Genomic DNA, 72,089 nt, shown 5'->3' on the forward strand with positions numbered 1-72,089 from the left:
CTCTTGGTCGGCACTAAATCAACATTATCCAGAACCAACAGTTTCTCTATTACTATCAATAACTCGCCGGTCTCCGTTTCTTCCTCTGTGAAAAGTTTGGGTGTCATCCTCGACAGTACTCTATCTTTCAGTTCACACATTAATAATGTCACTCGGTCTGCATATTTTCAATTGCGCAACATCAATCGTCTCCGTCCTTTTCTCACCCCACATGCCACTGCCATTCTTGTCCATAGCCTTGTTACTTCCCGGATTGATTATTGTAATTCACTTCTTTTTGGTCTTACTCAAAAATCCATCCACAAGCTTCAACGCATCCAGAATTCTGCTGCCCGTATCATCACCAGGACCCCTTCTATCCACCACATCGCCCCTGTTCTGCAGCAGCTTCATTGGCTCCCGGTCAAGTATCGTATCAATTTCAAAATACTCTTGTACGCATTTAAAGCTATTCATCATCTCTCTCCTCCATATCTCTCTGATCTGGTTAACATCACCGCCCCATCTCGTTGTCTCAGATCTTCTTCTTCCCTTTCACTCTCCGTCCCCTCCCCCCGTCTTGTCACCATGGGGAGCAGGGCTTTCAGCTGCTCTGCTCCTCGACTCTGGAATTCCCTACCTCCTGATTTAAGAAATATCTCTACCTTCTCTCTCTTTAAGTCCCAACTCAAAACCCACTTGTTCAAAATAGCTTATCCCACATAACCTCTCCATTCGGCTATTTTAAATTTGTTTATGTTTTATGATTGTGTAAACTCTTTGCTTTTATGTTGCTTTTTACTCTACTGTGTACAGTGACCTTGAGTGCTTTGAAAGGTGCTTTCAAATAAAATGTATTATTATTATTATTATTATTATTTTCCACACCAATATAAATATGGAAAGGGAATACTCATTTTTCCCTCACAAATAGCAGTTGCCAGATGGTTGTGGGCTGGTCTGGGTGACTGGCAGATGTCCAAAATAGTGGACTAGTTAATGTCATGTGGTTAATGGTCATGTGTCTACAAAACATGTTAGTATCAAGTATCTTCCTTTAACACTATTATGTAATTATAGCTAAACATCTGAAACAATGTGCATTTTAAATAGTTGCTCCCTTTTCAAAATAAGGACAATATCTCATCTGGTACACGACCAACTATGCCTCACATCCTAGTTTGAAGGAATTACGATTCAGAGGCTCAGTAATCAAGTTTCACTTTATTCTGTTTCCATATATTGTTTTAAAGAGAAAGAGCTGTGCTATTACTCAGGTTCTCAACAATTATGTTATACCTAATCTCTGTGTGGGACCATACTGTGACCCTGTGCTTCAGCGGTAGGGCGGGCAGGGTGAGGATACCTTTCCCCTTAAGCAATTCCGCTGTACAACAGGAGTGTCATTCTTGTTATGATCCATATTGTGTTAAATCGTGTCCTCTCTGCCTGCAGTGTCCTCTGTTTCATATCATGTTTCCTTATACTAGCCTCACAGGCAGTTTTCTGTGCACATGGAAATATGCACTGAAAATATTGAGCTCTTTGTACTATGGTAACACTAGAGATGGGAATTAATAAAAACTATATTGATACCATTGTTGATATCATTTATTGATTTGTTTCCCAACCCTAGGCAACACTCTGGTTTGTGCTGTCAGTTATGTTACCCTTAATGCCAGTCAATCATTTGACCCTTAAGGCCAATTTGTCCTCAAAGGCACAAATCCGAACTTCTTGGCATTTTTTACACAGAAACCCAGCAATTTAAAAAAGATCAAGGCAAGCTGTTAGACAAAGCTGAATATTTCTAAATGTATTTTTAAAGTTTTTTTTTTTTTTTTACTAAAGATGCTTTCACATTCATTGTTCATTATTCATTGTTCATTTGTCTATAGTAGCATAGATGCACTTATTTTTCTAAAAAAAACATAATTTTTCTTATCTTTGTAAGCTTTAAACTGCATTTTACGTCTCCAGTTTGATTAAAATTGGTGACACTTTATACTAGACAGATTAAAGGAGATATCTTGTCTTTCCATTTGCAAATAAAACATTTGTGAAAACGAAAGAAGTTCTGAAAAAAATCATATAGTGTTTTTTTTCTTTGCATATAAAAGAACAACTAGAAGGTACAATAGAGGTAATATGATTTTTTTCTTCATATAGATCATATAGGAATCCGCCAGCCTGCACTCTACATTAATGCAAACTGCTATTAATTCCACCAGAAATCCACCCTCCAAAAAATAAAATAAAAACTTTAGTCTGACACCATGTGTTGCATGTAACCTCTTCCCTTTTATTACACTGGCCATAAAATCATCAAATGCCAATGCTCTTGTCTGGTGATGGTGCTGTGATGACTGATAAAAAGAGCAAAGGGCGTCAACGGAAGACAAAATACAAACCCCATCATACTTGGAAAGCAGCCACGAGACTTAAAAAAAAAATGCAGTGGCTGCATTTTTTTTTAAGTCCTTTTCAACTGATTTCATAAAAACCAGCTCTCACATCTTCAAAATTAGTCTTAAAATTGTGCAACATGGCTTGTGTAAACAGACCACACCATCCTTCTAAAAGGATAGTCAGTTTATTGCATGCAGGTACATTCTGAATACTAGTTTGCATACAAACGCACACACAAATATTATATTGTCCTGTGTCATATTTCTGCCATTTTCTGTTTATATATATATATACTTGGAAAGTATTCTATCAGCACCACGTAAAGCAATATTGAAAGAGCATTTAGCTGATGCTCGAGAGGTTTCAACGCAGCAACTCAACAATGGAATACTGATTTGCTTTCCTTCTCAACATCATCTGATTAAGGAGATGTGTGAATTGCTTGAACTCTGGGGAAGCATCAGTGTGGGCTCTAATCTGCAGATCTATGAGCTGCAGATCAGAGATGTTAGTTACTATAATGAACTGAAACTGCATATAAGTGTCCATCATCAACATGTCATCACTAACTGGTTTTTGGATAGAAACAGAAATAAGTGTTTCTTTTTCATTCATTTTTTGTAGAGTGCAATTACTAAAATGTTTGCTTTTAATATTGTTTGTGTTATTTTAAAATGAACCAAATCACTGCTTTTCATAATGCAGTGCTTTAGAAAAAATGGATCAGTGTGATTGTAGTAACCATCCTTGTCAACAATCCACTGCTCTAATTGTAATAAAGCTGTTGAATTTATTATTGTTTTTAAATTTGATATCACCACATGTCACTTAATAGTAGGAAATTTAAGAAAGCGTAAGTGAGAACTGAATCATAAGCAGGGCCGTACAGTTTAATACATCCCTTCTTATTTATGAAAATACAAAAGACTTTGAAACCTTTCCTTTAACATGTAAACACATTGATGTAGCCAGTGTGTGAATTTTGCTGTCAATGCTTCTGCATAAACTATTTCAATTTTACGTTTAAATATCTTTAATGTTACGCATCCCCTTCACTTTTTATCACATCGTGTGAAATTGTGACTGGTCAAAACAAGGTATAGTACAGCACATGAAAGGTTTCCTTTTACCCACATTATGATAACAGACACATGTTTTTAGCTGTGACTCTTTCTGGGTCAAAATATTTTGCTAATATTATATATGTATAAAATTATATTATAATTATATAATGATTTCATACTCAGTGCTTCAGTGCTTGAGAATCTTTCAAAATATATGTTAATAGTTTTCGTTTTGTCACTTGTCTTCTTTCCTGTAAAATACCTCTGCAGGAACTTTAAACTTCATAAAGTCTAAATGCATTTGTTCTTTCAAAATCACTGAAAGGTATCTAGCATTGTCATAGGTGGCAGCCACATTTAGACAAGCGTTATGTTGTAGCACTGCTGAAATTGTAACGGAAATGTCTCCACCAGACAACCTCAGTTAGACCATTCACAGTTGAACCTACGATAATCCCATGAGAGTGATTCTCAACATGAGATAAAAAAGAGGTTTGGCTTTAGAAGGTGATCGTTGAAATGTTTGTAAAACTGTTTGTAACTATGTTTAAATGTGTTTTTATATAAGCATCTCCTATACTTAAGAAGTTATGTGGCCCAAAAATGCTGGAAAAAAGTATGAAATTTCAATCCACATCTATGTATGTATATAGCATACATGTTCGAAATAAACTCTTTTATCTTAACTTAAAGCCAAATTTGTTGGTACACTGGTTTTGGAGAATCTGTTTTTTTGTTGTTGTTGTTGTTAGTTAGGTTTTTTTTTTTCACTTGCAATAAGTTTTTCATTTTGAAATGATATTCAGACCATCTGTTATTTCAGCCTTGCTTTTTTTTTTAAAACACTTTGGAAAGCTATGATCTTTCTGTCTTCCTCCTCAGACACTACTGTTTCAATTTCATTTATGTGATTTCCTTCTTCTTTCTAGCGTTAGAGGAAGTTTCTCTCTTACAACACTGTCAGCTTCATCTGGGGATAAACACGTTTGCTTACTGTATATATAGGAATGTACATGATAGTATGCAAATAATATTAATAATAATACATTTTATTTGAGGGCGCCTTTTTAAAACCCAAAGTCACCTTACAAAGAAAAAAAGATATCAATAAAACAGTAGATTAAAATAATTAAAATACAAAAAAAAAACAAATACAAAAAATAAAACAAACAAATAAATAAACAAGATTTGACAGCAAGCCAGTTTTGTATGTACAGTGTATATTGGTTGCACAAGACTGTTGGTTTAGATTGAGTTAGATTCAAGAACATTGTGGTAACAGTAGAATACTCATCTGACTCATAGAATACTCATAGAATCCTCATCTGTTTCCAATTTTGCACATACAGTTGTTTTTTGCACAGGGTAACAACATTTCTGCTCAAATATTAGTAAATCCAGGTGCCTTTAATATTTTTCTACTATAAATTACAAATATGAAGAAGAACCCTAGGTTTGCCTGATTCAGTATATGAAAATGTAGCTGTTAAAGCTAAAGTATGTAACACAATGTCAGAACTGTCAGCAAAAGTCTATCATTTTTACAGTGACATTTACCGTACACACGATCACTGTCAAACAAAGCAGTTATTCACATCCGTGCATTGCCTATGTTTTTTCACAGTGGCTTTAAAATTTTCATTTGCTGGAGGAAAATATACATTATCACTGCTTGAATTAGCTGCCAGGGGGTAAGTGGGTACCACAGTGGTGATATAGGTCAGCACTGAGGCATAAATTACATATGGATTTCTTGGGTTTGCCCATAAACTTTTCGCATCCACTGCCCCAGGGGGAAGAATGTATGGATAAAACTAATTGTACTGTGCTCCTTCCTGTCAGCTGATGAATTAATTTCCACCTGCTGATGCTCAGCTAGCACAGCTAAACACTTGAGCAACTCATTATGTTGCCATGCACCCTGGGGACAGAATCATTTTGAATCCAGTCAAAATAAAGCTAATTTGATAAAATGAAAGACAGCTATGGCAGTGAAAATCTTGGATGTTAGTACGGAGTATCTTCTGAAGTACCAGAAATTTCCAAGCATTTAGTTTGTTGTCTCAAAGTTAATGAACCAAACGCAGGATTAGAATTAGAAGATCAGAAGAGTGAGTGAGCAAATGATATATTGACATTAGGAAGACAAAGAGATGAAGTGAATAATTTTGATAATAACAAGGCCTAGGATATCTTTGACAGGATGTGAACAGTTCATTTTGTAGTCAGTGAGTGAGGAGGTGGAAGAAAACTGTGCAATCTGACCTGATTGAGAGTAGATCTGAACAGTGTTTATAACAGCGAGGTTTGTGGGGTCATCAAGAGTGATCGAAGGAGAGTAAAACCATCAACCACCACTAATGGTGACTGTCTTTGTCATCGACTGAAAGGAGCCTTGTTGCAGAACAATAGATTTGATATTTTCACTGAAAAGAGACAAATGTTTGTGGTTATGAATGTTTCATTCATCTTGTATTATTATCATCTCAAGGCTGATCCACTGATGGTAGTTCAACCACAATGACTTTAACAGTAACTTGAACTTAATGTGCATTTGTGCTAAAGCATCCCTCTGTGCTCTCTGCTATGTGTCTGACTACGTTTCTGCAAAGCCCACAGCTACCACTTAGCCTGTCCAGAGGAGCTGAATATCTATCAGTATTATGAAACCAAACCTTTGATCAAAGGATTTGGGATTATCAAGAACTTGCAATTTAGAGTGTAAAAGAAGCAGCTGATAGGTTGAACTGCTAAAACTGTTTCGGCTGACAAAGTAGATAAGACTCAAGAAGAGTGCAGGGGAGAAACCCACAATACCATTTCCATAGTATTAGAGTGTGTGTGTGGGTGTGTTTGCATGCACGAATATCTTTGTGAATGCCTTGAGCATTTTCTGCAATAAGACAGGCTATCTCTGCCCCATTTAACATTCCGATGTTTTCAAGCAAACAGGTAAAATGACTAATTTCCTTGAAGCAAGGTGTAATTTGTTGGAAACATTATTAAGATCCAAATGATTTGTCTTTTTTTTATTTAGTTATTGCCCAAACTTAACCTCTTGATGAGCTTTTATAAATATCCACAGAGATCAAAGCAACAGCATGAAGAGCTCTGAGCGACTTGCGCTGCACTCTCACTTTTCTGAAAGCCACATTTTAAAGAGTGTCAGTGGAGAAGAGCTTGACACCTTTTGTCAAAGGGGGATAGAAGCGTGAAGAAGTGGTAATTTTACTAAATGATTGTTTCAAAGTGTTCAATCTTAGAGGGAAAAAATGCACAATGTGAAGCAGGTGAAGCAGGGATGTCATCCAGAATGTTAAATGGGACCTTTTGTTGCTCATTTCCTACTCCATGTTTTTATTCAAGGACTCTGCTGGAGTAGTTTTGAATAAAAACTCTAAAATATCCCTATGTATCTTATGCTGGGTTTTGCTGCTCTTTAGCTCATCCACTGTGTAGCCTCATATATATATATGAGGGATCTGCTGGAGCCACTCGCCAAGCTTGGGGGTCACTGCAACAAGTGCTTCGATTACCACTGGGACCACTGTTACCTTCACCCTCCACATCTTCTCGAGCTCTTCTCTGAGCCCTTGGTACTATGCCGGCCACTTGGTTATGGCGTTCCATGTATGCCCTGCCTGCTAGCATCTTACACCCTGCTGTTACGTGCTGGATTGTCTCAGGGGCATCTTTACACAGCCTGCACCTGGGGTCTTGCCTGGTGTGATTGCTCCTCTTTCTTGGGTTTCTGCTGCCTGAGTTATTCACAGAGCATGCAGTTGGTCGTGGCCTGATGTTCCTGATATACTCATGAATGTTTGGTGTCTCATCCTGGACTGTGGTGCTGACACTCAACAGTCCCCGGCCTCCTTCCTTCCACTTAGCGTACAGTCTCAATGTGCTGGACTTGGGGTGAAACCCTCCATGCATGGTCAGGAGCTTCCTGGTCTTGATGTCAGTGGCTTCTGTCTCCTCCTGTGGCCAGCTTATTATCCCAGCAGGGTACCTGATCACAGGCAGGGTGTAGGCGTTGATAGCCCGAATCTTGTTCTCACTATTCAGCTGACTCCTGAGGACTTGCCTGACCCTCTGCAGGTACTTGGTGGTTGTAGCTTTCCTAGCTGCCTCTTCATGGTTCCCATTTGCACTTGCTCATGATACTTGTATATATGGCAGATATGGTTCTAAGGCTTACATGCACATACACAGTTTTCACTTCCTGAAAATCACCTTTGTAACATCCATCCATCTGCTTATCCAATTTGGGGTGTTGGTGGCGCTTCTATAAATTATTATATGCCAAAAATAATGAGATAATAACACTCAACTAAAAAAAATTGATTATATGATGCTGTAATACTTTTTATCTTCAGTGACCTTTTATAAAGCAATAAGAGCTGGTGTACAGTTGTTAACACTATAACATAATCGTCATCATATTTAATGATCTACAGTTGTGATGTGACACAACTGGTCAAACAGCGATAAGTGGAAAAGCGATTTCATCCTGAATTCTTAAATGTTTAAGAGCATCTTAAGTACATATTAATTTAATTCAAAACATTTTTTAAATTATTATTTTAAGTGCTGTGATTATATTTTAAGCTCTGAACTCAGTTAAAGTTCAAAAATGTTATACTGACAGCAGTACAGGCTTCGAAGTATATTGAACCTCTGGTTCTTTTGTTATTTTTATGGATACAATAATAATAAATGCTTTATAGAAAATATGTGCTCAGCTATATTAAGATATTTATGGGATATGCATGAGGAAAAGTCATGGCCACCTTAGGTTTGGGTGAAAATGGCCCGAAGCACACACATAAATCAAACGCAAAATGATTGAAAAAGAAGAAAAGTTTTGTTTTTGAATGACAAAGGGTCTGACAATCTAACCAAGATACTGTGGAAGGACCTGAGGAATTATCCAGTCGGGTGATGGATACTGATGGAGCAAAACTAGTTTTGAACAGAAGAATAGTTCAGTTGTCTTCATTGTCATGCAGATCACATGAGCACCTGGTGAGAATTTCTGATAGAGATTGCTGCTGCAGAAGGAGACCTTACAAGTTCATTCATTTTTTTCAAACCTGCAGTCTGAGTAATTATGGACAGGAACAGCACAGGTGTTATAAGTTCGGTTTTTTTATCTTTAGTGCAAAATCACAACAAAAATCACTTCAAGACATTTTATATTGTAAGGTAAAGAACTCCAACAGTAAAGGCTCATAGAGCGACCCACTATATCACCCGATGAGCAAGCACTTGGCGACACTGGGAAGGGAAAACTCCCTTTTAACAGGAAGAAATGTCTGGAAGAGCAACGCTCAGGGATAGGCAGCCATCTGCCACGCGTAGATCAGACCTCACTGGGTGAGTAATAATTTACTGAGTAACCCCAGAGACTTCATAAATATCCTTGGGCGAGTCTAAATGGACTGCTTCTTATATTTTATACATCATGCCTCTTTCATACAATGACTTCTTACTACTCAGAAGTGCTTTCTATCTAGCATTCACATTCTGACAAAAGCCTTGGAGATCAACATGGGGTTCAGAATCTTGCCAAGATATTGGCATGCAGACTACAGCAGCCAGGGACTGAACCACCAACCTTCCAAATACTAGAGGACTCAGCACCAACTCTTGAGCCACAGCCACATCATGTGTGCATCAGAGTTAGACAAAGCACCTAGGTATAGAAAAAAGTGCTGTGTTAATGACGCATGTAGTAACAAGCACTTTGAGTAGGAAACTGTTACATAAGTATCAGTCCATTTAATATAAAGCAAGAGAGTAGACAGCGTAGCAGATACAGATACAGTCATTACTGATTGACCTGAGGCAGAAATGATATTTCAACAATTAGAGCAGGCTAGATGGACCGCGTTTGTTTACTTCATGCACTCAGCTACAGCATCCCGATATCATCACAGCACAGTGAGAGCATCAACTCCTTCTTTGGCTCCCCAGTGGAGCATAGTAATGAAAACCATAATGCAGAACCTTAAAAAACAGGATACGGCAGTTGAACCTGCAAAAGCCACATATGCCTCTGGCTGGGATCTCTTTCCAAGATGTGTACACTGATGATGCGCTGCTTTCATCAAGCTTTGGATGTGTACGTGATGAAGCCTGTTTCAACATAGAGCAAGGAATGCCTGTTGTCTTTTAGCCAGACTAGTGATGATATGGATTAGCTGTCCCTGTGTCTATGCCCAGTTTTCTCTTTCTTCCTATCTTCTTGCTCGCCCAAACATACACACACACAAAACTCTGTTTCTGCTGCCTGCTTTCTTCACAGCGCATGCAGCCCTCTGGCTCAGCTCGCCAGTGTGGATTATGGCCCTCTCACGGCTATCATGATCTTACACAAACAACATTTGTCAGCTCATTTATCACTGTTCCCCCCCAGTTGTCCACTCTTGTCTATTCATCTATGCTCTATTTCTGCATCCCTGCCTCCAGGGTGAAAATGCACGCTACCTCCACAACTGAAAATAACCCCCAAAAGTCCCCTTTGATATTTACGCAAATCTGCAAACGTCAACAGGGATAAGTGATGCCTGAGTGACTTGCTAACACCCATTGTGTTTTTTGTAACAAGACATGATGCAAGCACCTAGTGGAAATACCATTTGCCATCATATCATCATTTGCATTGTCACTTCAGGGAAAGATTATCCATCTCTGAGTAAAAGTTATTCCAGTGGCTGTAAAGGGATTTTGTACTCAGAGATGGGCTGTCTGAGGCTCACTGGGTCAGGTGCTGAGGTGTGAGCTATATACTCACACTTTGATAAAAGTCAGTGCTCACAATGGAATGAAAAATCTCTTACTGTCAGCCAGCAAGTGCAGACTTTGCAGCTTTAAAAGGTAAGGTTGGTTACTTTCAATAAATGACCTGACTGACCTTGGGGTTGCACCCTCTCTGATCCTCTGACAGCTGGACATGAATGTAAGGTGGGGGAGTGTAGCCTCCAAGTCAAACTCTTGGCTGAATACCCTTTATCATACTAACAGACCTGGTAAGCACTGTTTACTGTTATGAATGAGTGCATGCATTCTCTATAACCAAACCCCTGAACACACAGCCATACATGGACACTTTGTTGTCTGAAAGCAGGCGGATAATTCATGTAATCCAATTAGTAATTGTCGATATATCTGCATGGACATCAAACATGTTACTTTAACCAATGATAATATATAATGAAGGGAAAAGGCAATTCAACTGTAAATAGAAACCTAGGATAAAATTGTGCTGATTGTGTAAATGGTGTAATTGGTGGTGGCTGTAGCTCGGGATGTAGAGCAGGTCTTCTACTAATTGGAAGGTTGGCGTTTGGATCCCTGGCTGCTCCAGTCTTGAGCAAGATATTGAACCCTAAGTTGCTCTCTGATACATCCATCAGAGTTTGAGTTAGACAGAAAGCACTTAGGAGTGGAACCAAATGCACGTATGAAAGAGTGAATGAGGCATGTTGTATAAAGTGCTTTAAGTGTTCCAGTTGAGTAGAGAACCAGTTCCTTTACTTGTGGAGGACAAAAGAACGAGAACTAATCTTGGTACAGTTTGCCAAACTTTAAATCCCTCTTTCCAGTGTTTTTATTAGAATTGACTGACTGTTCTACAGATATGTTTCTTTTTCTTTTATCCCTTTGATCACTGAGATTAGAGTTATGGCTGCCTTCCCATTAAGATTGCTGCCGCTGTTAGGATACCGGCTTCTTGAAGGACTTTGCATCAGCTCCTGGATAATGGCCCAGTTAACCTCTGCACCATCTTTTTGCCCTTTTTTATTCTAAAAGCATTGACTCAACGTGGTGATTTGTAGCTCTTCTATTTTGAGACTTCTCTGAGAACTTCCCACTCATTATATTCTTAATTCACTGTCTACTGTTGAGTATTTATAAATAGTGTTGCAATTGGAAAAGAAGCTTAGACTGTTCTGTTATTTCTTTATTAAGTTCTTGAAGAATTTTATGTTAATATTTGAGTCACTGCAAATCAGTCTGAGGGTCACTTGAGCCAGAATCTGGAATGTAGCAAGCATCCAAAGTTTCAGAGCAGAACAAAGGCTATGGTTGAGAGCTGTGCTTCAAGGCACCTGGATTTATCTCACTGAAGAGGCAGCTGAAGGACACTGAGGGCTGATCTGTTCCTTTTAAAGGAAATAATCAGTTACTTTATAGATACAATTTATTTGCTAAAATGACAAATCAAACCTGTTTTTCTAAATTATTTATTTGTTAACCTTTAGCATATTATTGGTGTAATCACACACCAACCAAAATAAAACATTTTAAAAATGTTTTGGTTTTTATATTAACTTTGCTCTCTCAATCAGCTTCGCGAGGTTGTCTCATGGACAAGACTTTTTCCAGTCCTGCTAATAGACTTCCCACGTATCCTTAGTAGTTGTTGGCTGCTGTCCTCTTAGTTGTTTAGTTTCTGTCCTATTTTTTCTTTGTTTTTGTTATAAAAAACAAAACAAAAAACAAGCAACTTAATGTTTCCTTCTTTAGCAGGTATATATATATATATATATGTAATACATTCATCTTACTGAATTATAAACCTTCACCTGTACCTCCCTGTGGTTAATGGTTTCTTTCAGCACAACCTTGAAGGCCCAATTTAAATAGCCTCTTCCATATGGTTGATAATGAGATGTGTCTGCTTCTTAAACTCTGGAAAGCATTGATGTGGGCTTCAATTTGAGGTGCCATTAATGTTTGATTTCTGTGACTGGTAATTCTAATGAACTGTTCCTCTGCAGCAGAGGGGCCGCTGGGTCTCAGGTGGTCCTCACAAGAGCCTTTTTCATCAGTCTTTGATGGTTTTCTGAAGAAACTTTGACAAGTTCTTGAACTTTTCCGGACTGACTGACCTTCTTATCAGGGTTCTCAAAGTGTAGCCTGACAGTCTTTGGTAATTTTGTAAGTGGCCCATGGGTGTGGCAAAGAAAAGGATGTACGACTGTACATTGCTTCCATCCACTCAATGTCATACTGTGAAACATGAGCTCAGCAGAAGTGAACATTTTCTTCCTCTCAGTTATTCTGTCCTTGTCAACATAGTAGATTTTTACCTTACTACCACTGAAAATCATGAAATGCCACCTCACTGTCACAAATTAGCTTTGACTGTACAAATTTTTACATATCTATATAAGGACCATTTCAAACTGATCAGCCACGTGCTTCAAAAACCACATTGTATTTTAAATATCACCAAAATGACAGCAGTAATTAACTCAATATACATACTCAATGACATGCAGAGATTACTATTGTAGTGCATTTTCCCCAAAACAAGCACACAGTCAGTCAAAGCTTAAAGAATTTCAGCCTTAGAGAAATGCTGCTGTTTCTCTTGCTTCATTGAGAAGTTCTTCAAACAATATGGAGAGCAACAGTAAATGGCCTGTATTTATATACAGCGCTTTACACATCCAGTCATCAACACACTGGTGATGGCAAGCTACATTGTAGCCACAGCCACCCTGGGGCGCACTGACAGAGACGAGGCTGCCGGACACTGGCGCCACCGGGCCCTTTGACCACCACCAGTAGGCAACGGGTGAAGTGTCTTGCCCAAGGACACAACGACTGAGACAGTCCAAGCCGGGGCTCGAACCGGCAACCTTCCAATTACAAGGCGAACGCCCAACTCTTGAGCCACGATCGCCCCACGATTGCCCCACGATCGCCTTGCGGTGACAATAGTCACCTCAAGGTACTTTACATGGTAAGGTAAAGACCCTACGATAACAGAGAGAATAACACAGCCTGCACTGTGATACAGCCTGAACAACTAGTTTATTCATTCAATACATTTCACTAATTAGCAGAGAAGTGTGTCATGCATTACATGAGTTTAAGGATCCAGCTTTCTAACCAAGCTCGTTAACATTAGTTGATAACCTAACACACTACCCCTTGACTAAATATGATTGTTCCAAGCTCACAACAAAGAAAAAAACTGGCCATGATGCTGAGGTTCTGAAATCTGATGACTGTGGCTCAGGAGATAGAGCAGGTCATCTGCTAATCGGAAGGTTAGCTAATTGATCCCAGGCTGCTCCAGTCTGCATGCCAAAGTCTGCTTGGGCAAGATACTGAAGCCCAAGTTGCTCTCCACTGTGTTCAGGAGAGTGTAGATGTGTTTTGATGGTTAGACAGAAAAAAGTGCTCGTGTGAACGGGTCCAAAACCAATTTGTAACGGCATGTTTGCTATTCCCCGCATACATGAGCCTTTATTGGCTCATATTTTGTTTTGAACATACATTTTGTAATTTTGTAATGTGTTACAAAATTTCAGTCTCGTCAGGATTTCTTACACTGTAATAACACAGCTTGTGGAAGCCAAATGTGAACATTTTTATTTCATGATTTAAATAACACACAGTATGCATCTTCAGCTCAAAGTGACAATGCTTTTTCAACATGTACTCGTGTTCTCATACTGATATCAACAAAACCTGAGCATTCCCACACTGGAAGAAAGTGAAAAGGCTACTATTTCAGAGACCACTGGTCTAATCTCCTGAAAGGAGGTTTAATAGCTCTTTCACACATCAAATTGACGCAGTGGTTTATAGATGGGGTGCATCTCATTTGTCCTTCCCACCTGAAGCGATCAAACAAATATTACAGTTCCCTTTAGAGAATTTCTGTCCTTCATTGTGAGACAGCTGCTAAGATGACTGAACCCTCTTGATACCTAGATAGGAGAGATGAAACTTTATTGATCCCTGTGGGGAAATTGGATCATCACAGCGGCAAAACAGGGATAAGATGCAGCATGGGAATAAGATAAGTGGACTTCAGCACACAGATAGAATACAGAAGAGGCAGTACCAAAATAGAATTCCTCTCTCTCTCTCTGCTTCTATAGATAAATAGATAGATAGAATGTATTGACTGAAAAAAGACAAAAATAGAACATGAACTGACTTTTATTTTTGGGCTGCTGTATACTGCAGTGGAATTCAATTCAACTCTGTCACTAACACTACCTTTATATACCTACCTACATGACATATATACTACAGTATAGTACTTTAAATATGGTTGCTTTCTCGTACTTATATTCGAAAATATGATTAATGCAGTTAAACCACACTGACTTTCAGAAAAGAAAGCGACTATAGCTTTGGTGGTCTGTGAGTGCTGTGTGCATGCTCCTTTGCTTGCAGTTCGACTTGCCACTGTGCAGCGACGCAGTTGAGAGTCACTGGGCAGACACTGCTGGTCCAAATCTCAGTGGTGAAGCTGAAGACCAAAATATCCTGAAACAGGCTGTCAGTGTGCTTTCTCACAAAGTCAAACACCCTTGGGATGACAGCCTCTGTGATGGTAACGGTTGGGAATCTCATATTCAGGCCCTAGCACACTGAAAGGGAATGAAATCTTGTATTATAAACAACCTACTACTCCTGGCCTTCAAGTTATTTTTACAGCTTTGGACATTTTCTTCAGTATTCAGCTTCCAATTTGACAGTTCATTTGACAAAAAATGAGTGTTTCTTACGGCTGAGCAGAGCAGAACTTGCAGTTTGCCTCACTTTAATTGGTGTTGCTTATCTTAGGCCTGTGAAGTCTCACTACCCATAGCCCTTACCATGTAATATAATAATATATAATAAATAATAATAACATAGTTTGTTGAACCATGTAATATAATAATATGTAGTTCTTAGTTGCTTTCCCAATCCTAGCCATCAGGGAACAGAAAGATGAGGTCTTGTAACAGAAACAGATGAGGAATACATATATTAAAACATTTTGTTTTTCCTCAAACCTTAGAGTTATTTCTCATAACTGATAGTGAAATGTGTCACAGAACTAACCTCCTGACAGTAACATGGAACAGAAAGCTCCAGTACATGTCTTAAACATAAATATTGTTTAGTTTCTGAAACTATGACTGTTTAGCCTGAGTGTGTTTCTGACAGTGAAAGGAAAAAAGAGAAAAGAGAGCGTGAGAGACATGCTTGGTGATAGCGATCCATGTATGTGAAGGACAGCAAAAGGTCCCCACATAGTAGCAGTGATGGCACGTTACAACATGGAGCAGAGTAGACACACAGGCTAAGAACGGCAGAGCTGAGATTCTGTCAGGCTTCGACTTCTATACAGACAAGCAGCTGGTGGCTAGCCAACCAGAAATAGTGATGGCTGACAAGGAGCAGAAGAGGGCAGCTGTGATAGATGTGGCAATCTGAGCTGACAGTAACATCGGGAAGCAGGAGCATGTCCGATAGAGAAGGAGCAGTGGCTGATGGAACAAATGTCTTTGGGTTTCCGTTTAATCACACCGCTGCAACTCGCCACATCATCGTGTTTGTACTCGTAGTCAGGCTTTCCAGCAGTTTGTTAGTGTTCCTTGTGGTCTCCAAATTTTCATTATTTTTTCCTTCACTTTTGGATTTTTGCCTGTTTTGTTTGTTCACCACCAACTTATGTGTGACGTCAAGTTGTTAGTTAAACATTTTGGATTTGGGATCCTTCCCCTTGTCTGTATCCTCACATCTCTCTTTCAGAGTTACTGGAATTAACTCAATACTGTGCTGAGCTGAGTTAATGGTGTTATGAAAAAAAGATTTTAAAACCTCGTAGAGTTGGTCTACATATGTAAACTGACCACTGACCACTAAAAAATGTGAAATCTGTAATTGATACTAAATTAAAAAATGATCAAATAGCCAATGTATCAAGCTGTTTCACAATATTTTGTCTCTTTCTCCCAGATTCTACCTTCATACTATTTCAGGCAGTCGTGTGGGTGGCAGGAGTCATCCCAGCACACCCTGCTGTGCTGTTATTCTCAGATTTCAGCTTTTGCGGCAATCTTTAGGATGTCAGAGGATTAATAATATAGCAGGAAGATAGATATCATGCATCCTAATCACTGGCCAGGCCTACTGGCAAGAGTACTTAGGTTTCCGAAGCTCCCCGCGATATTAAGGAGTCACAGATGGAATAATTTCATTTGCAATGCCCGCTCCAAGTTTGGAAGCTTTTTCATTACAGAGTGGCTAAGTGTTGTGGGAGACCAATTCATTTTCACACTGTTAAATTAATATGAAGTTTAAAGGTATGCCAGAGCTAAACTAAAAAAAAACAAAAAAAAAACTATTCTCCCTTGTGTGGCTGTGTGCGTGTGTGTGTATATAAAATGCATATATTGCTATATTTCACCTCTATTCCTTCTTTGTCGCTGTGTTAGTAGAAAAGAGAACAACTATAGGATCTACCCCCACACATTCAGTGAGAGTACACTCATTCTGTGTGTGTCTTGTCCTTTATGTTCTACACATAGTTACTATAAAAGAGGACACCTATAGGAGCTATCCTGTGTGTGTGTGTGTGTCCCAGTTCAAATAGGCAAACAGTAGGCTGCAGCTGTCTGTAGAGGTACTGTTCCTCCAATGAGTGAATGAGAAGCACGCAAGTAATTCAAATCAAATAAAAATAAGCCCAAGCATTAAAATAAAGAAATAAAATAAATGAAAACAATAAAGAAGTTAAAACATGTCCACCTGGACCCTGGAACATCAGAGTAATAAGAATGTTGTCAAAGTCGGGATTTTGTGCTTGTCTCACTTTTCCACACTTCGTCAATGGTTTCTTTGAGGGTTCAAATTTAGTTTTAAGGTTAAAGCTTGAATCAGGTTTAGGTTTATAGCCCTGTTCATACACAGAGTGTAGTAGGTAGCAGATCACTGTAGCGGGAACAATGGCAACCAAGAACAACTTTCAGCTAGCATGTGTGAACCAGTATCCCGACAACTTTCTTATAAACCGGCCCCAGACTGTAAGACTCGGCCCTCATCTCTCCTCCACTCGCACACTGAGCACCGGCTCCCTACAGGGCTGCATTCTGAGCCCCCTCCTGTATTCTCTCTATACCCACGACTGCAGTTCAACCAACAACAACAATCTCATCATCAAGTTTGCTGATGACACCACGGTAGTCGGAGTCATCTGAAAGGGAGACGAGGCAGCCTACAGAGGGGAAGTCCTGAAGCAGGCAGCATGGCAGAGAACACCCTGGCACTGAACACTAAGAAAACCAAAGAGGTCATTGTCGACTTCAGGAGGCACAGCACTGACTTAGCCCCCCTATACATAAACAGGGAGTGAGTGGAGAGGGTCCACACCTTCCGTTTCCTTGGTGTCCTCATCTCTGCTGACATCTCCTGGACAGACAACACCACAGCGGTCATCAAGAAGATCCAACAGCGGCTGCAGCAGGTTGGAGTACAAACTGAACAACCTGCTGCTGACCTTCTACTGCTCATCCATTGAGAGACTGCTGACATACTGCATCACAGTATGGTACAGCAGTTAGACTAAGGCGGACAGAGCGAGACTTTAGAGTGTAGCCAAGGCAGCACAGAAGGTCATTGGCTGCCCCCCCACCCCCCCGCGCGCGCGCACACACACACACACACACACACACACACACACACACACACACACACACACACACACGCATGTTTGCACTGAATACGAGATGCTCTGTATCTCATTGTACATCTATATAGTGACGATAAAGGCTTTCTATTCTATTCTATTCTATTCTATTCTATTCTATTCTAACAATATACTGCACTTCTTCAGTCCCCAGCAATAGCTACGTCAACTTTAAAGGAGCTTGGATGAATGCTTGTTGAGATGAGTATTTGTGAGTGTACCACAGATGCACACATAGTTGAAGTATATAAGTCAGGATGCACCAGTCTGTGTTATGCTGTGTTATGTTAGGGAATAGTAGTAACTTGTCAATCGCAAGATAGGCCTCCTCTAAAGCACATCTTCCTTTCACTCGAACTTAAGAAATTAGCTTTACATTAGTTTTACAAAGATTTCACCTTTCAGACCCAGTAATTATTTCATTGTTATTTATATATATATTTATATACATATTCTATGAGTCAAATGCAGTGTGACTCTATGGGTTCAATCATCAAACAAGCAGTTAAGTGGGCAAAAGTCTTCTATCCTCATGAACACAAATGTTTACCAAACTGCCTGCCCACTGTGGGTAAGCACACTCTAAACACCATCTCTGGTTTGTTCTTCCTCTTGCTGAACAGCCTCCCGTGGCTACCTTGTCTGTGGCTCCAGGTTTAGATGCTACTGCTAAAATCTGAGAAACATCGTTCCTCCTCCAGCTGAGCAAAAACCTCAGTTCACTGCCACAACCTGATATTTTATGAATGAAATTATTAGATAGTTGACAATGGTGTTAGCTCCCTTTAAACTTAAGGACTGGGACCTTTCTGAACATGTTGCACGGGAGAAGAAAAAGCACACAAATCTTCAGTCTTCATCTGCAGTCAACAGTGATCCACCTTCTTGGATCCATTCCACCTGTCCGTGGACTCAAACTGTTCAGTTCAGTTGTATCAGGTCGTGGTGGGTTTTGCTTTACTAACATGCACCTTGGGTATAGGTTAATGGGCTCCTTGGCTATAATTTCTGACCAAGTATTACAGCAAAATGACCTGGGAAGAAAAATTGGACAGAAGAGCGGTAATAAGACTTTTAATTAATTTGAAACATTAAACACATTTTTTAAAATGACTATTATGGTTATTGGTATTAATCTTATTTTGTAGCTTTTTCCCAGTGGGGTTGATTGTTAATTGAGTCAATTAACTGATAGCGCATTATGCTGCTGTCAGTGTTTGTGTTGTTTTCATGCTCAGGTCACATTTCAAATCTGCCTATTTTTGTATTGGGTGTCTGTTATTTTTCTGCAGTAAATGCAGCAAAGTAAATCCTTGATAATAAAAACTAAAAACTAACAAACTATTATAAATTTAAAGTAAAGTAACTTGATGTATGAAAAATAATCTGGATGGGCTGTATCGCACCACAAGAGCACAGAATGGTGAGATCTGGTTGGCAGGGCCGGAGCCCAATTTGAGATCAAAAAATCGCTTTAATTATAAATATGAAATAGTATGTATTTGTCCTGCCAATTCATGGAGAATGTTAATGCAAGGATTACCACAGTCAATTCACAGTAACAAAGTTCCTGAGTGTATTGTCCTGATTTGCTGGGGCCTCCAGGTATTCACCCACAGTCCAAAGACATTCCCGTTACTCTAATCCTAGTGATTGTAAATTAGCCGTAGTTCCAAATGTGATAGTGTGCAGTTGGTTGTTTCTCAGTGTTAGTCCTGCGATAAAATGGCAGCATGCCCAGAGTGTTGTCTCTACTCTTGCCCCGTGACAGCTGGGATAAGCTCCAGCCCCAAAGCTACCTGACTCGGATATGTGGTTAAGAAAATTAGGTGAATTTTTCCATCCTTTTGCTCTTCTTGACATTTATTCAATGCTGACACTGCAGTCACATTTGATTTTATTTGTGGTTTTAGCTGTTACTTATACTCATAAAATGACAATTATAAGTATCATAGAACATCATTTTTAAAAACACATTACAAAATACTATGTACAGTTAATAACTGAGTAAACCTAATGGGATTATACTTAAAGATGAGCTGCTTTTAAAGTAACTAAATACAATTGTCACTCATTTACACAAATTGTAACAAATGTTGCACAGTGGGCATAGTTGGTTTTTGCTCTTCACAAAATACAGCAGAGTTGGGCCTGCAGCAAGCACCAGTGTGGTGACTGGGTGCTGGTAGGGAAGTGTTGGTAATAATTGCATCCATCTATCAAACCCCAGGTCAGTGTCACCATTTTAAATGACAGCATCCTATGGTGCAGCTGCTGACTGGGCATTGTCAGCAATGTTATCATGCAGTACTTTTGGAGCACTGTGTTGGAAATTGGCAACAGCAAAGAAAGAGGCCAGCAGCAGAGGTGTGGAGCTTGACCCGATGCTGCCACCAGACTAGAGACTGCAAAATAGCAGCTATAGGGTCAGAGATAATGCAATTCCTCCTGGAGGTGTAAACTCCCGAGATGGAAAACATTACAGGCGTCACATAGGCTAAAGGAGATTTTGAAATAGTATTTCAAAGCTAATGACTAACATATGAGCCTATAGCACATTTTATATGTTCAGATCTTGAAATTGCAGAAATACAACAGAATTAATTTAATCTCAGCAAAGTTGGTGATTTTGAATCAAAGTATGTATATTACAAAGACATTGTTGTTGGTGGGGACTTCCTATATCATGACACTGACGAGTTGTACTCATAATCTAATGAAATGTTATTCCACATGCTTCCCTGAGTCACTGTGGCTTTGTTGCTCTTTGTGCACTCGTTAAATACTTCTTGTCTGTTGTGAAGAATCAGAAAAACTATAATTTCTACTAATGGGTTTTTCACATGAGAAGTGACACCTGCTAGCATCCAATTCCTTTTTGGTGAGGAGTGAGCAGGCAGCGGGGGACTAGGTAGCAGCTTAGGTGGCAGTTTGGTGGGTGGGTGCAATCCCAAGGGACTGCTTTTTTGCATGAATTGAGAAAATGCTTGCCTTCCAAAATAAAGCTGTTAAATAATAATTTAATTGAGGTCACCCTTTACTTAAAAGTAAAAAGATGCAGGAAAATTAAATTCTGGAGGCTGCATACATGTTAAAATTTATAGGAGCATAGACTTGAAGGTGTGTGTTCAGAAATGGACAGAAATGATGCTTATCTTGCAGCTGAGTACAACAATGGTCTTACCCTAGTGCACAGACTTTTGCATCCATGCACGATGTTCAAGAAACAGAAACATTCCCATCATATTGTCCTGGGGTGACTTGTTTATTGTGCAGCTCTCATAGTTAGCTCACTACAGGACATATCTCTTCAAACACTCTGACTGTTCTGTTGTCTTTCACATGAGATGGCAGAGGGAGGTGTGGGACAAACAGCAGGGCATTGCTTACATGTAGACTTTAGTAGCCCAGATGGCACAATAATGGAGCGTTAGGGTTAATTATTGTGAAACAAGAGTCTCCCATTCACTCTGTCTTAACTCTGGGACTTGTGCTTGTGTATTTTCTATAAACCTGAAGCACAGATATCTACCTTCTAACAGGTAAACTTTTGACAGCACATTCTTTGACTTTATCAGGAAAGATATTTGCTTTTGTACTGACATTTTGTGCAAAATAAGGATAATCCATTGAAATTGCAATTTTTAATTGCTGAATTTTTAATTGCTTTCCATTCTTTTTAAATGACAAATAAAATTTGTAATAAAGTAACGAGCTTTCTCACTCTACAAAGTTGGCTGTACAGTATATCAGTATTATCAGTATATATCAGTATCATTATTTTGTCTATATTCACCTTGAAATTGTTGATTTTACACAAAAGAAATTTTAAATGTATCCCAACTTGTTATTAATATACATTTTTAGCCCACATTAGTTTTATTAGTTGAGTATTTAATGAACACTTGATGATTTTCGGCTGTCAACAACCAAGGGAGACAGATAAAGGAAAGCTGATGAAACAGAAAGTCCAGAGGTATAGTACGAAGGAAGTGAAGACGGATATCAAAAGGACGAAGAGTGAAAAGGCAGTTGGTCCAGATGACATACCTGCTAAACAGACTGGTTCATATATAGTGCTTTTCCACTCAATACATTTCACACAACTTGTACATTCATCCAAAGTGCTTGCCATCTAAGATTCATTCATACTCCGATGGATGCATCACAGAGCAACATGGGATTAGTATCTGGCCCAAGGATACTTGGCATGCAGATTGGAATCGAACCACCAACCTTCCGGTTAGTAGGTAACCCGCTCTGCCACCTGAACTACAGCCACCCCAGAAAAAAGCAGTTTTTAAGAAAAGTGTTTAACACAATTCTAGAAATTGAGAGGATGAGAGGATGCCTGAAGAAGGGAGAGGAGTGTGTTGGTACCAATTTTCAAGAACAAGGCTGATATGCAGAGCTGTAGTAACAACAGAGGGAGAAAGCTGATGAGCCATACCATGAAGCTATGGGAAAGATTTGTTGAAGCTAGATTAGGAAAAGAGATGACGATCTGTGAGCAGCAATATGGCTTCATGCTGAGAAAGAGCAGAACAAATGCTGATGCTGATGACACCTTTTCTCTGGTCCCCTCCCCAATCAGTCCAGGAGTGACATGTTTAGCCGCATGTTCTCCTTAAATTGCTGTCTGTCTGAGTGGTGTCCAAAAAACGATGTGGGCTTCATAGATAATTGGCAAACCTTCTGGAGGAAACCTGGTCTTGTTAGGAGAGATGGCATCCATCCCACTTTGGATGGAGCAGCTCTCATTTCTAGAAATATGGAAAAATTTATTAAATCCCCCAAAATATGACTATCCAGAATTGGGACCAGCTAGCAGAGTTGCAGTCTTACACGCCTCTCTGCAGCTTCTCTCCTCCTGCTACCCCCCCAAAACCCCATCTCCATAGAGACTGTGTCAGCTCCCAAACAAACTAAAAACAAACTAAAAACCAGCAATAAACAACTTAAACATAAAAATCACAAAGAAAGAACAATACAGTATCCACATCTGAACCAAAGAGTAAAATAGTGAAATGTGGATAATTAAATATTAGGTCTCTCTCCTCCAAGTCTCTGTTAGTACATGACTTAATAATTGATCAACAAATCGATTTACTCTGCCTTACAGAAACCTGGTTGCAGCAGGATGATTATGTTAGTTTAAATGAATCAACACCCCCGAGTCATTCTAACTACCAGAAACCTCGAAGCACAGGCTGAGGGGGCGGTGTGGCAGCAATTTTTCACACCAGCCTATTAATCAACCAAAGACCCAGACAGACTTTTAATTCATTTGAAAGCCTGATGCTTAGCCTTGTCCACCCCAGCTGTAAAACTCAGAAACCAGTCTTACTTGTTATCATCTATCGTCCACCTGGGCCTTACACAGAGTTTCTCTCTGATTTCTCAGACTTTTTATCTGATTTAGTGCTCAGCTCAGATAAAATAATTATTGTGGGTGATTTTAACATCCATGTAGATGCTAAAAATGACAGCCTCAACATTGCATTTAATCTGTTATTAGATTCAATTGGCTTCTCTCAAAATGTAAAAGAACCCACCCACCACTTTAATCACACTCTAGATCTTGTTTTAACATATGGCATAGAAACTGAACATTTAACAGTGTTTCCTGAAAACCCTCTCCTGTCTGATCATTTCCTGATAACATTTACATTTACAATAATTGATTACACAGCAGTGGAGAGTAGACTTCATCACAGTAGATGTCTTTCTGAAAGCGCTGTAACTTAGTTTAAGAATATAATCCACCCACTGTTATCATCTTCAATGCCCTGTACCAACACAGAGCAGAGCAGCTACCTGAACGCTACTCCAACAGAGGTCGATTATCTTGTTAATAATTTTACCTCCTCACTACGTACGACTCTGGATACTGTAGCTCCGGTGAAAACTAAGGCCTCAAATCAGAAGTACCTGACTCCGTGGTATAATTCTCAAACATGTAGCCTAAAACAGATAACTCGTAAGCTGGAGAGGAAATGGCGTGTCACAAATTTAGAGGATCATCATTTAGCCTGGAGAAATAGTTTGCTGCTTTATAAGAAAGCCCTCCACAAAGCCAGAACATCTTACTCTTCGTCACTGATTGAAGAAAATAAGAACAACCCCAGGTTTCTCTTCAGCACTGTAGCCAGGCTGACAAACAGTCAGAGCACTGTTGAGCCAACCATCCCTTTAACGTTAACAAGTAATGACTTCATGAACTTCTTCACAAATAACATTTTAACCATTAGAGAAAAAATTACCAATAATCATCCCACAGATGTAATATTATCTACAGCTACTTTTAGTACCATTGATGTTAAGTTAGACTCTTTTTCTCAAATTGATCTTTCTGAGTTAACTTCAATAATTACTTCCTCCAAACCATCAACGTGTCTTTTAGACCCCATTCCTACAAAACTGCTCAAAGAAGTCCTGCCATTAATTAATGCTTCAATCTTAAATATGATCAACCTATCTCTAATAATGAGCTATGTACCACAGGCCTTCAAGGTGGCTGTAGTTAAACCTTTACTTAAAAAGCATCTCTAGACCCAGCTGTCTTAGCCAATTATAGGCCAATCTCCAACCTTCCTTTCATATCAAACATCCTTGAAAGAGTAGTTGTCAAACAGCTAACAGATCATCTGCAGAGGAATGGCTTATTTGAAGAGTTTCAGTCAGCTTTCAGAGCTCATCACAGCACAGAAACAGCTTTAGTGGAGGTTACAAATGATCTTCTTATGGCCTCTGACAGTGGACTCATCTCTGTGCTTGTCCTGCTAGACCTTAGTGCAGCATTCGATACTGTTGACCATAATATTCTATTAACGCGGTTAGAGCACGCTGTAGGTATTACAGGTACTGCACTGCAGTGGTTTGTATCATATCTATCTAATAGACTCCAATTTGTTCATGTAAATGGAGAGTCCTCTTCACACACTGAGGTTAATTATGGTGTTCCACAGGGTTCAGTGCTAGGACCAATTCTGTTTAGATTATACATGCTTCCCTTAGGCAGCATCATTAGAAGACATAGCATACATTTTCACTGCTATGCAGTTGACACCCAACTCTATCTGTCCATGAAGCCAGATAACACACACCAATTAGTTAAACTGCAGGAATGTCTTAAAGACATAAAGACTTGGATGGCCGCTAACTTTCTGCTTCTTAATTCAGATAAAACTGAGGTTATTTTACTCGGCCCTGAAAATCGTAGAAATATGGTATCTAAGCAGATTCTTACTCTGGATGGCATTACCTTGGCCTCCAGTAACACTGTGAGGAACCTTGGAGTCATTTTTGACCAGGACATGTCCTTCAATGCACATTTTAAACAAATATGTAAGACTGCTTTCTTCCATTTGTGCAACATCTCTAAAGTTAGAAATATCCTGTCTCAGAGTGACGCTGAAAAACTAGTTCATGCGTTTATAACTTCCAGGCTGGACTACTGTAACTCATTATTATCAGGACGTCCTAAAAACTCTCTGAAAAGCCTTCAGTTAATCCAAAATGCTGCAGCAAGAGTCCTGACAGGGACTAGAAAGAGAGAGCATATTTCTCCTGTATTGGCTTCCCTTCACTGGCTTCCTGTTAAATCCAGAATTGAATTCAAAATCCTGCTCCTCACATACAAGGTCTCAAATAAGCAGGCCCCATCTTATCTTAATGGTAAATGGCCTGTATTTGTATAGCGCTTTACTTAGTCCCTAAGGACCCCAAAGCACTTTACACTACATTCAGTCATCCACCCATTCACACACTGGTGATGGCAAGCTACATTGTAGCCACAGCTGCCCTGGGGCGCACTGACAGAGGCGAGGCTGCCGGACACTGGCGCCACCGGGCCCTCTGACCGCCGGGGCTTGAACCGGCAACCTTCCGATTACAAGACGAACTGCCAACTCTTGAGCCATGATCGACCTTGTAGTACCATATCACCCTATTAGAGCACTTCGCTCTCACACTGCAGGCTTACTTGTTGTTCCTAGAGTATTTAAAAGTAGAATGGGAGGTAGAGCCTTCAGTTTTCAGGCCCCTCTTCTGTGGAACCAGCTTCCAGTTTGGAACACAGTTTGAAACTATCTCTACTTTTAAGATTAGGCTTGAAACTTTCCTTTTTGGTAAAGCATATAGTTAGGGCTGGACCAGGTGACCCTGAATCCTCATCACTACAAAACTGAATACTTTTCCCTCCACAACACAGCAATAACACTTCCTGAGAACTGGGTGTGAGTGGAGCCCTCCAGTGGTCCACCACACACCCCCCAGGTGGGGGGTGCTCCCAGGGGAAGAAGCAGAGTTGTCCAGTCCAGTGGAAGGCGGATGGCCGCGGCGGGGGGCCTGGGCTGGCACCACCTGATCGTCCAGAAGAACATGTGCCGGTTTAAGTCTGTCAATGGAAACAGCCTCCTGCCTACCCTCAAAGTCCAAAAGGAAATGGTTCCGGCCCGGTTGAATAACCCTAAAGGGGCCGTCATACAGTGGACAGGCCTATGAGCGTCATGCCTGATGAAAACAAACTGCGAAGAGTCCAACGACCTTGGAACAAAAGTGTTGGGCAGACAATGGTGCACTGGGCCAGGAACAGAAAACGAGTCTCTTGGGGGACGGAGAGACAGCACAGAGGGATCGAAACACGGGGGTGGGCTCTCGGGCAAGAATTCCCCGGGGACCCGGAGGGGCTGACCGAGGACAAGTTCAGCCAAGGAAACCCCGAGGTCTTTAACCGCGTAGCACAACCCCAGTAAAACCCACGGAAGGCGGTCAACCCAGTTGCCATCTGTGAGAGAAGCACGGAGCACGGCCTTAAGCGACCAGTGGAAACACGCAGTTGGACTTACCAGCCACGTGCTGAATGTCTGTTGTAAACTCAGAAATGGCTGCCAACTGGCGCTGCTGGCGCACGCTCCACGGGTCAGAGACCTTGAACATTGCAAACATCAAGGGTTTATGATCGACGTATGCGGTAAAGCTACACACCGGAGACCCGCTGTTCTAACACTGCGCCCAACGCCACGTCTGACGTGACGCTGGTCAATGCAATCTCCGCCGATGGAAACGGGTGCGCCAGCAGGGCGGCATTAGCCAGCGTGGCCTTGGCCCCAGAAAATGCCTGGATGCGTTCAGGGAGCCAATCAACCAAGTCCTTAGCTGTTTTACCCTTCAAGGCAGCATAGAGTGGCTGCAGCAGGTCCGCAGCTCTGGGGAGAAAGCGGTTGTAGAAATTGATCATCCCCAAGAACTCCTGCAGCGCTTTAACCGACGTGGGACGCGGAAAAGCCGAAATGGCCCGGACCTTGTCTGTCAAAGGAACCACACCGTCAGTGGAAATGCAGTGGCCCAAGAAATCCAGAACCGGCAACCCGAACTGTCACTTGGAAGGGTTGACGATCAGGCCGTGTGCCGCCAAATGCTGAAAAACCTGACGCAGATGGGACGTGTGCTGACTCTCAGAACAGCTGGCCACCAATATATCGGCAGGGTACACGAAGACGAAAGGCAGCCCGCGCAAGACAGAGTCCATCAACCGCTGAAAAGTCTGGGCGGCGCCTTTCAGGCCAAACTGCATGCTCAAACACTCAAGCAGGCCGAAAGGGGTAATAACGGCAGTTTTGCGAACGTCTTCGGTGCGCACAGGAACCTGGTGATACCCCCGCACCAAGTCAATTTTAGAAAAAATTGAGGTGCCGGCAAGGTGGGTGGAAAAATCCTGGATGTGGGGTATGGGGTAACGGTCGTTCTCCGTGACATTATTCAAACGGCGAAAATCCCCACACGGCGGCCACCGACCGTCTGATTTGGGCACCATGTGTAGCGGAGAGGCCCAAGCACTATTCGAGCGCTATACAATGCCGAGGCGCTCCATAGCGGCAAACTCTTCCCGAGCGATGGAGAGTTTCGCGGGGACGAGGCGGCGCGCGCGACCACCGGGGGACCGACCGTCGAGATATAATGTTCAACCCTGTGCTTCGTTGCCGTGTTCGAGAAATTAGGAACAGTCAGTGAAGGGAACTCCAAGAGAAAACGCTGAAAAACATTCCCTGAAGTCACTAAATTAGCCCGATTCAGGGGTTCGATGGCCCAAGTAAAACAGGGTATTGAAGAAAAGGACAGGGCATCGATTAAGCGTCTGTTAGCGACATCGACCAGCAGTCCGTGGGCACAAAGAAAATCGGCGCCCAAAATAGGCACAGAGCTAGCGGCAACAACAAAGTTCCACTGGAAATCCCGACCATGAAAACAAACAGTCACCAACCTTTCCCCGAACATCGCGATGGGAGAGCCATTAGCTGCAATAAGTTGCTGTTTGCCGCCCGCTGCTAAACTGTCGGCGCCGGTCGGGGGAAGGAGGCTCTTCTGGGACCCGGAGTCGACCAGGAAATGTCTCCTGGAGTGCGAGTCTTCTATGAAGAGCAGTTTTTCTTTGTCACCAGCGGTCGCGGCCGCTACTGCGCGCTGGCGGGGCCGTGTCCCAGGGCCGGAAAAGCACAAGGCAGCAGGCAGCAGGCAGCAGGCAGCAGGCAGCGGCGTGCTCGGGCGCCAAAACGCTGATGGTAGAAACAGAGGTCCTGTCCGCTGTGCCGCGATCAGTGAAGGATGGGGTACTTCGGGGCAGGTCGGTGGGGAAGTGGAAGGTGCCGCCGGCAAGGCTGGAACTAGGTCGTAATCGTGGAAAGTGCAGGTAGCCAAGAGAATACAATCGCTTCCTCAGCCAGGTAGCGATAATCCGTCGCGCCCAGAAGCGGAGAGTTGGCGAGGCCAGCTCTCACAGCCGCCGGCAGCTGTCGGAGGAAGATGTGGGCGAAAAGGAATCCCCCGTCGTCCGGTCCGAGAAAGGATAGCATGTGCTCCATCACTTCGAGAGCCGTACCGCCACCCAGGCCTGAGAGGGAGAGGAGCTTTTCGGCTCGCTCTGCGTCGGAGAGGGCATAGCGCCGAAGAAGCAGCTCCTTAAGGGCGGCGTATTTCCCTTGGGTGGGTGGGTCCCAGAGGAGAGTCAACGCACGACGGGTGGCTAGCGGGTCGAGAGAGGCCACCACATGGTGATATTTTGTGTCGTCAGCCGAGATGCCGTGAAGGGCGAACTGAACCTCCACATGCACAAACCACGACGGGGGATCGTGAAGCCAAAAGTCCGGCAGCTCAAGTGCCACAGCAAACGCAGCTGCAGCAGGAGGCAGAGGGCTGGCGGCCGCTGATGCATCCAGAGCGGAGCCGGTGCCACCATCGGACTGCAGCATGTTCGAGTCAGGGGTCACCAATGTGGAGGTAAACACAGACGACACGAGAGCTCTCGATTAACACTCCTCGTTTATTACTCATCACCACACAACTGAATACTTTTCCCTCCAAAACACAGCAATAACACTTCCTGAGAACTGGGTGTGAGTGGAGCCCTCCAGTGGTCCACCACAACAGAACACAAACCATTTATAGAGCTCATCTCGTGACAATATCACAGCGAAGAGTGTAACAGATAAGCTGTCCACCATGTCCACTTCACGCTTTGCTGCTATAAGGCATGAAATGGACCCGCATGCAGAGGTTGCAGTACTGCCGGCAGAAGTTGCAGTACCGCCTGCAGAGGTTGCAGTACCACCAGCAGAAGTTGCAGTACCGCCTGCAGAGGTTGCAGTACCAGCAGATGGAGATAATATATTTATAGCCAAGAAGTTGGTACTAACCAAGGAAGATATAAAGTACATTCCAGGTTCCTTCTATACCACAAATGATTATTCTAGGTGGCTTTCTCGTAATTGCTTTCTCGTAATTATTTTCATGTATGGCTTGAAATAAAATATCTCCCTCTGCTGGTACTGCAGATTACTGCAACTTCTGCATGTGTGACCATTTCACGCTTCGGAGAGGCAAAGTGTGAAATGGACACAGTGGACTGGTGATACTGGGCAGTAATAGCACTGTCAAGACCCCCTTAACACTTTTGACTCTTGTTACGACAGAGACTGCTCTACATAAACCACTCTAATCTTTCTCTCCTGCTCTGAATAAAACTAAGAACTTATCATTAAATTCATTGCAGTGCAGCTTAACTGCACATTAATTGTATTTAAGAGCATGAAGAGGTGTGATACTTTATTTCTCATAAGCTATAAGCCTTTTGTTTCTAAGACAAATGATTACAAATGACCATGCAGAGACTCATAATGAGCACATATCATTCATGAGCTCAGTTCACAAAATGACAAATATTGAATTCATGTGCAAACTGACTGCTCTTCTTTTCCTCTTTATGTAATATGTATTGCTGAAATTAAATTTGCTTGCAGGTTATTTAATAAGGTGAGATATAACCTCATTCAGGTACTGACACTGAAACAAATTCTTCTTAGCACATCAACGTTTCTAAGCTTAAACATATTCAGTCTGTTTAATCACGGAGCAGTGAATATTATTAACTTTTGGGCACTTATATATTACAGTGGTGTGTGTGTGTGTGTGTGTGTGTGTGTGTGTGTGTGTGTGTGTGTGTGTGTGTGTGTGTGTGTGTGTGTACAGCTTGTGTATCCCCCTCTCACTTTTCCTTCTGCTTTGTTTGATTAATAAGGAAAAGCATGTCCCTCTGCAGCCAGCATATTTTCTTTGTCTTCCTTTAATGCTTTACATTTACATAAATTCATTAAAGTCATTAAAACAATGACTGTGATTAGAAATTAAAGGAGCAAATGACCTCTGGCATACACTTTTTGGTTGAATTGAGACAGGAAACTGCAAATTGCTCATTCAAATAATTGCTCAACTACAGTTTTATTATTTAGCATTTCCACAGAACAGTAGTCAGACAAACACCTTTTTCCGGTTCAAAGAGCGAGAAGAGGAAGTTAGAAAAATATCCAACTAGCTGATAAAAACGAAGTTGTCTTCCAAGCTGGTTCTCTGAACGATTCAGTCACAGCATTTTGTTACGCCTGCCTCTGATTGTGAGCTATAACAAAATATTACACTGTTAGAGAAGAAAGTAAAATATGAATTGTTTGTTGAATGAATAAAACAGCCATGCGGTGTGAATTTTGATTCCAATTGCAATGTTAGCACAATGAGAACTGGCTGGTCTGGTTTCCATTTGATTTTTTCTTATTGTGTATCCAGTTCCATTCAGAGACTGCTGATTGTAAAGTTGCTGCATCCTTTGGAAACACAAGAAACTTCATGAGTGACTTAAATGAGCTCCCCTGTAGAGTTCCAGGTTAACCCAAACCTGTATCGACTCATCGAACATTAGTTCAGAGCAGTCACACAGCCAAGTGTATTTGCCATCTGAGCAGATGAGCTGATCTCAGTGCCTTCCCACATCAGCTGTTGGCTCATCTGATGTTGCAAATCTCACATATGGTAAGCTATTAAAGTTGCTTTAATAGCTTACAGTTGTTGAACATGTGCTGCTTTGCAACCCGCCTCCATTCTTTTTCCATGCTATGACGAACTTAGTCAGTCCCATGTCTACTGTTACTGATGCCTGCTTTGTTCTGTGATGGATCTTGCTGTTGCTCTCCCTGCTAATGGATTTGGACATCACCACTCTTGTCTGTAAGCACATGGGTGAGCGGTGAGGTCCCAGAACAAAGCAATCACACCAAATTACCTTTGATGATCTTTAGATGACAGATGATCTGTGCTGTGCTTATAATTTTGTATTTATAATACAAATAAATCTGTTCAATGGAAACATAAATCATGATCCTGATTGAATACTACATACCTGCTGGGCACATGGACTAAAGGCACATTTCATAATGTGGATACCATGATAATGTTTTTTATTTTATCTAACCGTTTATGCCAATGACCAAGAATAAGGAAACCTCAATAGGGTGTTCTTTAAAGCATCTGTAGTCTCTGCAAAACATTAGGTTTTTAGCACTGAGTGATATTTTTATTTTAACAATATAATGGACGCATGATATAGCAGAGAGGATTTTTAAAACATGTAAAATTGGCTGTCTGAAAATAATTACAAAGGATTTCATCCACATCATTGATGCACCTCCAGCTGTGTTACTGCCTGGCTTGTCTTCTCCTAAAACTGCCCTGAATTAATCACTTCTGTAGTGGATATGTGGAACATTTGGGAAGACCATGACAAACCACACGTTGAGAAAACATTGAGCAAAATAGTGACACCAGCAGAGACAATTGCTCTCTGGTATTCTGTTATAAATCATTCTGATATCTTAATTGTTTTCAGCCTTTAATCTTATTTGAATGCATTTTTGCCTATCAAGTGATTTAGTCAATCTTTCTCCTTAAAGAATGATGATCTGGAAAGCAAAGGCAATACAGAAGTGCCTAACACCTATCAGGGGCGGAGCGTGGGGGTGGCTTACTGGGCTTAAGCCCGGGTTGTTTTGTCAGAAGCCCGGGGTCTTTTGGAGTGTAATTTTTTTCATAGTTAGATGCCTGGCTGACAACTGTATAAAACAAAAAGTACACACAATATTCGAAGCACATAGTGCACACTGTGGGAACTTACGACTGTGCGTGAATCCCCCCTGATATTGGTATGATCCGAGCTCAGGCACTAAGCGACTGAGCGAGGGGGCGAGGCAGCTGCTGCCTGTGAGTGCGCTGTTGGAGAAACGGAGCCAGCCATACCAAGGAGAGCTTAAGTTCGACCAGGTACCAAAGCAAATCATTCGTACTGTACAAATAATGTAAATATGACGGTGTATCACGAAAGATTGATATCAAACTGATCACTTGACTAATATTACGTTACTTGCTCTTCAAGTGAATCAACAAATGGCGAAATGAAAAGCCGAACAAATGCTATTTTTTTAGAGTCTTAGCTTACGTGTGTTTATTTCATATTTTCAGTTGTTACCCTCCCCGACTAAATCGGTTTCAGTTATGTACTGAAATATAAGAATGGACATTAGAGGGTTCTTTCAAAGAAAAAACTCTGGTAAATGTTATTTTATATATTATGCTTTGTATGTTGTTCAGTATATTTCTATGCAAAACAAGAGGAATTTCAATACACAGCAGTATATTCACATTTGTAACCAGATATTTACATACACTTTAGGGAGAAAACATAAAACATTTTTACTGTACAACATCAATTTAGAGTAAACTTTTGTTTTAGATAAATATTGAAATATATTTTGAATTAGTTAAATGTCAGAATAAAGAGAGAGAGAGCTGTCTATTTTTTTATCACTTTCATCAAATTTAGGAGCACATATACACTAAGTTTATTGTTAATTAATAAGAAAACTTCAGACGATTCCATTCTGAGCTGAAGGAGATTCTGATAGGTTAGTAGAGTCCATGTGAGTAAATTGGTGGCACACATGTGGATGCATATAAGGCAAAACACAGAGCCTGTTTCTTTGAAATGGGAAAATCAAGAGATGTCAACCAAAACACCAGGAAAAGAACTGTGGAGCTCGATAAGTGTGGCTCAGTTTTGAATACAATTTGGTGCCATTTACAATTAAGAAATACAGATAGTTTCTCTCTTTACTCTTAAAGTTAACAAATATGTTTTTTATATTTATCAATCTAAAAAAATAAACATTTAGTCTGATTTGATGTTACAATTAAAAAAGTGTTTGTGTTTTTATCTGAAGAGTGTTTAAATATCTGGTTTCAACTGCATATTTGATGATTGTCAGCACAGAGGGAGAGAGAGGAACAGAGAGGGAGAGAGAGAATGAGGACAGAACAGAGATGGAACAAGAGCAGGTGAGACAGACATGTTAGTCAAATGGTTGTTTACCAAAAGTATCACCGTATCATAGGTACTCATGTATCTCATACCTAGTGTTTCTTTTTAGGTTTGTTATTTTTCAAGTTATATATTTATTAAGTTATGCAGGCTTGTTTGCACAACAAGGCTAAATAATTATATAAACTTTTCTGAATCTAAATAGTGGACTTTGGTAGAATTAGTAGTGCAGTGTAGTGCAGGCCTATGATGATTTTTAGTGCTACTATCATCTAGTTCTGATTCTTGTTCTGTCTTGGTTAAGTCCTAAGTAGTCCTGATTTTGAACTGTTGTAGTCCTGGTTTAATTCCGGATCAGTTCTGGGTCTGGTTGAATTGGGGTTTAGTCCTCGTGTCTTGATACAGCACTGATTTTGTTCTGCCTTGCTGCTTAATTAAAAAAGTAGTTTAAGGTGTCCTGCATATGTCATATATATTTTTTCCCTATATGAAGTCATTCTTTTTTGAACAAAACTCAAAACAGAGCCTATTAATCTTTCAGTCATTTCTAACTCCCCCCCCCAAAAAAAAAAAAAGTCCCACGTGCATACTACCCTTTAGGGCTAAGCCCCAGGTGTTTCAAATGTCTAGCTCCGCCTCTGACACCTATATTCTTTTGGATCTACTTACAAAAATGACTTAGTTCATAGAAATCTTTGCTTTGATGAATTTATGGTCTTAGTTGTGTCAAATCTTACAGCTCATGACATAAAACTGAACTGGGACCTTATTTGACCAAAAACAGTCAGAAAGTAGGACACCTCACCTAATGCTCATCGAGTGGGAGAAGATACGCGAGAGAAGAGAGAGAGGAGCAGAAAAGTGGAAAGAAGAAAAAAGAAGCAAACAAACGGGAGAGCATATATCGAGGATAAAGGAGACTATCCATTAGAGAAGGGGCTGCTCATTATGGCAAAAGCCATAATCACAATTATTTTATTGTAATCTCAGTTATTAACATGATTAGTCATTAACTTTACCAACATCACACATTTATAGAAGATAAAAAAAGACTTTCTTCAGGGGATTTCCTTGAACTTCACACTGGGTAGTCTAGTAGTGAGTTAGACCCAGATTAGAGGATGTTTTTGACCATAAAGCTTGCAAGGGCAACCACTCCACAGCAGGACGCATTAGGAAACAAAGAGAGGCCAAGACTCCTACTCTGTGATAGCAGCATGAGATCAGTAATGGGGAGTATGCCACCAAAAGGGACCAGGTGAGAGATTCTCAGAGAATGTCTGTTCAGGAAATGTTAATTATCCTTTCACAGGTTCAGCTGATTGTTATTTCTACTAAAACAGTTTTTTTCAGACTTGGGTGTCTTAGCTTAGTTTTAGCTTAAGATGAATTTACATGTGAGTGGGTTTGGGCTTTATTTCTGTTGTGCAGCCCAGAATGGTGTGCTGCTGAAATGGTTGTCCAACTGACAGGTTCTCACATGTCTGCTGAGGGCTTTGGGCATCCCTGTGTGTCTACAGTAAAGCTCCTGTTGGTTGCATAATAATTTTTCTTTTCAGAATTATTGAGACAAGACTAGCAAGACACAATACATGTTTGTGAATGAGAAGGTGTCAGGTGTAACAATGAAGCTGCAAGAAGCACAGATAGTAAAGGTAGATGAGTTTAAATACCTGGGGTCAACCATCCGAAGCTGAAGAAGAGATTGCAAGCAGAGTGGAGTTGGTGGAGACGAGTGTCAGGGGTAAGTTGTGAAAGAAGAATACCAGCAAGATGGAAAGACAAGGTTTACAAGATAGTTATGAGACCTGCTATGATGTATGGTTTGGAGATGGTGGAACTGGCAAAAAGGCAGGAGGGTGGCAAAGTTGAAGATCCTACGACTTTCACTGAAAGTGACCATGAAGTATAAGGTTAGAAATTAATACATTAGAGGGACAGCTCAAGCTGAGCAGTTTGGAGACAAAGTTACAGAGGCAAGACTGGCATGACTTGGACACGTGCAGAGGAGGATAGTGGATATATTGGATAAAGGATTTTAAATAGGGAGCTGCAAGGAACAAAAAAGGAAGACCACAAAGAAGCCGTATGGAAATATGTGGAGGGCTGGCATGACAGAGGACAATGCTACGGACAAGGTAAGATGGAGTTATCTATCTATCTGTTTATTTCTAAAAGTGGGATTCATCCACTCCTCTATGTAGCCTTTTTAATAAATATCTAGTAAAAAGCTTTTCATGAGGCCCTGAGACCTATTACATACTCCTGTGACAGTCAATTAGCCTGCCTCTCTCTGCCAGTGTTTCTTCCCACAGACACATCCATGGATGGGCTTCTGAAATGCACACACCTCGGGCAATGTTGACATGATATAATCAAAAGGTTTTCAAGATATAAATACACTTCAGCAGACATCACCTTATAGCTATAAGGTAAAAAACATAAATAAATAAAATAATTCTGTGTCAGTAAATAGCAGGGCTGCATTTGTAATTGACACATGTGATGAGACTAATAAGCTCCCCTGTGAACTCATCAAAGAACAAGGGGAAGATAATGAGACTGTTTCTCTTTTTATAGCTCAATCAGTTTGCCTTTTTATGTATTTTTTGTTCTGTGACCTTCAGGCTCTCCTTTCATTTTCTTTGTAGGCACAGGTGCATCAAACATGTTTGTAGCGGTAGACTACTGTTCCCATAAGGCTGTGTGCGGGGGGGGAGCTTCCGGGTTACGAGTAAAGTTGGTAAGCATCACCCGAACGTGCTGCGTCCAGTGTCATCATTTATACGTGGTGTCAGAAGTGCGAACGGCGGTCTCCACAGTATTTTTGAGTACAGTACGGTGCAGTTAACTGCGAGAGAAGTTTTCGCATCGGTAACCCGAACAAGACCGGCATGCAGGTGAAGCGCGGCCGAGGCTGTTACCGGCGCTAGCAACAAGGCGCGTGTGCGCGCTCGGTCGAGCACGAGCCTCACATGTCGGAGGGAGGAGACGGGGTCAGCGCACCGGAAAGCTCGGATTCTGAACGCGAGGAAGCCAGGGATCCACACGTCACGATGGTGACGGTACAAATAACACCCCCAGAAACATTTGACTTTTCTCATCCTGCCGAATGGCCAAAGTGGATCAGAAGGTTTGAAAGATTTCGTATTGCAACCGCTCTTGATAACAAATCAGACGAGTATCAAGTTAACGCACTCCTGTACGCTATGGGAGATGCTGCTGATGATGTTTTGGCAGTTTTGCCACTGTGCGATGCAGATAAAAAGAAATATGCAACTGTCAAAGAGGCATTTGACAAACATTACATAGGAAAACACAACGTAATTTTTGAAAGAGCACAGTTTAACTCCAGACGGCAACAGGATGGGGAAAGTACAGAGTCGTTCATCACTGCTGTGCACAAACTTGCAGAAAATTGTGCATTCGGAGCACTCAAAGACGAACTCATAAGGGACAGAATTGTGGTTGGCATAAAAGACAAAAGACTGTCCGAGCAGCTGCAAATGGACTCAGAGTTGACTCTTGCTAAAGCCATTGAGAAAGTTAGGCAGAGCGAAACGGTAAAGAAACAACAATCAATACTTCACAGCAACGCGACAGTGGAGAAAACACTGAACATGGACACAGTACGGACAAATGCAACACGTGGGAAAACGCAGACGTGGCAGAAGAAAGAACAAAAGCCAATCAAGCAAAGCGAAAAGGAATGTGGCCGCTGTGGTCGCAAGAATAAACACTCATGGAAAGAATGTCCAGCCAAAGAGGTACAGTGTCGAAAATGTCAGAAAAAAGGACACTTTGCTGTGGTCTGTCGCAGTAGTGAAGCTGCAGCGCTACGCGAAGTGACAGAAAAACAAGAAGATACAGACAGCGAGGATTGTGTGTTCTTGGGAGAAGTAGAGACTGAGAGGTCACATCCCTGGGTGCAAAAGGTCAAGTTAAATGGGGAAAATGTATATTTTAAACTCGACACAGGGGCGGATGTTACATCTATTCCAGAGGGTTTGTACAGTCCAGACAGAGATGGTAAGCTGCAGAGACCCAGAAAGAAGTTACTAGGGCCAGGCAGTAGCCCACTCAATGTTAAAGGCTGCTTCGAGGCACAGCTAGCAGTGAAAGGGCGCAGTGTTTCTCAAGACGTCTACCTTGTGTCAGGTTTAGTACAGCCACTGCTAAGCAGGCCAGCGTGTGAGGCTCTGGGTCTTGTGTACCGAGTTAGCACAGTAGCGGAATCGGTGACAGATTTCAGGGCAGCATACCCTGACGTTTTTAAAGGTTTAGGCGTGCTGAGGGAGCCTTACCACATTGAGATAGAGCAAGGAGCTGTACCAATAGCCCTATCTGCCCCAAGACGCGTTCCTCTTCCCCTCAGAGATGCAGTGAGAAATGAGCTGCACAGACTGGAAGAAATGGGTGTTATCTCCAAAGTCACTGAGCCTACAGAGTGGTGTTCTGGCATGGTAGTGATCCCCAGACCAGCAGGAAAGCCCCCCAGAATATGTGTGGACCTTACACCCCTGAACACAGTAGTCAAAAGAGAAAGGCACATCCTCCCAGCAGTAGATCAAACACTAGCGATGATGAAAGATGCAAAAGTGTTCACAAAGCTTGACGCCCGGTCTGGATTCTGGCAAATTCCGCTCACGCGAGAGTCAAGGCCACTCACTACCTTCATCACGCCTTTTGGAAGGTTTCAATTCAACCGCCTTCCTTTTGGCATTGCATCGGCGCCGGAACATTTTCAAAGGCGAATGTCACAGATGCTGGAAGATTTTGAAGGGGTGATTTGTCACGCCGATGATGTGCTTGTGTATGGCAGAGACAGGCAGGAGCACGACCAGAGGTTGCACTGTGTGCTCCAAAAGTTCCAGAAGGAGGGTCTCACTCTGAATGAGAAGTGTGAGTTTGCGAAAAGTCAAATAATCTTTGTTACCAGATCCGGTCGAGTGGTGAGACCTCCTGAAAGACTGGATGTGTAATTCTCTGAAGTTATCCATTCATGCCCTATTCAAAGATGGGTTAAGCTGTTAGAGATGTTTACAATAATGTGTTTCGTTTAAATGTAAGTAAACAAATGAGGGATGTGTATAATTTTCACGTTTCTTGATGCTCCGCATTTCTGTTCTAGTAAGCTGTTTGAGTCGTTATGAAGTATGTCTTTAGCTAAAAGGAGGAGGTGTAGCGGTAGACTACTGTTCCCATAAGGCTGTGTGCGGGGGGGGAGCTTCCGGGTTATGAGTAAAGTTGGTAAGCATCACCCGAACGTGCTGCGTCCAGTGTCATCATTTATACGATGTTGACTAAAAAATTACTCATAGTTTCCATATTAGTGTAGTTCATACCTGCAAGTCTTTTATGTGACTGCCTTGCTCACCAGTGACCTGCTTAGGGTTATGTTCCGATCTATACCTTTATAAGTTTTATACATTTGGCAAACCCAGAGGGAATTATTATAACAAAAGGTCAGTAGGGATAAAATGCATGTAAGCTGGCCACTTTAACAGGTAGTGAAGCCATGCTTGTGTTGTGGCTAAAATGAAACAAAACCACAACCCTATTTAAATTTAACACTTCACAGTCCCAGAAATCAGCCAGGAGGTAAATGGTCCACTTTCTGTGCGCCAAACCAAGCCAAGTTCAGGTGACCAACTCCCTGAAGAAAAGCAAAAAATATTTTTCTAGACAGTAATTTGAATTGCTATCTGTGGCTTCAAGTGTTAGCAACTAAGACAACTATCTGTGCCATGAAAATAAAGAGGCACTTGGGAATCAAACATCACTTTGGAAACCATTTCCGGAGAGTGAATGTTCTAGACCAAAGGAGGCAAGACTGCTGGATTGTGTTAAAGTGTTAATAAGATGGTGGAGTCAAGTTCTGTAGTAGTGAAGTTGACTCGAAGCTAGAAGAAACTTCACAAGATAGTGATGTCTCTTGACTTTTTAAAATTCAGTGGCAATAGACTGAGGTGATGGTTTTTGGTAGCCCCACAGAGACCCCCAGTGTGCATTTAGATACCTTGGCCCAGTATAATAAGCCAAGTTTTGCAAAGCTGGGGTTCAAAATGGACTCTGAACTGAAGCTTGACAGTCATAAAATCAAGCTTCTTTCAGCTCAGGCAGTTGGCTAATGTAGCCGGTCTGGCCTGAAACTCTGATTGCCGTGTTCTCTGCGTTGTGTGAATGATGAGAGGAGTTGACTCTCGCTTTGCCAGATGGGGGCGGGTTTATTCTCCCAAAACTGTTCAAAAATAAAACTAAATTCAGTACAGCAACTGCATATTACTGGGCTTCTGCATGAACACCTCTCCTCAGCAGGGCCTTTAGGCGACTAAGGTGCAACACAGTAACAAATCTCATCATCAAATCGAGCTACTAAAATACTCTAATATATCTATGAACATATATAAGAAATTCAAATGCACTGCATCGTGACAGTTCCCCATCAACAACAAAATTATGGTTTAGGGAGACTCCGTTCACCAGTAGCAATTTTACACGTGTTTTTAGTTACATATATTTAACAATAAGTTGAAACAGTGAACATGGATTACAAAAGAATTAAAAACCAACAAAAGATATAACCAATATACATAACACAAAAATAAACGAGGGAGCTCACATACCTGTTCAAAAAAAATAAATAAATTCATTACAGCAGCTTCATGTTACTGGGTTTCTGCATGCACACCTTTAAGGGAGAGAGAAGAATAGCAAACCACATGAGAAACCACCTGCATGCTCTTATGTTCTGACCTGAGATCGGCTAATTAGCATGTTACAATAAAGTGATGTGCTCGATAGAGAAACAAAAGTTCACACTATAACTTCCAACAAAACTGTGAGACAAAATGCATAAAGGGAACAAGAAATCTTTGAATCACTTTTGTTTACTTTACTGTGTTGAATCACTCTATAACCGGGAACACTAGCGTACGCTCACCTCTCCTCAGCAGTGCCTCTAGGCGACGGAGGAGAATAGCGCATAACTACAAGAAGTGACTTCGCTGGAAGTTAAAGGTCACACAAAGAAAATGCAAGCTCCCAAAATACACACACACATGTACATAAACAATACTGACAAAGCAAAATAACACTAGGGGATGGGTCTTTGGTGAAATATAAATTATTTTTTAATACACCCATTACACTAAAATAAAGCCAATTCTTTCACAGCTCCTTTGTTAGCACCCAGCTGCATTACTGTAATGCACTTTATTTGGGGGTCAGTGCTTCATATATTACTCATCTACAGAGGGTGCAAAATGCTGCAGCTCGTCTTTTAACTGGGACTTGAAAGTTTGAGCACATTTCCCCTATTTTTGCTTCACTTCACTGGCTGCCCATTTCTTTTAGGATTCATTTTAAAATTCTTTTATTAGCTTTTAAAGCCCTCCATGGCCTAGCCCCATCTTATCTCTCTGAGCTGCTACAGCCTTATACACCCACCCGCTCTCTTGGGTCAGCTGATCAGCTGTTCCTGAATGTACCCGGGACTGAGTGTAAACTTAGAGGAGATTGTGCTCAGGCTTCTCCTCCGCCTGTTTTTAAATCACTCCTGAAAACCCACCTATTCACTCACCTTTGACACCACGTGAGATGTTGGTTTTAGTTTTATTTTAGTTGTTTTAGTTGATTCTATTCTGTTTTATCTTGTTTTTCTAATGTAGGTCTGTGTTATGTGGTTTCTTTTTGGTTTGTTTTTTGCAGTTTTGTTTTATTCTATTGTTCTTAACTTATTTACTGTACAGCACTTTGGTCCTGTTCTGGCTATTTTAAAGTGCTTTATAAATAAAGTTGGATTGGTAGAATGGTTAATTAGTAGATTACTTTATATATTTTAAATTACTTCTGTTTACTCATATTTTAAATTGAAGTATATTTTACAGAAAATTCTGTATATTAAGGCTTATTTCCATGAATGTCTGTTGTGGCGCTATTGCAAAAAACCTTCCAGGTGTTAAAAAACACTTTTGTCTTATAACGCCATGGCCCTCCAGTGCTTACCCATTTTCTTTCTCTCTCTCTTCTTCATGCTGTGTCTAAGGTGAGCAGCTTGGTCTTCAAAAGCTACAAACATTATTAGCTATAGCCTCTGTAGTTTGTATACAGTGGTCCCTCGTTTATCGCAGGGGTTACGTTCCAAAAATAACCCGCTATAAGTGAAATCCGCGAAGTAGCCAACTTTATTTTTTACAGTTATTTTAGATGTTTTAAGGCTGTAAAACCCCTCCCTAGACGCTTTATACACTTTTCTCAGACATGCACGAACATTTTCACACTTTTCTCTCTTGTTTAAACACTCTCAAAGTTCAAACCTTCATAGAAAAATAAGTCCATTATTATAGAATGAAACCAAAGACACCTGCGGTTGCCTTTGACGGTGCAAAACGTTTCGTCGACATTGTTGTGTTTGTTGGGGAGAAAACAAACATACATGTGGCACGGCTGCAGGAGAAGCTTGTTGTTGTGGGTGATGTGTGCGGCTGGTAGCAGGAGAGCTGCAGCCGAGTGTGTGGTGAAATAATAAAGTATGCTGAAAAGCATTAAAATATCGTCGGGTCTGCCGTGGATGTGTTGCAGTACAGTACAGCACTTCTGAGTCACACTGCTAGCGATCAAAGATTTATGTAAATTTGACAAGCTGAAATCATTCTGTACTGTACAGGAGACACGGCACGAGATTAATTGACACTGGTCTGCAGCCAATCAGGACGCAGAACACAATGCGCTGTTTAAAAAAAAAAAAAAAAGCATGCAAAATTGCACCCCCAAAAAAATCCGCGGAAGAGCGAGGCCAGAAAAGTGAACCGCGATATAGCGAGGGACCACTGTGCAAGAAAACGTGGTGCCAAATGCGAGCCATATGGTAGAGCATGCTGCTTTGGAGAGAAGACATGTTGTTCTCACTTTAGCAAAAATAAATTAATAAAAAAAAATCATCAGTTTTTTTGAAAACTAAGTAAAGAAGTGAAATATTGCTATTGCCTTATTTTGTTTATCCTGGTTGATCAACACTGAGGACAGCAGCTATAATAGAATTGATTATTATTGGGTATATACACAATCTACAAATGGCTGCAGCCCCACGTTGGACTTGGCAGAGATCTTAGAGCAGATGTCCTTCCTGACGTAACCCTGAAGGAAATGTGTCTATCTGGCTGGAACTGCCAAGTGAATGTGTAAACCACTACACTATGGTATCACCACAAATTTCTCCCTTTATGATGTTTTTTTCTCCGAGCACACCACAGCATGTCATTTACAAAGCAGATGTGTCTGTAGTTGTCTAAAAATGCAGTTTGATTTCAGCTCTGTAGTTTGATTGGTTTTCAAATCCAGTCACTGTCAAACAGGAACACATGATTGCTTTCTTTGACAAAGAGCAGACTGCTGTGAGGTTTTCCTACCTGTTTGAGTCAAATGGAAACGCTTAGAATGATTCAAACAGAGACTCTGGTATCAACATGTTGGACTCCATTTCAGAATGTTTGAACAGAAAACTAAGAGAAAATAACAAACTGCTAACTGCAATGCAGTTGCATAAGGCTAGCGTTACCTTGGCTAAACTCCGTGCTGCGGCAACCCACTCTAAAGACACTCATTTTTTGTTGCATTAATTTCTTTTCATTTCATATGGTTATCATTTGATTTATTTAAATAAAAAAAAACACAAGAGCATAAGCTGAAGCTAAAGCTTACATAACACCTATGTCTATACAACAATCAACAAGTAAGAAAAGTTAAATCAGCTATATCTTCAACCTAAAACTTTATGGAATTTGATTTATGTCATATGTGACAAAAAACTGTGAAGAAATAATTTCATTTTATGGGCACTGATATTCATTCCAATAAATTCCTCTTACATATGTTCAACAAACAGAACTCATGCAGAAAGAGGTCGTCCCATGCAAGAGTGTCTGCTTTGCGAGTACTGTTGCAGTTTCGCGCTGTCACAGGCAGCTCTCTGTGCTTGGAGGTGAATCCTGCACATGCAAGGTCAAAAGTCAAAACTGACTTTTGATACTTAAGAATTCTTTAAAATTGGAGGATTTTATCCTGAAGCCTCTACACTCCTGCCCCAAAAATCTGTTGCACTAAATTACATAACTTTTATTATTTAAAAAAACAAACAAAAAACCCATCATATAGGAAAAAAAGTGTGCATTAAACGTGCCAATAAAAAGTTGCTCAGTCTGCAGCAAACTCATGTTACACCACAAACCAAGACTGGATGGGAGTGCTTCAAAACTAGAATTCTGTTGTTTTTAAGATTTTTTCAGTATCAAAGTGAAGCCAGTGATAAATCAGTGCATTCACTGGTACACGGTAAAAACAGCTGCAGTTAAACTGGAAAAATTTCACTTTCAATAAATACAAAAATACTCAAATTAACTCTTTCATGAAGAACATAATGATTATTCATAAAAAGACAAACCAAACCAAGGCAAATATTTTACTGTTTTACTCCATTTAAAGCTCCTATCCTATATAAGAAAATCAGATTAATAAAATAAACATTAAATATATATTAGAATATAAATAAACAATAAATTGTGATGTGATTTAGCTAAAGTGAATTAGCGCTGTCTGTGGTGTTCGCTTTAATGACTTGACAATTATATAGAGTTTGAAGCATATTTTAATGCAGAACATTAATACTATTACTCTAATAAAAGTTTCTGTATGCAGAATGTAAATTACTAATTTCATATCAGTATAGGACTTAGGACATGGGACTTTTTCCATAATTGCAAAAAGTTGCATTGCAAAAAGGCAACATTTAACCAGAGCATTTTTTCACTGTTTATCAAAACAGTCAAATTGGCCTAAAATTTAAAAGCACGCATTTATCACTCTATTTTTCACCTTGGCTATTTCTATTTGTTCAAAATTTTCAGCCATAAGTAACAGATTACATATGTAGACAAAAGCAGAGACCTCGATTTACATCAGAATTCGCGTGGTCACATGACACACAGACTTCAAATAGTTGTGGCAGTGCTTAGCAGCAAATTTAAATTAAGAGAGAGACCGTCACTTTTTGCTAAGTAATTAATCTATAAATGCATTGATTTACAATATTTTAGAATTGTGTGGTTAAAACTATTTATTCATTTCATCAGTAATATATGTGAGTATTTGTCTGAAAAGTTACTGTTACTGAGCCATTGAATGGAATGTATTTATCTAATTTTAAAATAAAAGAATATTGAAACAAGAGACTGTGACTGCAGTCGTGTCCTGTTAACAGGATCCTAATCTATATATATTTAAAGCAGCTAAATCTCTATGATCTATTGGTAGATAACCTACCAATACATTAGGCATGCGTTACAGTTAATTTTATCTTGGTGTACTGATAGCATAGAGTTTTAATCTTAAATACCTTACTTTAAAAAGTTCTCCCAATCTCAATCTTCTGTGCTGCTATATTTCTATAGCACAGTTAGCATATGCTCACATGCTCGTATTGCTAACTTTGAGATCTATTGTGAGTTTCCATGATCTGAGCATTATATTATTATAAATGCCATCAGGATCAATGTGAACTTGACTTAGCTATTATTTTCCCCATGTTCACAAAGTATTGATTAAACTTAACCAGAAATGTGTGATTCTTTCATATGCTACTGAGGCCCCTGTTAATATACAAATTGTTAAGTTGCAAATATGCCTTGTTTCTTTTGAGCTCAAACATCCAATCCAATAAACAATGTCAAACATTTTCTAACACCCGTCAGTGTTATTTTTTCACTCCAGTTCTTTTGTATGCTTTATGACACACTCAACTTTGATATATACTGTGTAAAGCTAACTTTTGCAAGGCTTTAAATAAGCCCTTTTCTACACATACAGTATATTAATACTTAGAGCAGGGAAGCCAAAGTCTTCAGTTTACCAAACAGTCTGTTCCACACTGTTAAACCTAAACACAGTTCTAACAGTCTGAAAAGGTTACAGCCTCTTTCACTTGAAGGAGCTATAAAGCTGTTTTGGTGTCTTAAAGGACAGGTATAATCATTACAGATTCAGAACAGTACATGCAAAGTAGCAAATAGTTTGTCAGTTACCATTTTATGTGGGAAAAAAAAACCCTTCCATCTTTGCGTTTTTTAACATGTTTTAAATTCATAATGCTTCCAGGTCCAGAGATGTGGTCTGATATTTAGTGTTGGAGTTTGCTTCTACTTTGTTCTGACTTTTAATTCCCTCTAGCTGACACTCTCTCTCTGCCTTATTTTCCCTCTCTCTGGGCTTGGTCTGTGGGGTTTAGGCCTTTCTAGCCTGTTAAAAATTGAATCGTTTCCAAGGAGGCACTTGGCTCTCTGGTGAGCCACAACTTTGCAGTGAAAGAAGAAATAGGACTTAAAAATGCGTACTGGGTGCCTCCAAAGACACATCTATAAACATGATGCAGTCTCATGTTGTCCAAATTTTCTCGCTTCAATGTTTTTGGGAGTGATGGTAGAAAAAAAACTGCTGCTTCTGTAAAATCCAATGGAGGCTTCTGTTCTGCAATGCACTGCAAGTCCAGTGTGAGACAATGATGAATATTTAGTAAAGAAGTTTGCATTCAAATTGTCTTTTCTGCAAAAACAACAATTTCATGCCACTTTGAACACTTCTTGATAAAGGTTGCTTATCAGTTACAACACCTTAGCAATTTACTCGTTTCTGTAACTTCATTTGACAAAATAACCTGATTGAACATGAAGCAGAAAAGGAGCCTGTTTAGCATTCCATGGTTATTTTGTTTCAGCACTCCTTCCATCATGCTGATCCTTGCAGACATCTTGTAGGGTTAATATGTTAACCAGTACCTATAAATTTAATACCCTTCTCATAATCATAATAGTCCTATCCATCAATTCTCTTCAGCTTATCCCTACCAGGGTTCGCTGGGGGATTGAGCCTATCTCAACTGCCATAGGGCAAGAGGTGGGGTTACCCTGGACAGGTCACCAGTCTGTCGCAGGGCTCACACAGAGACAGACAACCATTCACACCTATAGGCAATTTAGAATCATGAATTAATCTAACCCCACTAACTGCATGTCTTTGGACTGTGGGAATCCAGAGTACCAGGACAGAACATGCAAACTCCACACAGAAAGGCCGCGGCCAGGTGATGGAGTCAGACTCGGGACCTTCTTGCTGTGAGGCGAAACAAGGCCTTATAATTTTCAGCCATTGTTTTCTTTTGTGAAACATTTTTGTCAGTACTCATCTGCTGTATATACACAGGAATGTATTCTCATCACTGCCCTAGAGCGTTACCAGTGCTTTGAATAAATGATCTGTTCAAAGATCAAGGTGTGCTTCCAAATGCAAAGGAATAACAGCACAAAGGAGATCCAGACATGAGGCTGCCCAACACTGAAAGGATATTTTGGAAAATTAGGTCACGTTGTGTCGCATAATAACAACAACAACTAGTAGACAAATGGAAACTTTTCAACATTAAAATCCATACTACCTGTGGAAGAGAGCCTCCCTAAAGAATAAGTGTTTCTCAGTTAACATAAGTCGGATGATAAGGAGGAAGAAACTGGGGCCACTTCATGAGACGTATCAGAGAGACATCAAGGAATTCTGCCGGGTCTACAAAAGGTCATGAAGGTGATCAACATAAAAAAGGTCATTGGTATAAAGGTCAGAACACAGTCTCTTATCATATCAGCAGAAGACCAGGTCCTGAACACAATTAAAAAAATATTTTAGGAGTATTAAAAAGAATATTGTTAAAATTTGGTTTAAAGGTAAACACCTATCTACCCTGCCCTGATTTGTTGCAGCCAACATGATTTTTTCTCATATTAAGTTGGTGGTAAATAGAGCAACACATCATACTAATAGGACCATTGTTTCATTCAGACCTCTTTGTAAGGATGTGATGGTGCTTGCATTCATGCTGCGACCCTCAACCTGGTGAAGCTATAAAGGCTGTTTGCTATGACCGGTTTAGTCAAATCCTACAAAAAGGACAAGTAATCAGCTGCCTAACAGTATAAATATAAAAAGCACATAAGCCACTTTGCGGCAAATTAAGGAAGAAACTGTGACTTTTTTTCTACGCAGCTATATACTGCAAACTCAAACAAACTATGAGAAAGTCAAATATTTGAAGAGAGAGGGTCCCTTCTGAGGAGACTTAACTACAAAGCTCCAAGTTAACAGAGTCATTATTAATATTCGGGTATGCTTTATCAGGATTCCCCCTCCTACGCACTGTGCTCACTGATATCATATTATGCTGCAAGTTGTTATGCTTCAACATTCACCAGTTAGATGATCAGACAAAGTGTTGGATAAGGACAAAATGGAAAACATAACAATACTAGCCCAACCAGAACTTATGTTCTATACACTAGCTACAGACACAGTTAAATTTATAAGTATTTGCTTAATGATAATTTTTGTAATTTTGCCTTAAAGTAAAAATACCAAAAGTATTGCATTAACTTCTTTAGGAATGATGACCAGTTCATACACAGTGGTATGAAAAGATGTTTGCCCAATTCCTGATTTCCTAATTTTTTTTGTATGTTTGTCACACATGTGTGGGGATCAAAAGTAATTAGAAAGAAATTTAATTCTAAATAAAAGATTATTTTTAAAACTTGCACTTAAATATTTTTCAGTGAATATGTGCTAAAGTCCAGAACCCATGGCCATTATCATATGCTGTGTCTCTCCCTTGAGATGCTCTACCTTTCACATACACCTTCAGCTGCCTTCAGTCTTGTCTTAACTACATCCAGTTTATTTGCATTGAGAAACTCTTGGGTTGCTTTTGGTTCATTACCAAGTTCCACTATGAAGGGCTGTCTGATCAGTTTTGCACTTGGTTGTACTTGACAGGAGCTCTTTGCTGCATTAATGCCGTTGTGGTACTGCAGAGGTTTTATGTATTTTTGTGTCAGGTGGCTTCCTCTCGACCTGAGGAGCCACTTGAGAAACTGGGATGATTGGGAAGGGCCGCAGCTAAAGTCTACTCTGATCAGTATTAATTTTATCTCTTTAAAGACCGTTAACTCTGTAGATTTTCTATGGGATTCAGGCCATTTGGCTGACCAGTCAAGCACACTGAACATATAGTCAGAAACACATTGGCAGCCTATCCTGCTGTTAAAGGTGATCAAAATCCCTATAAAGCCTGATTGAAGAAGATAAAAGCATTAAGTGCTCTAAAGTCTCCTGACAGTTTTGACTTTGGACTTGATAGAAGACAGTGGAGCAACAACTGACGCGAGATGGCATTCCCCACCAAATCATCACAGACTGCAGCTACTTTAAACACCTTGAATTCTGTGCCTCTCCACTCTTCCTCCAGACTCAAGGAACTCAATTTCCAGTGAAATTTCTTCTGACAAAAAGACTATATACCACTGAGAAACAGCCCAGTTATTTTTTCCAGTTGGAGACATTTCTAAACAACTGGTTATTCCAGAATCATCAGTTCAAGCAAATGTACGTACAAGTTGTCTTGATGTATCCTCAATCATCCAGGTAAGAAAATCCCTAAAGGTTGACTAAAGAAGTCCCTTGGATAAGTGACGAAATGTTTCTCCCACTGAAAATGCTACGTCCAGATAAACAGAATCAACATTTTGGAGTATTTACAAGTTCATTCATATCTATCACTACTTTGCCAAATTGTCACTCTTAGATGAAAGGATATTGGTTAGGATATTCAAGAACAGCCCAAGAACTACTAATTTGCCAACACAGAATACAGTTAAACCAAATACCTTCTGGATGCTTCAACAGAACACTGATCCCAAACACATATTAAAACTGGTTTTGATAAAGCAAGCTAACATTAAGCTTCTGAAATGGCATTCCCAAAGCCCTGACCAAAATCCTTTATGTTTAAACCTGGGTCTGTGCCAGAAACCAGCTAATTTAAATGAACTCTACTAGGCCTGCCAAAGAACAGTAGTCCAACATCCAGCCACAATTATGCCATAAAATTGTTGATATTGGTGGTTACCAATAATCTTCTGGCGTCATCAAGATGCAATCTCATAACTTGCAATTTACTTTAATAGTTCAAAGAAATCAATAAAAGTCCAAATGACCATGTCATTCATGCCCATGATTAGTCCATGTAAATGTCTGAGTACAAATGTATAGCTTCTTCTTCCTTTGTTGGTTTATAGGGATATTTCCTGCATCACTTGCTGCCACAACCTTTGGATAATGACTTTTTTATGATGTGGTAGGTACGGTTTCCCCTCATCATTCCATGAATACAAAGCTTATGTGTTGCATAGCTGATCCTTTTTGTACTCCTTAAAAGTCATTGGAATTTTGTCATGGTCCGGGTGAGTGCCTGTATTTTTCCATAGAGTCAGTGGTTCCACCTCTGGGAGGAGCCACCGCATTCCTGCGTGCTGTCCACACCAAGCAGTTGGCGTATAAGTCCAGCGCTCTCAATGACTCTTCCCCAGATCTTCAGCTAACCTGTTTAGTGTAGGCCGTCATAGCTCTTGCTAGATTAATCATAGTGTATTATTGCTACTCACCTGGTGCTCTCTTTGTTCTCAGTTACCCACCTGATCATCATGCTCCAACAGTAATCACCTTCATTAGGATGCTGGACCCCTCGACAGCTACTCAGCCACAGCTCTTGTTCACTCTACTCACCTGCCTGCCTCCCTGCCTCAATATTTGGATACCTTGGATCACCACTGCTTGGATTCACCTCCGCTCACCCTGACCACCTACCCCCCCACCCCATTATTCCACCTGCAGCAATGACCCTGAATCTACCCGTCCTGTCTGTCTACCCCTTTGCCTCCACGTCACAAAGTTTTTTAGTTTACTGCTTCATAGTATTTAGTGATGCTTCACGTTACTTCATAGTTCTTGGTTATATTCTAGTTCACAGTACAGCATTGACTTTTCAAGTGTTTCCCCACAGTTTGTAAATAAGCATTGTTGTCACGTTTATCAGTGCCTCCGTCTTTGTCTGCGTTTGAGTCCGTTTGCCTAATTTGGCCTTTCGGCCATGACGTTTTCTTTCTGTTCCAGAGCTTGTCTTGACTTCCACACGCCACAATTATGGTGTAATTTAAGGTCACGAATATAAGAAAAACATATACAGTATGAAAATGATTAAAGGCTATCAAATCTATGCTCAGCTTGAAGTGAAAAGAAATAGTTGCTTGATACATCATGCATGCAGGTGCACACCTCTTTTAGATACAAGATTAATGTGTTCCTGACTTCTGCAGTGTTAACATGTGCCAACTTCTGTGTTGCAAATCCCTCTCGACTAGGCTAAAATCAATGCTTTTATATTGTCAGTTGTGTTGTGAAGAAGCTATGTCTTTAGTTGTGTTTATTTTGTCTTCAGAGGCTGAGTTTGAGTAAAGCATAAACATTGTGTCAGTGTCTTGCCTTTAAAGGTCATCCTGCAGAGATGGCGTGCAGCAACTCTTACATCTACAACAATCTGCAGTGATATTGTAGAGAAAATCTATTTTTCTCTTTTTTCTATTATTAAATTAGTGTTCTAAGGGAAAAAATCACAGAAATAATTTTAGAAGCTCACAGCGGACAATTAATTGTTTACAATGTCTTCTGGTCAAGTAGAGGACATTTGCTAGAATGTCATAGGAAGATATTACAAGACTTGCTTTGCTTATCTGACTGTTTCTCTCCCAGAAAAGGTTTAGACCATTTGGATAACCACAGCACAAAAGCATCAGACTATCCATATAACAGATTATTAACTAGATGGCAAAAGATGAAAATTGTTTGTAAGGACTCCTCTCTGCAACTGAACCGAGGGAGCAAAAATAAATGGGGCTATAACAATAGTGGAAAGGCCGAAGGCATCATGGTTTACATCGGAGACTTTAATCAGCTACTGGCAATGTGTACTTTATTAACAACTTGACAGTATCTTGTTGGACCCCCTTAAGGGGTCATTTTGCCTTCAAAACTGATTTAATTTTTCATGGCATAAAAGATTTGTTAGAGATTTTGTTGTGTGGGAAAATCCAAATAGATTAACACTTTCTGCAAAACTTTGACCAGCTCATCTAGAACCAAGGAATCAGGCCAAGTCACATCTAAATGCATTGAGTTTCTGTCATGATTACCTAATAAAGTGCCTGGTGATAAGCATTTGCAACAGTTTTGTTTTTTCAGTTTTGCCCAGTTCAATTCGATAGTATAAAGGTGCTTTGTACTGCAAGGTAACACCAACAATAAGGAAATAATATGGAAAAAGAGCCTTTTAACAGGAAGAGAACTCCAGCAGAAGCAGGCTCAGAGATGGGTAGCCATGACATGACAGTGGGGAGTGGAAAGATGCAAGTGGAGTAGAAATACTCAGTCTATCATAGGAAGCACCTCAGCAGCCTGAGCAGCATCACTAAGAGATAGGCATGGATTAGCTGACCATGCCCTAACTATAGGTGTTATCAAAAAGAAAGGTTTTAAGCCTAATCTTAAATTTGGAGGAGATGCTTGTTGCCTCAATCCAACTGGTTCCACAGCAGAGGGAACTGATGGTTGAAGGTATCTCAAATAACACTATCCTTTTGCTTTCATATTTGTTCTAGCCAAAAGGGTCTTAATTAGAACAGCTACACAAGATCAATGTAGTCGCTGATGAGGTTGTGCAGTGAGATAGAACAGAATAGCCCTTTATTGTCATTGTACATGTACAACAAAATTATGACACCAAAGATGTGACAGAACAGGGCATTACACAGTCATGTCTTCTAGACTGAAACATTCTTCTTAATATAAGGTTATAATCTTGGGGTCTCCACCCTGCATCAGTGTTGTTTGACCTATGCATGTGAAGGCACGTGTTGAATTTTGCATGTAGATGCTGCACATCAGATGCAGCGTTCATATACGCTCAGTGTCCTACACCAAAAATCATGCTACTAAAATGCTGTTTTGGAAAGAAGGATTTTTTTATTCATTCATTCTTTGTGTGGCTCGTACATTTGTCACTATCCACGCCCTCTCTTGCAGTCATTTTTAAGCGAGGTTGTATGTTATGATTAGACTGTAATCACACTGGCAGGGAATTCATTACGGCCTCTCAAGTAAACAATTGTTACTTCAGAATCCAATTAACTAAAGCAAACACACTGCGCCAGTTACCATCAGCATGCTGTCTCTGCTCAGTCCACACTCTGAGAAATAATGTGCGCTCCACATGGAGGAGGCTAAAAAGAGCAGTGTGTGACAAGCGCTTCAGCACCAATCACATGGGCTGACTCTGCTTTGATGTTTATGCTGCATGCGTGCAAAAGCCTCCATGCAGAGAGAGATACAAGGGAGGGAGTTAAGGATGAGTTTATTTGGCAATCATCCCATTTACTCATAAACAGTAACAATTTTTTCGACTTTGGTTCCTCCGAGATGAGTCTCATGTTGCTCTCAGGGAGTTCATTTGAAATAAGATTTGATTTTCGAATTGACTGTGCAGTCGGAATAAACAAAACATTCACAAAGGTCATCCTGCTTTAACGTTTCCTGGTGTGACTGTACACCGGGTAACCCTAGGGGTGCCGTAAATAATAACAATAATAATTGTATAAGATCAAGTTGTGTAAATGTCTCTTACTTTTCTCACAGAATGTATATTTGGTAATATTTTTTTCATTTTCCTGTTTTAGTATAACATTTATTTTTAAATAGTATTTCTCGCTTATTTTCACCTTGGAATTGCAGAGGGGGGGCGGGTTTCTGCACAGTGGAGTAGTGGAGGTTTTCTTACCGTGTCTGGCAAAACCAGGGACAATCAGGCTGATTCCCGTGAATTCAGCATTGTGGAAATAAATGATGTTTTCAACTACAAGCGGACAAGTGGATTTTTTCAACTGCACAAGGACGCGTGTACGGCCAGACTACCAGCTAGTACTTCCGCTGTAACAATAATTATAATATTGATAATAAAATGTGCATTTGAGTTCTCTTCTTGTGGCAATCAGAAGTAATGTTTACCAATTTAAATGACCATAAATAACCATATTTATGGTTCTAATGCTTGATTTTATAAAACTTTTTAGCTCAGTTAGCACACTTTTCCCATCATGACCTAGTTTATAAATTGGTGTGGTGAATATATTTACTGGTGACAAAAAGGGAAAAAATGCCAGCATATCTGCCCTGCATTTTTCCACCTATTCAACATGTCAACTGCAAGATGATCCTATTTCCTTTTAGCCAGGCCTGTTGAAGTGCTTAAGGATGGAGGAACTGTCACTTTACAGCCCTGGATGACCAGCTCGTCTCTGTAGTTGTGGACAATGGCTTCGGGGTTCGTTACCTTATGCTTACGCCTTATGCCTACCTTATGCTTCATTACATACTGCCTAGCAGGTGTCACTTCACTGACATTTGCCAATTGGAGATACAGTCTAACAGTGCTGCATTCACACACCTCTCAAAAAAAAACTAGAAGTGTCACAAATTATATGGAATTAAAGTTATGCTGTCTGAGACCAGCTGACTTATTTCCTCCCCATCTGGGGTTCAGCAGCGCAGGCTGTAAACACAACACTGGCACACTGCCCTTAAATAAAGTTGGGGTGGCTAAACTGTAAGCAATATGTTGCCAATTTTTAAATTTGACTCACAATTTTGGACTCCAGTCATTATGGAAATAAGATAAAATTGATAAAAACTACTTTATTTTCTACAGTATTTAGTTGGGGTGAGCTTCTTTGGTTAACACGATCTGCTTAGAGAGATTAAAAGGCTTCAGCAGGTAAAATTTTGGAGGGATCATCAGCTATTGCAGGTGCTTTCAATGGTTTCTCACCCAGTTTTCCCCTTGTGGGACAATTAAAGGATTATTCTATTCTATTCTATTCTTGTTTACAGTGACCAAGTTTTCAGTCAGATGTTGTCACAGCGTTGCTCTCTGTGTGGCTACTGTGTGGGGTACAGTAGTGCTGTTCTCTGGACCTCTCATCAACCCTGTCTGCCACTGCAGATATCCTGCAGGGGAAGCTGCAGAGTGGTAAAAACTACTAGTTATCCTTGCTGGTCTTGCTAGCCTATCTAGGGTTACATCCCTACCAGATGAATCTGTGCTCTCTGTGTATCTCTTTTCCACTCTATTTTATTTTATTTTTTTAAATTTATACTTTATTAACGTTATTATTATTATTATTAACGTTTATTAACGTATATAACGAAGAAAACAAAAAAGTTGTATAAAGTTCAATTAATGCATGTTTGTTATTAATCATTAACTATTACAATATTCAAGATTACATTTATTGAGCAAAGGAATTTTGATAATGCTTTTTTCCCCATAACATAGCCCAATTTTGAATCCTTAAATCTTACTTAGTAACACTGTAAAGTAAAGCAATAGCCATATCATGCTCTGGAGCTATATTCTATATAAGAGACCAAAACACCATCATATAATCTAATCCATTATTTATCCAAGAAAATAATATTATCACTATTCCTGGGTGAGCATGCGGACCTCAGAGTGAGACCAAAAAAGAGATAAAGAGAAAATGAAAGAGATACTTCAGAAGCTTCCATCTTTCATTCACCTGTAAACATTAAAATAAACATGTATGCTAATTTTATTCCATAATACTTACAATAGTATGCAATAAAAACCTAAAGCATGCAATATTTGATGGCCAAGAATAATTATTATAAATGCCTGCTTACCAATCTAAGCCAGGAGAACAATTTTTCAAAAGAACAATATTTAATCATTTGCATTTTTTTAATGTATAAAATATATTGAGATGCAAAACATAACAATATAATCAATAATTGCAACTCCAATTGCAAAAAAACTTTGGAAAAATGTGTCAAATGTAACAAAAAACAGAATCTCATAAATCCATAGTTTATTCACAACACACGATAATAAAATGTTTAAGCAAAGACATTTTTCTGTTTCATGAAATGCTCATTTTAATTTTTAAGCCAGCAAAACATTTCAATAAAGTCAAGAAGAAGTAAAAATGGGCACAGGTTTGACTGCATCTATAAAATTATGCAAAACACCCCACACCTGTTTACTTTTATGTAAAAACAAATAAATAATTGGAGCAATTTTTTTAGTGTACAAAGTATTTTATAAGCCATGCATCTCACTGTAATCCCTGTTTCTGTAAATGTATCATATTAAAGTAGCCTCCCTTGGTATTATATACAACATATATGTAACAATAATAGTAAAAGTTAACAAAATAGGTCACCTTATTTTTTTTTACTGGAGTCCTCTTCAGTATGAGGGAATCTTGGGTGTTTTTTGTTGTTGTTGTTTTTTTTGTTTTCCTATAGCTACATACAGCAATCAACCCTCAGAACTGCAAACACAACTATATGTGGACTGTTTTGGAAATATTTTTTGCATTAGATTTTCTTGCTGTTCTTTCATTTCTTGATGGAAAAGCCAAACACAGTCCTCTCCAGAGCTGCAGATTTGAGACATATAAGTCCTATAAGTTGCACGCCCTTGCACCTTCTTACACTCCATCACTTACCAGATGATGTCAGTTAAATCTGTGAGCTACGTCCACACTAGCCTGTATAAATTTGAAAACGGCGCTTTCATCTGAAAACACTCCACGTCCACACTATCTTTTTCAGTATTGAAACGGCCGAAAACGCTTACGTTCCAGTACTGCACATGCGTGAAACACAAGATGATTCGACCTGCCTCATTTCTGTCTGCCACTTATTTACTTTCCGGCTCTTTGAAACGTTGCGGCAAAATGTCGAGGAAAAGCACCAAGTTTTTTAAATGGACTAACAATGACGTGGAGTTGTTGCTGCGAGTAACACAGTTGCAAACACACAATGTTGCAAAAGCGAGTGAGAATTAAAGAATTTGAAAAAAAGCTATTTGGAGCATGTACAGACTGATATTGATCTTTAATAGGACTGTCAAAATTGAGCGCAAACAAAACAACTGCTGTATAATGCCCTCCGCTATCTTAGTTTAATTGGTCACATGACTAAAATGTGTCATTGTTTTTGAAAAGTCTCCGGGTTCGCTGTCCACACTGCGACGCGAAAACGGCATTTTCAAATGTATCCGCTTTGGAGAGCGTTTTCAAAACGCTGCATTTTCCTTGAGCGAAAACGCCGTCTCGCTGTGGACGGGAGGCCAAAATGGAGAGAAAACAATGTGTTTTCAAACGAAAACGTATTAGTGTGGACGTAGCCTTAGTCATTCAGGGTTGACAGTTGGACTGGGTCTGTCACACATCTTTGTTTAGGCATTAAAATAGTAAGACATCACTGCTCAGCAGGGCTATATTGAGGCCTACAATGCCCACTACTTCTTGTATCTAGTGTACAAACCCTTACATCTATACAAGGAAGATTAAAATTCGATTGGTATTGAGCACATCCTTCCTCCCAAAAGAAAAAAATATTTTTCATTCCAAAACTTTAGTATTGCATTCTCAAAGGGTTTTAGATTTCTATTTCCATTAGTCCACACTGACAGCTTACGGTAGGAGCAATGCAATGCATTTTTAGTAGCAGGATCGAAACTTTCTGTCTGCTGTTGTAGCCCCTAGTGTGGAAGAGTGTCAAGTTGATACATCTTCCACTCTATGAAGCAATGTGAAGCTTAAGCTAGTCTTTATATATATATAATGGCATTTCATTTATGGCAGGTCTTTTATTGATGTAGATTATTTGCTTTTTGCCATTTCATCCCATGAACTATAACCATTACATTAACCCTACATTGTGATGTGTCATTTAATGTGTTATAAATACACAATTCTGTGATTTTAAGAAACCGTTGGAATTTTGCGATTGCGGCAATGGTTCAAGAGTTCGAGTAGTTTGAGCTAAAAGTTTGGCCTAAAACACGAGTGGAGACGTACAATAGTCTCAGCTGTTTGCTGACTGACATATCTACACATAACAAGATGAACAGCTATTACGGGAGCCAATTCACGCAATTTCTTATGAGTGGGGTTGTTTGTCTAATCACATGTTCAAGTTAACCACATTATTATTAACACCATCTGTAATATGCTTGCTTCTAGATGGATTTTGTTTTTAGGACTTTATCTACAATTAGGTGGTTTGGTTTTGTCAATACAATTATCAGGGTTGAAACCATGGTCACAAGTTCAAATCAAAGGTGAATTAATAGTTACGCAATGTTGGCAACCAGCGTTTGAATGCTGTGTGATGTTAAAAATACCTTTGGAGTATTTGTAGGGCAGCCTTAAATGGAAATATCCACGTACATCTATTCTCTTTCAGTTATCCTTGTCAGGGTCGAGGACGGAGGCGGGACTGGAGTCTATGTATTGGAATTTAATTGGAAAAATCCAAGTGAAATAGAAAAGTCTTTTACTAAATAATAGCCTTTTTAGGCATGTGCACTCTCACAATTCATGCCATTCTGCAATGTGTTTGCCGCCTTGGAAGCAAAGCAGGTTTTGACCCTCTTAATCTGGCTGTTTCATGAGGGTTTGTCTCCTCTGAATAAATTATTCTGACTGAAAACATTAAGAAAAAAAATAATGACAAAGGGTTTTATTGAGTTTGTTCGAGATGTTATATATCTCTCTTGTGTATCCATTGTGCTGCTCTTCATTTCCTCCTAAAAAAAACAACAGCGCACGCATCTGAGTTCACTTTAATTAGATTTAACATGTGTTCGGACAAAGAACAATAGATCTTACAGCATTTGCATGACAATGCCCTCTAATTGTTCTTTTGCTTAATTTCTTTTTAATAGCTAAAGCAGCAGTTCCTGATTATATTCAAAATGGATCACTGTCACCAAGCACACTCCTCTCTCCCTCCTTTCTCTTTTCTTTCCCAGTCTCCCTGAAAATTCAACCCCAAATGGCCCACATAGAGAGTTATTCACAAGTATCATTAACCCTCCTGACTCTTCATTGTGTTGTTTTCCCTTGGGGAAATGGAATCCGTACTTGTTTTGATGAAGAACTGCAGCGGTTCCTTTGTTTGGGCCCCAGATGGAGAGAAGCCGATACTTGATTGTGTGAATTTGGTTGTGCCCTGAACTCTGAAGTAAATAGCACTGGATAATGGTCACTTCTCTTCAGCTCTCTAAAGCCTTCTTCTCTCTCCTTTTGCCACTAAACCTAAATAAGGAGCACCAATTTATTGTGGAGTGAGGAACTTGACACAAACTTGATGCTTGTGGCTGAAGGACTGAACCTAACCCCTTCAGCCTGCTGGTAGCTGTAGACTAACAGCCACTTCTGCTGTGGACGTGTACTTACTTTTATGCCCCCAAAAGCTGTTGTAACTTCTAACATGTTCATTTTGCGCTGTTAATGGTGAGGTGTGCAATGGTGTGAGAGTACACACAGCTACTCCCAACAGCTTTGGTTATGACTGTTATGAAGTTTGCAATGTTTTAAAAACAAAGAAGGAAGGAAGGTAGTGAGTGAGAACTTGCCAGTCTGTTCTACTTCATTATTAATGCCTGTAGAGTTCATGTCAGCTGACAGGAGTGCTCATGTAATGGATGCTGTGGGAACAGTTGATCTCTGGTATTATTTTGGTATATAACAATGTGTACAGCTACATCAGTGTCATCGATGCTTCCTGTTGCCCTTTTTTTCAATACTGAACAGTTCTGGGAGGATACCGGCTGTGGGTTTGGTGCAAACTCTAACACACCTGCATTGCGTGTTCCAGACATGGACAGTTGCTATACTGACTTTACCAAATTAGCATTTTGATCGCCACTGTGATGTTTTTTTGGAGTCAGAAGGCACCATATCGCAGCGATGCTACAGTCACACTTAAAATAGTCAGAGGCTGATAATTATTGCAGCTTGTTGGCAGTGCAATGAATTAGATGGAAATTATTTGCAAATGTTTGGCATTCTGTCTGAGACTGATAGCAGTCAGCCTGTAGACAGGTTGCCTCCGACCACGTGACCTGTGTTGTGATCAAAAGTGGTCACTGCACCTGCAGTTCACCACAAAATAAATAAATCAGTGCAATCACTGGGAAACCACCAATTTTCCCTAGTCACATGGAAGTTTGTATCTCATTTTTCTCTACTGTGAATGAGCCATGAGAGAGCAAAGCACCCAGCTATCAGCTAATACAAGCAAGTTTGGTTAGCAAGCCCTACATATAACTCTACAAGTACAACACACTGACACAAATACCTGTAAAAGTGTTCAAAAAAAAACCAACTAATGCAATAATAGAATTGATTTTACCAACACTGAAGCAAAAACGTCTTTCAGATAATTCCATTTATAATGATTTAAATGGCATCAGACTCAAATTAGCTTAGGGAAAACCTAGCAGACAATGAATGGTTACAGCTGCCTCTGCCAAAGCGCCCAGACTCCTCAAACCTTACTAGTATCCAAATAGATGAGTTTTGTACCAGGCTGTAAACATGCTTTCTAATATTGATAAGATGGAAATTTTAAGACATGAGTCAGCAGAGACTGACTTATTTTAGGACCCAGATGCAAGAGACTGTTTGAGGAACTGCAGCTTGTCTGTGATGTCTTCTTTCACCTTGAAAAAGTAGTTAACATTAAAGATTTAAAGTTTAGAATCCTTATTCACCATTTAACATTTTGTTAATGTTTAATAACTTCTCATATGGCTCTTCAGAGTCTCTCTCTATCGACTGGGTCTGCTTATATTCATTTATTTTCTGTTGCATCTACACAAAAGTACAGGAGCCAGTGCAGATGATGACAGGTTAAGTTGCATAGGCACTATCATTGCTAACGAAAGAAATAACACAATATGAAAGGCCTTGTACAGAGACTGATAGTGCTGACAGATTTAATCTCCGAATCCAAGGCTTCTTAACACTATAGTCAAGAATTAACCAAGAAAATTACATTTTGAGTTTTTAAATGTCATTAATTATGTTTTTTCAGGAAGGGCAACGCTTCAGGCAGTAACTAGGTGTTTGAAAGTTTAATGAACTTTATTTCCTGCAAATTATGTAAAGTGATGTGGGTAACCGTACTTTTTTGCAACCCTTTTCTGAGACTGACAGCAGCATAAGAGGATCCTACAGGAGTGCAATCGTCCTCTTTTGCTCTTGTTCAGTAAATGGTCATTATCAGCTGTTATCACACCCGTGGATATCACCATTAAATATCTCTTACACCAACTAGTAGTAGGCTCTGTAGGCACTTATCAACTCATTTAAAAGTAGTTGCTGAGGCATACAGTATGGCATGAGTGTTTTCAGACTGAAAGGGCAACAAAAGTCTGCATGAAGAGGGTGGGGGGATGGCATAAATCAGATTCACCCACCAAAATAGACTTGAGTCAGAATAAGGGATGCTCCTGGCAACTCATTTCCTATCTAATTAAACTGTAGGAAAAAAAAAAACTCTCTAAAAGTCAGAGAACACTCAGGAAATTATGAAAACTGAGCACAATCTAATGCATGACATTGTCCATACAAATGTTTCATGTGTGTTTAAGACTTGCCCTTTGAAACTGTTAATCACGTTATTCGCTAATCAAACCCTATTTTGCACACTTTGCACCATGGATAACATTACCCACACAATGTCAGATAAGCGCTCTGACTGTGGGTAACCAGCAGTTTAATGAAGCTTTGGCCACCAGCTTTTTATCAAGGATAACTTGTGTTAAGAATTTGGTTGCACACTGCTGTGGTCGAGCCATTGTGCATCAGTTTATTATGTCAGAGCTTAGATACAGCTGGTGTCTAGATCAAAATCCTGCTGGATTGGGATGGTTTGCGAGGCTATCATTTCTCTTATGTTCCACATTGCTTGTTTACAACTTCCAATCGCAGAGACAGAGGGAGGTCCTGCTGTCTGCTGGGACTGCACATTGAATAGCGGTGGGTGGGTTGCTGTGTAATAATATTTCTGTTCCTGACAAGTTTGTTATTCTCTAGCTGTTTGATTAGGTTTAGTGTTATATCCCAGGTCATAATTTAGTTCTTTTTTTTCAACTGATTCTCACTATCATGCTCCTCTGGTTCTTTCATGTTCAGGCTTTTTTTACTATTTGAAGCTGTGTTGCATTAGACCAGGGGCGATTTTAGCCCATTTTTGGGGGTGCTTCAGCACCCCCAAAATGAATCAAAGCACCCCCAAAGATTTCTTACTGTTTTTGACAATATTTGCTGTTTTTGTGACACACTACTAAAAATATAAAAAGCATACAGTACTTGGTTGAGATGTAACAGTTTAACAACAAAAGTATAGATAACCACCCCCCCTTCCCAAAATGGTTTGTTCCACCCTCTCCCCTAATCTGGCTCTAGCACCCTTGCTGCCAGAGCGATGGTGGCTGAGACGCAGCGGAGTGGAGGTGTAAGTGCCTGGCTTAAAACAGGACGTATTAGCTGCATTTAACCTTCAGTTACTCTTTATATAGTTCGGTAGGAGTCACGCCATGTTTCTTTTTAGCTGAAAAACCTTACACCCAGGTAACCTGCAGTGTTGAAAACATGTTTTCCAACGATGTTTGCTACCCTACAATCCGTCCTGCTCTGTAGTAAAATCAGCGACATTTGACCGTCCTGTTGCTCCCATTGAAATGTATACAGCCTATTTAAAATCTAAAACTTAAAATTGTCCGTAGCCTACTGCTGTTACCACTGTCCTGTTTGAAATGGATACTAACTAGCTAACTGGCTGAATGCCCATTAACCTTATAACTCCTGTTGTGTGTGTGTGTGTGTGTGTGTGCGTGCGTGTGTGTGTGTGTGTGTGTGTGTGTGTGTGTGTGTGTGTGTACAGAGAGACAGCCAGGTTCATAATGGATATAAGCAGGTTTTTTTTCCAAAGAAGGAGCCACATTCAGGTAAAAGTGTAAGATCAAATGATCCGTCAATAAAGGATAATGTTGGATCAGTGTTTCAATATTTACATCTTTTATTAGATGTACATGTGGTTTGGTTATTTGCCTTTTGGTTGAAAGTACACTGAGAGAGGATTTTTTGTTCGTGATCTTAATAGTATTTTTTCATATTAATATAATTTTTCATCTAATTGAATACAATCTATTTGTGCATGGTTGTCAGTCCAAAGAGGGAGCGAGGAAAGAGAGAACGTGAGAAGGAAGTACAAGGTCAGGAAGAACCAGGTAAGAAAACAGACAGGGAACAGTGACAGGCAAAACAGAAACTGTTAAACTCACAAAAAGAAAAAACCTGATTTTACTCATACAATCTGGAAGTTGTGTCCTCCCTATATTAAAGCTGCTATACAGAATCTGCTAAACAAACTGGGTTGAAACATTTTTGACAACATTCCAACATAACATTATAATTGATTGGGGAGATTAAAATTAATTATATATTTTTATGTGGTTCAGCCACAACTCTACTAAAACCTCAGCCAGTAATAGGTAGGCCAACTTTTGGACTGTCCAGTTGTCTGTATGACTGCCGCAGTATGTACATCACATTTGCGCACTATCAGAAAGTGCCAAACGGTGTCCTGGTGGAGTGAGGAGCTGTAAAGAGAAGCAGAGTGCTCTGTTCATATTCTAAAAATGTTTTAAGCTTGTTTCAAAGATTCTGTACTGCAGCTTTAAATGTTTTCCAAAAGCACACATACACTTATCAGTGTTTCTCAAACTTTTTACAGTGTGTAACACCTGATAAAAATGTCAAGCTCTCCCAAGTACCACTATGAAAGCATGAAACTCATAAATCTTACAACACAAAATTAGTATTATTACATTAGTAAAATTAGTATCTGCAGTAAAGGTTTTGTCATACATTGTATACATTCTACCACAGGCAAAGTTGCCTCCATTTTTATAGTTTTTTATTAATATTTTGTAATAATTTATTCTGTTTTGGGAGTATCTTTTTATGTATCTGTATTATATTATACATACATATTAAAAGTGAATCTCTGTCCAAAAAATGCACTCGGTTTACTTTTTACTCACTATGAGCATCATTCATTATTCTCCCCCAGTAATTAAGATTAGGATATGTATTTTTTTTATTCCAATCCATTCTTCTTTTGCAGCATTTAAGTAACCTTTATCAGATTTGATGGTTTTGTTACAGACTGTTCAAAAAAGTGTTTTGTTTTTCTTTCACAAATGTGGGGATTAAATTGTGTTAAAATGTACAAAACAGTGATGTCATGTTTTGAGACGAGGACCCAGGCACAGAGAGACTTGATGAATTTAAATAATCTTGTGATTTAATAAAGAAATTTGCAGACTTGCACAGAGATGGTAAAATTATGATGACTAATAACGGAGACGAAGACAACAGACGACGAGGACAGGGAGGAACAGGGGTTTAAATGCACCAAGGAGACAGTCAGAGAGAACTCGGGACAGCTGGAGACATTTAAGGATGAAGGGACTGACGGAGACAGGGAAGAAGTCTCATCGTGACGTGTAAAGTTTATCTTGCCTGGCTGGGCAGCTCTCTGGGTGCTAGGCTCTGATCCTAGAATCGCCCCTGCATTAGACAGAACTGTGCTGTTCACACATCCAGTTCCTACCCTCTTAGGGAAAAGAAGATTTCACTGGAAAGGTCACTATTGCAACAAGGCTATATATGAGTTATTTTGCATTAAGGCTAGACTTTGGGGCATGCACTTTAATTTTAGGTGTCATGAAAATGGGCATGCAGCTGGCAGAGACTGGACCCCGAATGAAAGATTCGGGTGATAGACAAGCTTGTTTCACACCTGCAGTGTTTAGCCCATTTACCCTTGGCATGGCTTGTTTGTGCTGAAGTGAACACAGTAATCGCACTTGGGTGAGGACCAAAACAACTGCACAGAGACCCTTTGGAGGACGTGGTCTTGGTTATGAATAATTATAATTCTGTTAGCAGGTCAAACGTTTAGTTTGTAGGAGCTAGAAATTCATTGAATATTACCAACCCCAGGGAAACCACTGTGTCCAAGCATGTCCGAAGTGCCTCAGCAGTTTTGTATCTTTCCAGGAATAATGTTATGCTGAATATTTCAATCATTTAGTGGTAAAATAACACATATCTAATGTATTTCAGTGTACAAGGGAGGGATAAACTGTTCAAAATGTTTTTGAAGGTGCCTGGGTGCAGCTATTCACCCTCTGTTCTAACAAGTCAAATGTTCTTTATTTTATTTTTTGTGACATCCTAAAATGTTTTTATTCATTGTGTGTGGGATGATATTAGTCAGTAGTTAAAGCAAAGTCTGCGTTATAGAAAAAAAGTCATTAAAGGAAGAATTTACTCTTCTGTGTCTGAAGAAAAGAGAGGTTTGGTCTAAGAGTTCTGACAATTACTGATGCACAGGCAGAAGTTTTAGTAGTTAAAACATGAGTAAAAAAATTTAGTGGTTTATTTTTTAAATATTGTAATTTTTTCAGTGAGGTTCTGTTTGTGTGTGTGTGTGTGTGTGTGTGTGTGTGTGTGTGTGTGTGTGTGTGTGTGTTTTAATGTTTGTTCACTTGGTTGATATTGGTTTCCATAGCAACAGACACAACACAGATGTTGAAACATCTTGAGAGTAGCAGTGATCATGTTTCTGTCTACTGATAAGAGTGGATTAGGGATATCAATTTGTAATGTCACTGATCTTTTAAAAAATGCCACATGACAGGAAATAAAGTAAAACTCAAACTGTATCTCATCCCATTCTTTTGAGCTTAATTTTTGTTCAACCATTTCCATTATTAAAATGCAGATTCTTAAAGTTGCATGGATCAAATTCTGTTGCTGACAGAGAAACTAACTCAAGTTATTATTCATAATCTATTATACATTAGAGGTTTATTTTAGCACACTAACTTAGGCTAAACAGGTCAGTCGTGGCCTGTTAGACTTTTTTTGTTTAAATTAGTTTTAATCACATTTCAATTTTTACGGTTACGGTTCAAATAAAGTCTTGTAGAATCTAGCAGCTCTTTTTTCAGTTATCTTTGTGGATGTCAGAAGGACTTGGATAACAAGAGTAAAACTTCAGGCGATGAGTTTGTAGGGTATTAACAATTAAATTATATTTCTGTTCAAATAAATAGAACCAAGAACATGTTTCAAGAACTTTCACAACAGCTGTTTAACATGGGGATTCAGTCAAGAGTAAATCTGATTTAAATAAAGAACTCTTCGAGTTGATGTGACCATAGAGCAGACCTGGTACCAACTAAAAGGTTACGGCTTGGGAGCTCGCGGGTATCCCTGTAGTTGAACTGTCGACAGTGGCTGAGGACAGTAACTGTCACGGGCAGCAGAGAATAAAAACCAAGCACTATAAGATATATAAGATAATTTCACGAGTTTATTATCCAGGTAAGCTGGCAGCTGAGCAAAAACAAAAAACAGGATTAGTTGCAGTGACTGGGCAAGCAGATCTTCAGAGGTGATGGAGAGGTTCGTCCACAGATGAGTCCACAGTGAGATAGTCTGTACAAGGAAGGACACAAGCTTTAGACAGGTCGTCACTGGACTCTGTGCAATGAAATGGTGTTGACTAGCGGATGCCGACAGCCTTAAGAATGCTTGGAGAAAGGTACGGTAACTGATTAATCACAAGTCAGTCAATCAGAGATCGGCTACCAGGTGTGTCCGATAAAGGTGAAGACAGCAGATTATGAGGAACTACCTCCTGAGATGGCTAAACAAAGACAAACACAATAAAAGCCAAAGCTCGGCAGGGCCGTTCAGGAGGACAGAGGGACTTTGACAGTAACATCTGCTCAGACTGCTACCCTGGCAAATCGAACCAAGATAAGTCACAGAAATTGGATAGATGCATAATATTGATTATGAGGCATAAATCAAAGTTCCCAGGAGCACAGTAGCCTCAGTAATGGCAAGATAAACAAATGAAAAGCAAGACTGTAAACTCATTGTTGACTCTAGCAAAGTTTCAGAAGACATCTGCTAGGCTGGGAGACCCTGTCAAAAGCTACAATATTGCAGAAGCACCATATTAATTAGTGCTTCATATCAGAGCAGCTAAAAATACACTTCACTGAGTAGGACATTAGCCTGTCTAAATGTTTTTGGAGTTTCCCAAACTGCATTTAAAAGATTCTGGCCTTATGAGAGAAAACTTGAACTCTCTTGGCAGAACTCACAATATCTGATGAGATCCATTTAATATTTCTCAGTCCTTGCATGGCTCAACTAAAGCCCAGACTTAATTATCATACAACATCTGTATGCAATCTGAAGACAGCAGCTCACAGATGTTGCCCATGTGATCTTGAAAGTGTCTGTCAGAGAAAAATGGGATACACTTCCAAATTCCAGCGCCTGTGCAAAAATCATACTTTGCAACTGGGATCTGAATGAGAGTTCCATTTTTTTCCAGTTTTTAGAAATTTGCAGAAAGATGTTAATACCTGCTCTCACTTTGACTCATTTTCACTACTGCTTGGTGTGGACTGATGTGAAAAATATGTAAAGACAAACTAAAGAAAGAGAAATCCATGACAAAAAAGCTCTTGGATTATATTTTTCCCCTCCCTACCGATCTTTTTTAATTTCTAATTTCAGTTTCATGGTATTTATTTTTACTAAACCATAGCAAACAGTTTCAGTGAAGTCTCGTCATAGCATGAATGGCTATCAAGGTTGTCTGTTGTGGTTTTAAACTGCAGCAACTGCTGATAACTTATCATCATTCATATTAAGCAGGTTAGAAACTTGGGATTATCCAAATCATCACTAAGATCACTGTAACAAATTTTGAATGCAGCAGCCAGAATCCTTACACATAAACAAACTGTATTACTCCAATACTGAAGACACTTCTTTGACTTCCACGTCAATACAGAATTTACTTTTAATATCAACCAGTTTGTTCATAAAGCTCTCAATTATTTGGCCCCTAATACATTTCTCACTGACTCACTGTCTATAACCTAGTCAGACTTCTTAGGTCATCAGGTGTGTATCTTTGAACTATTCCCAGATTTAGATCTAAGTGTAGTGAGGCTGTTTTCAGTTACTGTGGTCTTTGGAAAAGGCTGCCTGTTGACCTGAGGTCAGTTATATCTGTGCATACATATAGAAACACACAAAAAATGTGTGTGTGTTCTACTACACTGTACACCTATACAGGTTTTAATGTTTTAAATGTTTTTCCATATTGATTTATAGTATAATTATATATATACAATGCTGCTTAATGTGCTGATCTGAATGACTGTTTTCCCTGTGAATCCACCACACGGCTCCAGGAATAATGCTTTATTTCCTGATCTCCAATCACTGTTCTCAGCCATAAAAACATATGAGCAGCAATCAAGGACCAAATAGCATGAGTGGAATAATGATAACACCCATACTAACTCAGTAATTAAACTTGGGCTTTTAAAGGCCCTTAAATCTTTGTGCTCTCTGGAGCAAAACTGTATACAGTCCAAACCAACAATAATACATTGCCTGATTCATCTTCTTTATCAGCTGTTTCCCTGACAGGAAAGATGATGTAACTCTTTAGTTTGAAATATTTATGGCAGTTGCCAGCAATTATATTATTATTTAAAATGAATGGGGGTATTTAGGGGATTGTGTCAACATGCGCTCTATATATAACTACATATCAAATTTATTTGTGAGAATAGTAAAAAAAAAAGTTTATTGTAATTTGTAAACTACATGTACACATGTAGTATATTGTATCACAATGATGGTACAGTGATTGCATAAATAATAAGGCATTTGTTCATCTTACGGTTAATCTGATTAGGAAGAGTTTTGCTGTACAAATAACCAAAGCACTGTCACTAATTCAGAAGCTGTTACATATAGTGCGTAAGCTACTTAATTAGCTGAATACACTTTAGTCCTTTAACAAACTGAATAATTATTCAGATTGTAATTTCTTACTGGTATGATGTGGAAAGGCTTGGGATTTTTCCATGTTTTTCCCACTTCCCTGTGGTTCTCAACCCAGGAAGTGCAAAACATATTTTCTGCCCTTGGGTGGAGTCTTCTTCTCCCAGGTTTTCCCCCTCCACCCGTTTCTCTCCATCTAACGGCTTCATGATGTTAAAGGTCCTTGCAGCTATTATGTTGCTACTAGCCAAATTATAACGACTACTGATCTTCTACCTGGAGCCATTACCAATACAAACCAGCCACCTGTATAACCGCTCTCAACCAGATAAGGAGGCCATAGAGACATAAATAAAAGACTCACTCAAGATTTCCTGAACACTTTGTGTATGTTTATCTAGATGAAATCCTGATCTTCTCCAAGAGCTTAGAACAAGATTGTATATGTCAGCATTATTGGAAAACAGGTTATATGTGAAAACTGAGAAATATTAATTACATGCCTCATCAGTGTCTTTATTGAGCTGCATTCTTGAGAATGAATGAAGTCCAATGGGCTTTGCAAACTTGTATCAGAGAATCATTTAAATTACTGTCAAGTTGCAGCATTTTTTGCAAACTTACTTCCAGAGCTTTTGCACCGTCTCCAGAAGCAGATCATATCTTCCAGAAAAAAAAAAAGTTGGTTTGGTTCAGCCAGGTTAGGTAGTCAGTATTCTTCAGCTAGTTTAACTTCACTATACCTAACAATTCATGGTCACAAAATGTAAGACTTTCATCGGTTTCATCAAACTGAGCCACTTGGAGCTCCCATCTGCCCTGAATCAAGTATGCACATGATAGCAACTGGTTCTCTAACCTTTTAATATTTCTCTTTGGTTGCCAACTAATTATAGGCCCTGCTTTTCCAGGCCTAAGAATCTCTGCTCCATCAGTCTAACACTATCTATGCCACTGCCATCATGTGTGGAAGCAGGCTAAGGCAGGTAGTCAGAACTGTCAGAATCAACATTTGGTTAAAATTTCATTCCACTTTTGCAATAAACCGTTTAACAGTTGTGCCATTGGCTCCAGTTTGCAGTTAGCTATGACACTTACCAGCTCATCTGTATCTGTAGAGAATGTTCCTGTGTGGCCGCTGCGTACACAATCATTCGCCTTTGCTGCCTCTGTAGGGCCGGCATTGTGATCACATACCTTTATGTTATCAGAAGAACAATGACGGATCAAGTGGAACTATTTATACAGATAAATTAAATAGTCTGCTTATGTTAGCTTCATTTGCTTACTATTATTGCATTGTCAATTGTGCCTAATGGTAATATACATTCAACACTGTTATGAATTCTTATCTGAAGATTCTTATATTTTTTTCATTTTTCTACAGTTGCCTTTTTATGAGGTTTTATGAAATAAAAGACCTGTGTACAACAGTGTAACCTATACAAGCTATAACAACCGATTAACATCACTTTTTGCATACTACTTCAGAAAAAAATGGTATCATAATTTAATTTAATTTACTCATAGAGGATTTAGATCTATAGTACTTGATAGGGGAACAGAATGTGAAGTACTTTGTAATTACAATCTGCCTACAACTTCATATGGCGACAACAGAAAAGAGTAAGTTGGGATCAGATCTAATAAGAAGCAAAGCCTCTGAGTACTGCACACTGGCTATCACAACCATATGGCGTGTGTGTGAATTATCACAGGTCAACCAGGAGTCGAAAGCCTCATGAAGTCAGTAATAAGTGAATCCACCAGATGCTCTCAAAAACCTAGCTGAGCATGTCCGCTTCAGTCAACAGATATATCCCACAGCTTGGGCTTTGGCTGGTGCATGTGAAAGTGGTCGATGCACACTTTCTTGTTCTTGAAACACTTGTACAAAGGTCTGTTGTTCAGACACATTACCCTCATAATCTCAGAGTAAAATTCAGTGGCTAGTGCAAGACTTTTGTTGACAGAAGGAGTAGTAGTGAAAATCCCTTGGTTATATCAGAATTATATTTTTGGTAATATTTTTAAAGGAAGGTGGTATTTGAAGCCCTGTGAGTATTGGCAAAGCCCAGCATTTTTCCTTTATTACATTACATCTCCTCGTATTGATCCTGTAAAACAACTTGAGCTCCTTGACCTTATTTCGCAAACATACGCTGTGACATTGTGCTGGCAAATTAAAATTCAAATCAATCTCCCCTGTGTAAAAAAGAAAAGAGCCGAGAGAGAATGGGAGACCTTAAATAAAAGGTGTCATCTTACCCTGTGAATTTTAATGAAGTGAATTCATCGTCTCTTTCCACAGGGAGAGAAACAAATAGCAGCTGTAATTTATCAGCAAACCTGAGTCAAATGTCCCCGGCGAGAGGACGAGGCCTCTCATCAGCACCTTTAAAAACAGCAGCAGAAGGCCGCATGGTGGTGGTGCAGCAGGCAGCATGGTGGCGCGGCACGGTGGTGCAGCAGTTGGCACTGTTGCTTCACAAAGGTACTGGGTTTGACTCCACCTGTGCTCTTTCTGTGTGGCGTTAGCATGCTTGGTTTGCCTCTGGATTATTTTCAGTGTTCTGAGGTTAGGCTCAAGCCCCCCGTGATGTTCATTTGGAAGCAAAAGCCTGGATGGATGGGTATATGAAAGAAGGGTTTTATTTATTTATTTTCTTATTTATTAGTAAAGCTGTAGCCCAGGCCTTCAGTGACTATGGCAAATGAGTAAAAAGCTAAAAGCTAATTTAATATTTTAAAGTTCATTATGTGTTAAAACTAGTGATGCGCGAATCATGAACGAATCGTTCAAAACTCGAGAATCACTTTACTGACTCGTGAATCATGATTCAGAAGCCCAACTGCTCACTGACTCATCCCTGTTGCTGTTAGCAAACTAATTTCATTAGTAGAAATATATCTAGCTTATAATTAAAATTGTGTGAAAAAAAACAACAGCCAGTTTCTTAACAAAAACATTTCTGCTCTGAACTGGAAGAAAAAACCCTGAGTAGAAGCTCACATCAAGACAATAGCTCCTCAGTTCACAGTAGCATCGCTCTGCTAACATGCTAACAGCACATTTGAGTTACTCACCCCCTCCCTCCTGGCTCACAGCTTCTTCTTCTTGGTTGGCAACCAGTGGTAAGGAGCATTACCGCCACCTGGCTCACAGCTCAGTGGACATTTAGATGAGAAAATATATATTTGACACATTTGAGGAAAATACTAATAAAATAAAATAAAAATAAATAAAATAAATGTTCCCTTTAGAAATCTTTTTTTTTTCTTGCTCTTTTTTGCTCTATAAAAATAGTTGTTTTTCTTTTTCAATCACTCATCTTAGCAGTAGGATATACATGAAAAGAGAAACAAATTAAGTTTGAGTGAAAATGTACATTTTTTGCACTCTCTGGTCAACTCAGTGACTCAAATGACTCAAAAAACCAGATTCACTTTGGTGAGTGACTCATTCAAACTCGATTCAGTAAAAAGAATCGAATTTACCATCACTAGTTAAAACAGTAGCTGACAAGATGATTTGTTACACGTTAATAAAATGGAATAAAATGTACTTGAGAATGATGCGCACAGCACAGTCTACTACCCACCCTGCTGAGCATCAGACTGTCAGCCTTGATTTTTTTTTTTTTGTTTGTTTGGCATTGGTTGTCAGTGAATTTTGGACCAATCAAGGA

The sequence above is a fragment of the Pelmatolapia mariae genome, linkage group LG9, assembly GCF_036321145.2.
Source record: "Pelmatolapia mariae isolate MD_Pm_ZW linkage group LG9, Pm_UMD_F_2, whole genome shotgun sequence".
NCBI classification, from domain to species: Eukaryota; Metazoa; Chordata; class Actinopteri; order Cichliformes; family Cichlidae; genus Pelmatolapia; species Pelmatolapia mariae.